The 71,697-nt window shown below is 43.5% G+C and overlaps 2 protein-coding genes and 1 long non-coding RNA gene across 4 annotated transcripts; 1 reads left to right on the top strand and 2 right to left on the bottom strand.

Annotated features, from left to right (window-relative positions):
- Positions 1-19,519: 19,519 nt before the first annotated feature.
- MYOD1 (myogenic differentiation 1) lies at positions 19,520-23,402 on the bottom strand. Its single transcript, XM_074997754.1, has 3 exons — positions 22,604-23,402; positions 21,037-21,115; positions 19,520-20,367 (listed from the first exon to the last, which is right to left on the bottom strand). Exons 1-3 carry the CDS (start codon positions 23,150-23,152, stop codon positions 20,117-20,119), a joined length of 879 nt encoding a protein of 292 aa, XP_074853855.1. The 5' UTR covers positions 23,153-23,402; the 3' UTR covers positions 19,520-20,116.
- Positions 23,403-23,617: 215 nt separating this feature from the next.
- LOC142014729 (uncharacterized) lies at positions 23,618-37,269 on the top strand. 2 transcript variants are annotated; one of them, XR_012646028.1, is made up of 4 exons: positions 23,618-23,754; positions 24,354-24,511; positions 30,126-30,219; positions 36,697-37,269. It is a non-coding gene; the product is annotated as an uncharacterized LOC142014729 (long non-coding RNA). The 2 variants fall into 2 exon arrangements; XR_012646029.1 differs by having other exon boundaries at positions 24,354-24,538.
- LOC142014728 (ferritin light chain-like) lies at positions 32,196-39,124 on the bottom strand. The gene is made up of 3 exons (XM_074997755.1): positions 38,718-39,124; positions 34,589-34,735; positions 32,196-33,717 (listed from the first exon to the last, which is right to left on the bottom strand). Exons 1-3 carry the CDS (start codon positions 38,883-38,885, stop codon positions 33,205-33,207), a joined length of 828 nt encoding a protein of 275 aa, XP_074853856.1. The 5' UTR covers positions 38,886-39,124; the 3' UTR covers positions 32,196-33,204.
- Positions 39,125-71,697: the final 32,573 nt, after the last annotated feature.

The raw sequence follows: 71,697 nt of genomic DNA, 5'->3' as shown, positions 1-71,697 counted from the left end.
CATGTGCACAAGGCCTTAGTAAGTTTGCAGAATTTGGTCCTGGGTAAGTGTTCCCAGACAGAGATGTGATCATTCCCATGAAATACCACAGTTAAACACCTGAAAATAATAAAGAAGCCTGTCAATTTTCTGCAATACAGTTATGTCCTAGACTCTGGTTTGCATGCAGGAGTGGACATAATAGTAATGCAGCTTAGTAGCCGGTCTCCAGCTGTTCTGGATTTGATTTAAGTTCAGTGAGACAAGACAGGAAAAGTTCAACATATACGGCTGGAGGATTACTGTGAATGCAGAAAGAGTACACGCCACAGAGATCTGACAAACTATAGCACCACTAGCAAGGTATGAATATTTCTAAGGCTTTAAAAAGGGTCTTTATAAAAGCAGGCTGAGGAGCACATTAAATGGAGCCATAAAGCTCCTACAGTGTACTATGGACTAGATTTTCAACAGTGACTATTGAGCTAGGGGGTGGCTAATTTGAATTACCTAAAGGGGCCTTATTGTTCAGAGGGTGAATGCTCAGCACTTCCTGAAAATCAGGACCCTTTAATGTCTCTTGAGCTGGACACTCAAAAATTGAGAACCAAAATGATTCGTCACTTTTTAAAAAATCTTGGCTAATTTATGTCTGTTTGTGTACACACAACTGAACAGGGTTGCTAATCATTTCTTGTCTTAACCCTGAATTATTTCAGCCCTTCAAATGTTTGCCTTCATTTGAGCACGGAAAAGTTTAGGGTCCACGTTTCTGATTATATACAATAGACTATACATATATTTGTTTATATTTATCAATTGCATACTTTTCTCATACAAACTTTCCTTTGTGGTGTATTTATAGTATATCTAGAACTATATCTTTGTCAAATAAATCACCTCCTATTGCTGTTACTGCTCCACCAACTTACCATAAGGTCACAACAATGATGAAAATGTACTCAAATGAGCAGATGGGAAAACAACTTGTAAATCATTACAGCTAAAATTGTACATGGAACTTTGGACTTTGAAGGAAAAACATGGCAAGCAAAGCTCAGCAATGTTGATTTAAATAATTAAAGCATTAAGAATAAACCTCTTGATTAATGCTGCTTCCCAACATGAGACAAATCAGTAACTCTGAGATTTGTTTCTTGTTCTCTACTCGAGTGAATATTTACCAAGCCAGTCACGTAGAATATGCCCATATGGAATCAAGTTTAAGTACAGGTTGAACCTCTCTCATCTAGCACTCTTGGGACCTGACTGGTGCAGGATAAGTGAATTTGCTAAAACCTGGGAGGTTGATGTTGTCTAGCAGCATTACCAACTCTTCCACTGATTACTGGCCTCTGAGGAGACATTTAGGGGTAAGTTAGAGCTAACTAACAACACAGAACACTGAGACTCAGGACTGGTGGCTGTAAACAAACCTTATAGTACCACAGGAAACTTGGGCACATTCATGATAAGTAAACATCTGGCTAACTAAAATCATGCCAGATCACAGATGTTGCCAGATAAAAGAGTGCTGGACTAGAGAGCCTGTAATTATTTTGGATACTGTATATGAAGGGACACAAGGTCACTAAATTGTTGGCGTCGAAGGTGAAATCCATTATTTTCACAAATCTAAGTAATGGGGATTTCTATGGGGGGAGGGTGGATAGGTGGGAAAGGAAAATCTTCCAGTCTGGGCCCAGTTTCTGGGTGTGCGGTGAAGACTCACCAGTCTCAGGCTGCTATCCCAGCCTGTGGCTCAGAAAGCGCCGGCAAGCTGCTTTGTACCACTTCAGTGAGTTAGTGGAATCTTCTCACTCTTGGTAATACAGATCATGTTCCCTTCTCCTAGCCCGTCCCTAACCTGTCCATGCTGACACCCTCCTCACAATCCTTTGCAGACTAGTGGGCAGCATGCAGGGAGGCTGCTGTACCCATAGCCCTCTAGTGCAGCCCTAATGTAGGTAGGGCTCAGGGTGCTGGTTTAGCAAAACATGGGTGAGTTTCCTTTGGAGCTCTGAGATTTGCAGGAGGCTTCTATTTATTTTATGTGCTTATGAAGTGCAGGAACATGCTTGTTTCTAAGACACCACATGTTTAGTCACTGCTTGCTTCTGAAGTCTGATTCATCTCTGGATTCTGACAGATTCCACTCTGCTAGCACATGCCACTGGGCCTCCCAGCAGTAAAAAAAGCCTCCCAGGCCATGGAGTGGGAGGCAGTTGCAGCGACATGTGGTGCTCAGTACAGCTGCAAAAGTGGGTAGCATGAGCCAGGGAGTCCTGCTTGCAGGCATGACTCTGCCTCACCCACAACCTGATTCCCCTTGACTCAGCCTGTGGGGAGGACTCTGGGGGAGTGTGCTATGCAGGGAAGCCTGGGGGAAATGTGTACACAGTTGTCAAAGACACAAACAGGGCTCTCCCCTAGTGGAATTCTACAGGAAACACTATAACATTTCATTAAATTTCTCTAGTTTTTTGGAGCCACCCTCTGGAACAGCAGTGTCCAATCGGAGTTCAAAGATCACCACACTTGTGGTTGGCGTCTTTCCATATATGCCACATTATATTATACCAACTTTACCAAGCCAGGCATCCCCGCCCCAGTTCTAATTCAATGCCGGATACTCGCCGGGGCTGCTGCCACACACTTCTTCCACCAAGCAGTGGGGTGTGTGCACAGAGCAGGCAGATGGCACTCCCCACATGCAGCTCTCAGGAGAAATCACATTTAAAGGCTCCAACAGATACATGCAGCTCAAGAGCCATATTCACCACAACGCAGTGTCCTATTTGCCATGTGTGACGAGTGGTGAATGTACTGGACACCCCTGCTCTAGATGTAACAGCTACCTCCTCGCTATAGATTTCCCCAGGACTGTACAAAGTGGAGAAAGGAGGGTCTTCTCCTCAGTTATATTTGTAGAATTATTTAGCATCTTATTTGTATTGTCTCCACTAAATCCTAGAGGACTTGTCAGTAAGGATGAATACTGCAGCTGAATTTCTCCTGGAGGGATAGAGAACCTCAGGGGTGCAGAGAGGTGTAATTTGCATATTCTTTCAGTGGTGATTGTAAATCCAGATAGTACCATTAATTCTGCCAGCTTAAAGTCTAGTTAACTGATTTATTCTGAATTTTTGAGGCATCCAAATTTAAGAAAATATGCAGGTTTCTGTAACATAAACAGAATTGGCCTAGTGAAAGCAGTCATTCCAAAAGCCATTAAAACAGGCAAAAAAGGGAACCTCCATTGGACAAGTGAATGAATAAGAGATGTTTGAACAGGCAAGGCTGGACTGATCTGAGAAGAAAGGCCTGACACTGAGCCTTGAAAACAGCAACCCAGCACCTCTGGCAGATACTCTTTGGGAAAGATTTCTGCAGCTTTCAGAATTGAGAAGACCTTAGTCCTCAAGAGACCTGAGACAGAATCTCTGGATGGACAATAATGGGAGCCTTTATCTTGTAACTCGATTAGCAAAGGAAAACAGTATTTATTCACGATGTTAGAGTAATAGAAAGATCCAAACTTAGATTTTCCTTTAATAGAACAATGCAAGCTATTTTAAAGACCATTTGATTTGCGATGCATTGGCTGGCAACAACTTACGACAAATTTATGTTTTTGTGAATATTCCCAAAGCCATACTTCTATGATGCCATAGGTATATGTAGCTCAGTTCCAGTTCTGTGTGAGTCAAGTAGTGGAGCATATGTTCAGAAGCCTGGGCCCTCAATGTGAATAGTGATGTGTCCAGTAGGTGGCTACTCTGTGTTAAAGTGCACACATTTCTTTTTCTCCCCCCCCCCGCCCCGTCCAATTATTTTATAGTATGTTTCAGATTGTGAAGTAAGGCTACAGCTACACTGTAGCTGTAACTCAAAATAACGTATGCAATTATCTGCAATGCAAATTGCATACTTTATTTCAAGTCAACTTATTTTGAACTTTGGTGCCATCCACATGGCACCAAAGTTCAAAATAAGTGGCTATTTTGAAGTTTCCACTACCCATCATATGATGACAGGTACCGGAACGGGAGTTTAGGCACTGAGTTGCTATGTTGGGAAACACTTGTATCCTGAAATAGCAACTCTAGCATAGCCATAGCCTGAGAAACTAATAATCTTGTTTAGAGTCAGTCAAATTGCAGGTATGTCCTTTGAAAGCTTCCTGCAAAGCTGGGCCAGGCCAACTCAGTCTTGAAGCACCCCCATTATTCTGGTCCTGTGGATCTTGTAGTAACTGGCTATCAATTATGCAAAAGTGTATGGTGAGTTTATCATGTGGAGCTTCTTTAGCATTTGCTGGATGCTAAACCTTAAATATGTGGCAATGAGGTACAAAACTGAGGCCCTAATGATAAACTCAAAAACAGTACTCTGGCAGAGTTTGCAAAAGTGCATAGAGTCAGCTCCATATCTGGGACAAATTTGGATTATTATTTGTGGTCATCTAATTCCTCTTGCAGGTTCATTGGAATCTGGTCCTGGATTTTTCTTCATCTTTTTTTCTACATTAGGCTGTTCTGCTTTGTTTGTTGACATTAATGATATCTTTGCCTATGTTCAGACTAAGTCAGGACTGCGGGATTTGAGTCACAGTTAATTATGTACTTTGGGATCCTTTGAAATGAAAGCCGTTACTATAAACCTGAATTTTCATTTACACCCATTTTTTACTGTTGGGAGTCCCAGTGGTATGTGCTAGTGGAGTGGAATTTGGCGGAATCCAGAGATGAATCAGGCTCTTCATATGTAAGTAGTGACTTTCCACATTCCTGTTGCTGTCCCACAGTACTGCTATCCTTGGAGCCTGGCCATTGCAGCTAGTGGCACCAGCAACCTCTCTTCCAGAGATTTACAAAATACAGAGGGAAGCAATGGTATATTCAGTACATCATCAAGTTAAATTGGATATGTCTCCACTTTGCTGACTCCTGAGTTCCTCCCTATTCATAGATCCCTGGTGTTTGGAGGTCCTGTAAAGCACAGACATGGCAAAATGAGAATGCACACATATGCAGGGCACAATCAAGCCAATAGTAGACTGTATATTTTAAAGAATTTGTATGTTTGTCTGTTTGATCAAGAACTCTCCCTAAAAGGTAAGAGCTAGGGCCACCAAATTTGGTATGCAGCTTCTTCTTATCATAACTTAAAGCAAGATTAGGGTTTAAGCTGTACCACGAAATGGGATGTGCTTAGAATGGGATTGCTTCTCATAGAACCAAACAGAAAAGAGAATCACCAAAGTACAGTCCTCAGAACTGACATAACTGAGCAAATGTTGAAAGAGACTGAACCAAAATGAGCCAGAGAAGTAGGGTGAACCTGGAATAGGATAGTTTCTCAATAAAGCTTAGAGAAAAGAGATAAATTTGGGGTAACACTCTGTTTTGGCACAGCTAAGTCTATTCTTAATGTTTGCAAACTAGAAGAAAATGCTATTGAAAACAAAATTGACTATAGCTCTTTTTAAAAATTAAACATAGTGAAATATAAGACTGTATAGGGATGAAAAAAATACATTTGCCTGAATTCCCATTTTAAACAAATTAAAATAAAACCTTTTAAAAGAAATTTGAAATAAAAATTAAGTTAATAAAATAACACTATATTTTAAAAATACAATCATTTAAATATAGCATGTATATTTTATTTTATTAAAAAAACTTACTAACTGAGTTAAGGATCCAAGCAACAGAGGGTAACTCTGTTAACTGGTTAATAAAAAATAAATTACTAGTCTTTCCAAGTATAAACATTAAGGAACTCATCTAGAAGCAGAGTAATGTATAGGAATAAACACAGGGTTCTGGGAGAGACAAAGTACATGAAGTAATTTCTCTCTCATTGCACTGCCTGCACAATGGGGTTATAAGTCAGGCATTCCTGACAACTTTATCTCTGAACAAGGGTAGGACATTTGGAGCACCTTGCCTGCCTCTATTTCCCCATCTGTAGAATGCAGGGAATAATACTTACCTCATAAAGGAATGATGATTAATTTGCAGCTATCTGGAAAGCTCTTTGAACATATAGCAAGCTATACATAGCCTATGTATTATGCGCCAGTGGCTACCCTTGATATGAAAGCTAAAAGTTGTTTTTTGATGTGAGACTGGTATTGGAATATGGATCTTTTCACCTGTAAAGACCCAGTTTAAATTTAACCTCCACTAGCAGAGAATAGAAGTTATTAGAAGCAACTGCTAGCTGCTCATTGGCTAATGAGACATGCCTGATTGGTCTCAATAAAGATCCCACTGGCTGATTTTCTACAAGAAAAAAGCTGTCAGTACAGTATGTACCTTTGCCTCTTGTCTCAGCAGAAGATCAAGGACTGTATGAAAATGGAGAATGAACTAATACAGGGCTTCCAACTTTATTGCTACAGTTTTGTTGTGGTGAAACTCACCAGATGGCACTGTTTCACAATAGGTTGCTTTGCTTAGCATGCCTGCAATTGTACAGTCTGTGGCAAAATGGGGTATTGTCAGTTTTGCGGTGAAGTTCTTTGGTGGGATCAGCAGAAAAGGGAAAGTCTGTTTTAAACTCTCCATCCAGAGTTAATGCCCGAGGAAGAGTTGCTTCCTGGAAACTGGGCATTGGTGTTTGGGCTGAGATTTTGCAAAAAAGGGATAACCTGGATGCTGTTTATGCCCACTTCTGTTCAAATACTGGTATATTGTAGTACAGGTGAATAAGTTACACTGACTCCCATCAGAAACCAACCTGATTTTGTTTCCCTGATATGTGTTACTGCTAGATAGAGGAGTAAGAATATTAATTCCTTTGGGATTCACTTTTCTAAAGGGACATCTATCTTTGTATGCCTTTGTTTTGGGTACCGGAGCCACTGAGCCTGAATTTCAGAGCTACTGAGCACCAGACATGTTTACTTGTTTCTATTTCTATTGCTGTTATATACAGGATCCCATTGTACAAGGTACAAACACTAACACAGAGACTCTCACTGGCCCCCAATGCTTGCAATCTAGGATAATAAGCAACAATTCAACAAATAGGTCAATAGGGTTGGGTGGAGAGGATGATGAGGCTAATAGTGTAGACAAGTCTGACCACGTAAGTTAATATTCATGGCTGTTTGCCAGTCCAGCCAAAGTTCCTATTTGCTTTGATTGCATCTGAGAACTTCTGAAAATCCAACCATTAGTATCTGAAGTGGGGACTCCTAATGAGAGGCCATTTTTGAAAATCAGGTCCTTGAAAATGTTTTACCACAGCATGCAAATCCTTGGCTACCAATCATGGTCACAGGAATTTTTAAATGGAATCCTGTTTCTTATTGTTCATTATAAAGCAGTGATATGCAGAAAACATAGTGTAAACAAGAAAACATATGTTAAAATATACTGCAGTGACAGGTGGATGCACTTAATAACCTAATCAGTCTTCTCCATATCTAATTTTATGATCCCATGTCACTAAAAGATTAAGAAATAATGTTTCCCCATCTGCATCCAAGAAGCAACTTTTCGTCACTTATACAGCGAAAGAACACATCTCTTACTGCAAAAGTAGGCCACCGAGCAGCTGAGGGAAGGTGATGGATTCAGGTAAAACGTGAACAACCAACTCACAACAAGCAGGACTACTGCATGGCGATTTTCCTGCTCTTCCTCCGGGCACGTCTTCACTACCTACTGGATTAACAGACAGTAATCAATCCAGCTGGGTCGATTTATCATCTCTATGCTATTCTGCATGATCTCTAAGGGCTTGTCTAAACTACCACAGAACATTGACCTGTTACAGTTTCAGATACATGGATAACATAGCTGATGTTCCCATGCTTAGGTCTGCTTACTGCAGTATCTTCACAGCAGTAAGCTTATGCTATCCTGCCAATTCCTAAGTATGTCAGTTTCAACTGTATTATTCATATAACTGAAATTGTGTAACTTAAGTTGATGTTCTGTGGTAGCATAGACAAGTCCTCAAAGATCATGCAGAATCATTCAAGGAAGAATGGATAAGAAAATTTGCAGATAATGGGTACAGAAAAAGGCTTCAAGATGACTTAATAATGCGTGAGAGTTTTGAAAGCCTCAGGTTCAGTCAATGTCCGTAATAAGGAAAGGCAGCCATGGAAAGCCAGCAGTTGGCTTTCTAGGCATGAGCCCTGGAACTAATGAAGTGCTGTGGAGAATTCTCACTAATATATGCAGTTTCTATGTGAGGGAATAAAATATGCTGTGAACCTTAACACCACTGAACAAATGTATGGGACTGTCCTGCTTCCGGACGAAGATTTTATCAACAATAGTAGGAGCCATGCTATCTGGGACACTTCTTTTATTGGTGGAGTTATTTAATGTATGATGTTAGTGTAGGTGTGTTTTTGACTCTTTTCTGCCCTGGAGCACATGAAGATTTAGGCATCTGCTACTTCCACTGTGGATACTTAGGCCTTTAGGATTAGCAGTCTGAGTTCAATCCCTGCAGATAGCTCAGACAGAGGAATTTCATAGTTTGAGCTTCTTTTCATCCACTTGCTTCTCATGAGAGAGAAGATGCATAGCATAGACCTAGGTGCTTGGTTCTGCCTTTGCACAGTTACAGCTTTGTTGGGCAGAATTGAGGGCACAATAGCACCATCTACTGAACATAGGCTAGTAACATCTGTTTGTGCCATTCATTTGCTTTCAACCCTAGCCTAACGGATTAGTTTCCAAAATGTCTATTTGAATAAGATTTTGCATACAAGAAGCTTGTGAAGCTAGTAGGCTTTGTCCTTTGTGACTCTGCTCACCCTGTCACTCATGCCCACACAATGGTCACCACTCTGCCAAGAACTACCCGCTGAGGGCGCACAGAATTGAGAAGCAGATCTTCAGTGTACAAGTATCAGAGAGGTAACCATGTTAGTCTGTATCTTCAAAAGCAACAAGAAGTGCTGTATCTGACGAAGCGGGTCTTTGCCCTCTAAAGCTTATGCTTCAAAATATCTGTTAGTCTACAAGGTGCCACAGGACTTCTTGTTTTATCTCTAGTGTAGTTGCCTATGTTACTAAGAGTTTGTGACTTTTATGAAACATGCTACAGAATGTTTTCCAACACACTAGCAAGAATAATAAACTGCATAAACTAAACTATCCTTGTCAATCAAATAAACAATATACCACAGTGTGGACATTTACTTTTGCTTCCTCCCCCCTCCGCCTGGCTTGCTCACCTAGGACTAGATTGTAACTTTATGACCTGTGTCTTAAGTAGCTGCACCACGTCAGGAGTAGGCCAAGGAATGAACTGTGGCTCAAGGAGGCACCATTCCTTTCCTGCTCCTCTTGGATCTGGTGAGGGAATAAACTGCCTCACATCTGGTTGCAGAGCAGCTTGTTCCCACCTATGTGCCTAACTGGTAAGTAGGGAGGGGAAAGAGGGCTCCCATCATTCTCTGCCTCCTTCCAGCCCACTTGCTTGCAGGTAAGCACATTAGGGAACAGCCCCTGGTCGCCAGCACTCTGTGACTGGAAATCCCAATCTGAGCAAGTTCAAGCAGAGGAAACTGTGGACCAGCTCTCAGTGTTGTGTAAGGATGTTGGGTGTAGGTTCAGAGTCCAAAGGCCAGCTCCTTTTGGAAGGCAGGGTCTAGATTGCAGGGGGCTGCAGGCTTCAGGCAGCATAAACTGTTGTGTTGCATTTCTTATGTAATGTTTAAATAAAAACAGTCTCACTAGTAAACACAAGCTTTAAGAAGAACAATTCAGGGTAGCAGTGCCCTCCCCCACCTCTTTGCATGCCTGTGCAGACCCTGTGACAATCTAACCCTTTGTCAATAATTTCCCAGGAACTGGTGAGATTGAGTGAGATTCTGTTGTGCCGGCTGAGGCACTGTGCCTTGTTTGGCTCCCACAAGTTCCTTCCCTGCAGCGGGGAAGATGTGAAGGATGAAAAGATCGTTAGCTCAGCAGGGTAACTTCTTTTCTCACAGTCATCCTGGTCTAACACCTCGCTAGAAAATATTTCAGACAAAACTGCTGGTTGCATCATTAGCTGGACTCAGTATTTGGATAGTTTGTCATGTTGTTAATGTGATTGGTATTTGTACAGTTTTGGAAGAGCACGTCTGGGCCCGAATTTTGTAAAGGGGCTCTGATTGGTGATTTATCTTGTAGTAAGAGTTTGTCAGCCATGGTTCTCCAGAGAAGCAGAGCAGGACACATGAGCCAAGACAATCCCTAAGAAAATAAATGAACAGGTAGGACAAAAGTTGCTTCTTTTATCTGATTGCCATTATAATAGTGACTTACACATTATGGGCCAGATTAACACCTTCTGCCCAGTGCTATTCCATTGCCATTATTATTATTATTTTGGTTGTATTACTGTAGCACCTAAGAACCTCAGTCATGGAACAGGACCCTATTGTGCTAACCTTTTTGGCTTGTAGACCACCATTTTGTTATGTGCTTCATCATGTACAAACAGAACGAAAACATGGTCTGCACCACAAAAAGGTGAAAGTCACTATTAGGAATAACTTCACATATGTGCATACACACACAGTATTTCTCGAACTGCACTTCATGCACATTGATCAGCCGTGAATTTGGCCCCACAGGATTAATACCCAAGACAAGATTGCAAATGTTGAGTAACGATCCTTTATGATATAATTGCATCAAAGCTGATGGGGATACATGAGGGGGGAATGTGGCGCATTAACCTGAAATAATTGTTCTGATGTGAACGGTATGATTAAGATTACATGAATGTTTTAAAAAACTACAAGGACCTTTTCAAGACCTCGCTTTTTCATAGTAACATTGCCCTCTAGTGTTTTTTTCTGAAAGCAGCAATTACATATACTGTATTCAGTCAACAACTGAATTTAGGCTCATTTTACAGCACACCGCAGCAATAGGATAGCAGCATAAATCTTTTTAACAGCTCAGCACTAATGCCATAATAAGCATCTAAGCAATGTGTTTATAGACCTTAGAATTGAATCAGATCCTTTTCAATGTGAGTACTAAGTAAAAGCAAATATATGATAACAACAATTACAATACTATATTATGTGTATTACTGCAGTGCCTAGATAACCCATCAAAGAACAGGGCCCCATTGTGTTAGGTCCTAACCCTGCAGAATTTACAGTCAAAATAAACAAGAGAAATGAGGGATGGGAAAAGACAGTATTATTTCCTCTATTTTATGGATAGAGAACTGAAGCCCAGAGAGATTAAGTGATTTTCTCAAGGTCACACAGGGGAGTCTGTGGCAGGGCTGAGCACATTACCCGGATCTCTTGCATTCCCATTCAGCACCTCATTGCTCTAGCAGTAGGCATATTATGTTACATGTGCTCCAGGAGTGAATGTGTTTACAAAACAAGCAAAAATCCATGCTCTGAGGTATGAAACACATACAACACTTTTGTCCAGACGCTGTTATTATTTATTAGTAGAGGCCCTGTTGCAGCTCTGCTTGCAAGCAGAAGTTGGGCTGGAAAAAAGTTCAAGACAGAGACCTATTGTAATACACATCCACAGTGGGCTGTGGGAGGTGATGGGGCTGGCATGGTGTGCGGGGGCTTCATGGTAGAGGGCTGGGCTTCGCCCTGCGCTGGGTGGGGGGGAGGGTCCATTGAGGGCTGCACCACGACCCGCACTGGCTAGGAAAGGCGCTGGAGCTGTCACAGTGTGTGTTGGGGGTGGCTCCCTTGTGGGGGCTGAGCTGAGTCCCCTGCTGGCCAGGGAAGGAGCTCCAGCTGGCATTGTGTGGATGTGGGGGTGTCCGTTGTGGGGACTGGTCTGGGCCCCACACTGGATGGAGGAGGGGGCTACATGGAGTAGGGGGCTCTGTCAAGTGGCTGCGCCGGGCCCCACGCTGGCCAGGGGAGGGGCTGGGGCTGGCACAGTGCGGGTGGTGGGGATGACATGGTAGTACCTTGCCTGGACAGCCAGATGAACAGACACAGCAAAAATATGATATGATTTTGTGGTTATTGCAGTGTACCTGGAGGCACCGAGCAGGTTCAGAGCCCCATGGGTTAGGCACTGTACAAACACAACCACATCATCCCTCTCCTTTGTGTCCTCCCTCCTCCCCGATACATGAGAGAAATGCGCAGACATGCCAGCCAATAAATCTGACTAGCAAATGTGACAATTAAAGGAACTTAACAACAGCACAAGGGGACAGATTGTGCCTCCTTGACTCAGCAAGGTGAGCAGTTACTTGGAACTGTAATCCCAGGTAGGACCACTCAGCTGAGTAAACCAAGGGGAAGAAGGAGTTCACAATCTGGCCAAACTATTTGTCCCCAAACATCTCATTAGCAGAATAACTTGTCATTGAGTTCCATTAACCCCACTTGCAAATCAAGAAGAACAACCCACATCCCAGAAGTCACATGTGCTGGTAAAACATAGCAGTGGGACTGCACCCCCTTTTCTGCTTTTGGCAACAACCACAAGGCAACTGACAGAGACATGGCTGCATGTTGGGAAGGTCAGTCTGTCCCCAAGGTTTATTTATCCTAATCCAGCTAACAAAATCACTGAAAGCCACAGTTGTGTTACAGTCAACAAAGCCCTGGGAACTCACTCCTTTTTTCTAATGACTAGGAAAACAAAGTCGGTATTGAAAAAAGACAAGAATGTTGTATTACAAAAATATACGTAAGTGGGTGGTGCAGTGACACCTTGCTCATTCAGGGCTCTGTGCCATACGCCATCAGCATGTCTGCTTAACGCACTCATGACTTTAGGAAAGATAATTCCTAACGCGTGAAAATACTTTTTATATGATGCTGCTCTCTGTTCTCAGCCACATATCCTATAGCACCAACCGTGAATGTGGAGGCAATCGCGTAGTGACACACTGCTTCACTTCATATCAGTTTGTGGAGCCTCAGATTACAATTGCCTGGCACATTTGACTGCTTCACCTGCGCTCCTGTCCAGGAATCCCTCTCTCTCGGGACTGTAGCTCATGTCCAACATCGCTCAGCAGTGTCATGCATACGCCCTTTTCTCTTTATAAATCAGCCTGCCAGTCAGATGCAGAATGAGCCCCTTTCACAATTTACACATAAATTACAAAAATAATACCAAATCCTCATTTTTTGCCCTATGTCTACTTAGCTATAAAAACTATAGACTTGTACCTGAGTCTTCAGATGTGGTTGTTATTGTGCCTAGCACAACCGGGGCCTCAGGCTAGGCCTTAGGACACAGGGAACAAGATGGGTGCCTTGGACCCACACCTTCAGAGCCCCATGCTCCAACTGAGTTGGACCCTGCTGGCCGCATGCAGTCCTGGGCCCCGCTAACTTTGGCCTGGCCTGAGCAACTTGATCCCCGTTCCCTCCCCTCAACACTACCGTATAACTCATCATGGTGATATTCTTTCCCCCACACCCCCATATATTTTTTCATCAACAAAAACTGAGAGGCACTAAAAGAACATTTGAGTGATTAAACATACAGTGTGTTTGGGGAAACAAATGCAGTCTACTTTTTCTCCTGCAGATGCTGCTCTTGGATAATTATCAGTCACAAAAAAAACATTTCAAGGTCAGATGAAATGGTCAGTGCTGATCTCATTAACTTCAGGAGCTCTTAATTTGGTATGCTAAACAACCGCATGTGTTCCTTGGGAGTGGGAGAGAGAGAGACAGTGAGGGAGTATTGGTTTCATAATGAAAAGGCTTATTATCGGTGCCCTATTTTTGTAAAAAAGAGGAGCAGGTACTCGGCTGGCTCCCTGTTCCCTACCTACAGCCAATCCCATGGCTGGGGTTGCTGAGGTGCTGGTACTCAGTACTGGTATGTACGGACACAACAAAAGCACTGGTTATTATTAAAATAATATTTATACCTAGAATACAAAAACACGGGGAGGCAGGGAGGGATCCTGACTCTTCTGCCTCAGTGGGAGTTTTATGTTTGATTTCAATAGGGCTAAGATTTTTCCTAGGCTCTCCAGACACCTAGCTTTTGGTAATGTGAAGGCCCATTTTACACTGTTTACTGGTTTCAGCACTGTGGTGACACTGTGTAGTCCGAGGGTATCAGTGATTCTCACTTTAAGATTTTTGACAGAAGAGTTAGTCTATATATAATCTGCTGACTTCTTTGATACGCTTTGCTGTTAATCATATAGAGCCTTACTTCTTGCTCACCATTTGCCAGCCTATTGCTGTTACATTTCAACAATGCTAGTATCATTTTTTGAAACTTACATACAATAACCCATTAGTCTGGGCTGCTAACATGGCTGTACAGAAAATGTGAGCATTATTTCCCTTTAATAAAAATGTGAGCTAAATACTATACTAATTCTGTTACCAGGAGAGTATTGAGCAATAGTGTGGCAGGTTTAGATAAATTACTCTCTGCTATTAAGTCTCAAATACATGGGTCATTTTTCAGAAATGACTCCTTATACAATGGCCAGATTCTTGGTCCCAGTTCCAGGTAGCATAAAACTGACATAGGTGGAGCTGTACCACTCACTCTCAGCGTACGAGGCATTTCTGGATTGACTGGGGGTGGGAAGTGCCTGTGTTAAGGGACATAATATACAGCTACTTAATTGCACAAGGGCTGCTTTGCTAGACTTTGTTCAGTTCCTGGTCAGCCCTTATATTAGAGGAGGTGAAAGGTTGCTTAGAGATGCACTCCTGTCCTCTTCCAACTCCTGTCACGTCCTGCACCAAATAGTTTGAGGAGGGAACATACTTCACATTTAGGGGGAAAGAAAGTAAAGTTTTGGTGAGAGTTCCCATCTCTATTTTACATAAAATGGTGGTTACTGGAAAGTAACTAGTAGTTTTGAAAAATTATAAAGTACCTATGCTGAAAAACACTAGTGAGAAGATTCCAAGTAAGGTAATATGTGTGTGTGGGGGGGGGGGGGTGGAATACAGTGCTGCTGTATAAAGGAGCATGACATGAGTTTGGGCAGCCTGCTTTACTTACACCTAGTAAAGCCTTGAGTGGTTTACAGAGCATTCCAAGAAACCTTTGTCTCACCTCTCACCAGCATGTATCCTGTAGATGTCACTTACGTTTCAGAAAAAGTAGCTCAGAAATGTTTTGAAGCATGAGAAATATTTTGATTGGAGCTATTTCTGTTTCCTGCAAGGCCATTTTTTCCTGGAAGGTTTGATCTTAAAAAAGAAAAAAAAAGAAAAAAGAGCAGCTTGATTGCTGTTGCCAACAAACTTGGATTAGAAGCAGTCTTGAGAAAGATGAATTTGTGAGGCCGGTGCAAGGCTAAGGAGCATAATAAAGACAGTGTATTACATGTCTCTTCAATTCAGACTACATGTCCATCACAAACATGATATATAGGAAATTATTGTGTTTCACTGAGGCTAAGAGGTTTGTCATTGTGGGCAATATCAAATTAATAATCATGTATAGAGAAAAGCACACATTATCTTATTTATCCTAGTATTAATGACCAACTTGTACCCAGTCATGACTATTTGATTAGTTTACAACTGACTATTTCTCCATGTACTCACATGAGTAGTCATAGAGGTGATTGTAGCAGAACTCCAGTGAGGAAAATGCGTATAGTATTTGACCGTTAGTTTTCTCTGCAAATTGTACAGAGCCTGGCATATTTTCCCATGCGCAAGATTTGTTATTTCTAAAGGTATCCTAAAATGCTTTAGAAATTCTAATACCTGGGGTCCAGCTTAGTACACTTTTTATTTTGTGTTTTTAGAAACAGCCTCACTCTATTAATATAGTTCTATATCTATAGTGGTCTTAATCACTTTTGTCAAATGACAAGTTTCCAAAAAGGAGTAGCTGCTATCAAACCAAATATTAAGTTGATATTTTTGCTTTCTTTAATGCTTCTGATTAGAGCTGATGGAACTTTTAAAAAAATCATACAAAATTTGGACATTAACATTTCACATTATGAAATTGACCCATATTTGCATTTTAATTGAAAATTTTAAATGGATATTTGAATATTTAATCTAAAATAAGATTTTTAGTAAGTGAAAAGTTTTTATAAAAATTCATGAAATTTTGTGTATGAAATCAAGCAGTTTGTTGAAAAAAACACTTTCTGTGATTTGTTTTCATTTTCTAAATGAAATAAAAAAACATTTCTCCCAATCTATTGCTGGTATTTATAGTTTAAATATCATACATATATCAATAGCCAAAGCACTACATGGGCACATAATAAATACATGTAATTGGTATATTGTACTTTAAAAATTGCAAACTGAATAAAATGAATTATCATATCACATTGGTTTCAGTATGACATTCACAGATTATTCAGTCACCCCTGATTCAAGAAAATAAAATGTTCCTAATTCATATATACTTTACATCTCCTTAGACCACTGAACAACCAAAGGCAACAGTCTGCCTTCACTTTTTCATATTTACGTGAGTTTCCTTAAGGCAGTAACATTTCATCAGGAATGTTGGTGCGTTTGAAAATCCATGCCTGAAAGTAGCCTCTTAAATCTGTATGCAGGCATTTCAGCTGAATGTTTGGCCTGCATTTCAAAGGCATCATGTTCCCACAAAGCTCATGGAAGGCTATGGGAGCTACAAGTGCTCAATACCTTTGAAAAATCAGGTCATTTTTGTGCAGGGAGGCTCAGTCCTGCAAGATGAGCTATTCTGAGTCAGAGAAACAGTTGAGTTCATTTTCAACTTTTAAGCGTGTGACTAAGCCTGTTGACTTCAGTGGCACTAATGTGTTTAAGTACATGCTTAACTGTTTCACTGTGTTAAATGCCCTCTACATTGCAAGATGCACCCCTACAGTGTAGAATTTGGAGCTTAAACATGGGCGCAGAAGTTTGAAAATATTGCCTACTCTTTTAAGCTACTTACTTCATACTTTTGCTCATGTCCCCTCTCGCCTGAGCTAAACTAAATCCTGAGGCTCAAACAGCCGTCAATTTGAGATGTTTGGACTCCACATCTGAAATCTCAGCTAAAATCTATTTAAGCCCACTTCTCTCAGTGACACTGAGTTCCCAATGTACTACAGAGCATGCTTGGACCCATGACCATTTCATTTAAATGTACTACGCTGCAAAATGGACAGGGAGAGATTACACCTGCTTCCATATTTCTTAGTTAAATTAAAAATTGAACATAAGAAATAGACTTAAAATGTGCGTTTACATGTAGCAATGTCCTGTTGACCCCCATCACAGATCCCATTAAGTCAACTCGCCTTTCCCCTTTGACGTCTTTGGAGAAAAAGATGGGGCCTTGCATAGGAAAGGTGTGAATAATTTTTCTTTTTTATCTGCCCGTCTATTTTGGGATGTGTTAAGTGCTTGTTCTCTGTTGTAACATTAACGTCAGTATGTGGAAACTTGGGTTGCTAAAATAAATAAGTGAAATGTGATATACAAGCCAAAACACGGAACTGTGTGCACGCCGGCCAACAGAAATAGCCTGTTGCAACCTCTGTGCTACTCCAGCTTTACATCAGGGTAACTCCATCCTGTTTAATGGTGCCTGCCTGGTATAAAGCTGAACTAAGGCAGTAATGAATCAGGCCTTAACTTTATAACAATAATTTTACAGTCTTCTATATCCTGAGCAGGCAAAACTTCCATTGGCTTCAATTTACATGAGTGCACAATTACAGCCATGACAATTTTACCAGCCTGGAAATGTGGGCCCAATTCATTGTCCATTGATGGCAATGTCTAACCATTGACTTTAGTGGTCATGGGAACAGTCCCTAAATCAATATATTTGATCTTCATAAATAAGTTTGACTCTGATCAGACCTATTCCGCTGCCATTCTGCTGCTTGAAAGGGTTTGTATTTATTTTTAATTTTTTAAACAAAGAACTTCTGAGCTAGAGGGGCAGTATTAACTTTTGTGCACTGAATCACCCCTTCCCACTGTAAAGCCAATGGGTGGTACCAGTATGGAGGAAAATTTCCAGAGGCTCCTCTCCCAAAGCTGCTCTCTGTTGTATTATGCAGACATCCAACAAGGCCAGAGTCACCTTATGCCCATGGGAGGCTATGGCTATCCATGCAGAGGCTCTGTGCTTCCACACTGGTTTAATGCCACCAGTGTCTGAGCCAGGCTTCTAATCATTTCCCTGGCTGCTGCTGCTCCCAGGAGTCCTTAAAGAGGTATCCCCACTTAAGGTGGGAGAAGGTTCCAAATGTACCTCTTTTGGGTAAGCTCAGCAGTAGTGGCAGGGGAATGATACACCACTCCATGCTATAGGAGGCTACCCACAGTCCCATGTGAGACTTGATCCCCACTGAGCTTCCCCCTCAGGGACAAGAAGTGGGAGGCAGTTCAGTGGCAATAGGTGCTCCACACATTCCTGAGGAAGAAATGAGACCTGCAGTTACCTTTATATGATTCTCAGTGAACGTAATAGCTGCATCATTTCTGAATGACTTTGAACATATACACAGAGGGGTAGTCTGGAACTTAACAAATAACAAGCAGTTCTGTATCACCTTAAACTCTAACACATTTATTAAATAAAAGACATATTTATTAAATGAATTTGTTAGTCTTTACGGTACTACAGGACTGCCTGTTATTAGTAGAACATACAGTCATTTGCTTGTGATTTTCTTAAGGTTTTTTGTAATGTTTAAATAAGTGCATACATCACAGTGCTATGAAAACAAGGGGTTTTCTTTGACTGTCAGAGCAGTTGCACATGTGGACTGAGGGTAATTTGCTAATGTAAATCTGTATTCGGGGCATATAAATTTCATGGCAAGCTCAGAAGATTCCATATGTTGAAAGAGATGTAGCTCACTGATTATTTTTAGAGAGGGCTCCAAACCAGAACCAGATCCCCAAAGACATGGAAAGCTCAAATCCAAACTTCACATTTTAGGCCTTTCACTAATTGTGTGATATTGGGACCCTCAAATATTAACATCCCTGGTCTTAGGTAAAGCTTAAGTGCAGGTCCAAACCTAAGCACAGATCTAAACTCCATAGTACCAACTGAGCTCCGTTTATTTGCCGGTGCCCATGAATAGTCAAATACACTGTCATTTTGGAGCTAGAAAATAATTTCTTATCTACACAGTCATTTGGTAATTTAGTATGTGATCCGCCCTGATGCTGAGCACCTCCAGCAAAATGCTGAATTTCATGGACTCCCATCAACTGAAAAGGGAATTGAAGTGTCTCTAATACTTAGCGCTTACACAGTGGTTTGTAAGAGTGAACCATTATATTGTAAACTCCTTTGGGCAGGGAATGAGTCTTTACACTTGTAAAATGCCAAGTATGTCTGGCTCTATATAGATTGTATAATCATCTCAAGATTACTAAGAAAGAAATAGGTAAGAAAGCTGCCCATTAGGATACTAAGAAAATGGACCCCACTTCAGCAAAGCCCTTCAGCATGATCACTGGACTCCAGGGGACATGGCTGGATTCCTTTGCTGAATCAGAGCCCTAATCTTCCTCCTGCCAAGTCAGTGCTCAGAGCACCACTCCTAAATGTGGTAGTAATCCTAGAAGCCCTATGCGAAGTCAGGATAACGCCACTGATTTTATAAATAAGGATCTTTATTTAGAATATTGTTGAAAACATTCTTGGCAACCACATTGTATAAATATATAAAGTTAAAGTTTGGCACGACAAACCAAGCAACATTCAATATTTAATTCCCTTTTTTTTTGTATTTTGTGTGGGGTTCTTTTGCAAAGCAACTCTTATTTACAATTATACAAAAAAGGTATTACAAAAAATGGTCCACAACCTTATTTGGGTAGGGTTGGGGGGTAGTAGTAAGAAAGTCTCACGTCACGACTGCTGAGATTCACTGAGTTTTCTTCTTTCCAGAAGTATCATCAGAACTCAAGAGCTAGGTTCCCATTCCCCAAAGCACATATTATAAACATTGGCCACCTTGTGCTATGCAATTTTACCTCTAGACATGTTAAATATAGCATTAGTTCAACAACCAATAAATAATGAAGTGTATTTTGAAGTAATATAGGCTTGAAAAGTGATATATTTGAAGGAATTCTGAGAGAGATTTTTAGAGCTGGAAAAAGAAATACTTAGTCTTTTCAAGGCAAGTCTCTGAGCTTGCAATACATAGCAATTGTGTTTGTACAGCAGTGTAGCTGGACCTGGCTTTATAACACTTGGTAGATTGGGTTGCTGCTGGTGGTGTCCTGGGGAATCTGGGTGCAGGTGGTAGGTGAGGGGATTTGGGCTCCACTCTCACTTAGGGTCACTCCTTCTTGGGGTGAGCAGGGGTTGCCCTCAGCTCCACCTTCCACTGTGGGCAACATGGGGCAGGTGGAGTTATCTGTGGAAATCCTCTCCACAATGCTTGATAGACAGTCCAGGCTGGAGACAACTGAACTCTTCCCATGTTTTTGATCTAAGGACAGAGGAAAGGATAAATCAATGAACCCCGTGAGTACATTAATACTAAGGGGACGTAGTTCTTCTAGAGGACCAAATGCAAAAAACAAACAAACAAAAATACTCCAAATCAATTAATCTTGCATCATAAGGATTTGGTTAATACGTATATCAAATAAATATTATTGAAAGATGCCAATCTCTAAAAAGCAGAGATCATTTTAGATCTTGCAAAGTTAGAGAAGGGCCCAAGCCTCAAAGTTTGGATGTGAACTATCACCACTATGAGGGAATATAGAGCTAGTTCAGTACAGAATGGGGTTGGTTTGCTCTGGATCCAGCTGAGAACTTCTCTGAAGTTCAGATCCCAGGTTTTGGGTGGGTCAGTCTCTGCTGCAGAGCAATTTCAAATCCAAAGCCTCTTTCAGAATAGGCATGGCAAAGCATACTGTAAAGAATATTGTTACATGAAATGCATGTACAAGATTTCCCCATATTTGCAAACAGACTCATGGAAACAGTTGCAGGGGTGTATATGCTGTAGCAGTGCCCACAACTTGCTGGGTGGATGGGGCGTTTTGACTTCTGGAATTTGCTGAGCACAAGTGGTGACAGCAGGGAAGTTTGCTCTGCTCATAATCTCCACATTCATACACTAGTCTTTGGCATTAAAGCGAATACTCACCATTTGGTGATTCTGTGTAGTAGCTGCTGTCATAGCTATTCCTCCGGTGAGAGCTGCAAGACGGCCCACTGTACTCCATCTGAAAACCAAAAAACAAAGGATGCATGTCACCAGCTCAGAAGCAGAATTTTCACAAAGTCTCCAAAAACCATCTAATTTCATATTTCAACCTCTGGACTGTACCACAGCCCTAGTCTGTGATGAAAGACAATAAAGTTTCAGCTTCTCAGAATCAGGGGAAACAACCTTTCTGAGAAGAAATGAAATCCAGAACATTTTATATTATTCCAAAGATTTTTTTGCCTTATCTTTATACATGCTGGAAAGACTACTATCATTGTAATGAGTGATTATTGCTTTTAATCTTTGAATTACACTGCAGAGCATTTGGGCCTTGATTTGTTAAGGGAGATGGCAAGGAAAGAAGCTAATTGTCATATTGAAAGTGTTTTCCCCAACGTTGTCTTTCTACTTCATACTCTTTCCATTAATTATTTCATACATGGAAAAAAAATCCTTCCTGGTATGGTTTATTTTAATTTTTGAGACTTTCACACACAATGACAGGCATCCTGCCACCAAAAGAGAATGCTGAATTCTGAGGAGGAATTCATTACACAATCCTCCCTCAGGTCTGCTATCTATTATCCTTCTAAACATTCAGCTTCCTTAAGGACCATCCCCTTCAGAAAAGAGCCTTCTGTCTCAGTGGGTAGTAAAGCTTTATTGTGATCCTCAGCTCAGAGGTACTCTGTTCGCAAAGCAGAGGCCAAGGATAGCATGGCTGCAGTCCTAGCTGTACTATGACAGGAGGGGATTCCCTCTTGCTTCCCTACACAGGACTCAGGAGCTCCTCTGCCCTTCAGTTCCTCATTTAAGTGTCAGGCAATGCCGGACCCAAGTAAGACTCTCCAGTCCTGCAATTACAAGTGATTGGGAACCTCAGTGCCTCTACCTGTAGCTGCAGTATAGGTGCAAGAAGCAAACCATTCCAAATGGGCTCCCTCTAAGGTGCTCTGCGATCCTCACTGACATTTAAGTGGGACAACACCCACTGTGACTGAGGCCAGAAAACAGAACCACTTGCCTCACCAGCCCTCCTGTGAATCCCACATTCATTTATGGTGGACAGGATCAAGGCTCCTAAGCCCCAGGTCTATCCTTGTAAGGGTCAGAGAAAAAGGCCACAAGCAAACCAGACATGGGACCCCTTGCCTCTCCCAGGAAACAGACACTCTTACCCCCTACACTCACAGGGGGCTGGGAAGATTCCCAGGGTTCAGGGTATGAAAGGGACCTCATCTCCCTTCAAAGAAAACAGATACAGAGGATCCTCTCCCCTCCCAGGGATCAGGCCCAGGAAGGGGACACATCTCCCACCCCGGGCTCCGGGCGCACGAGGGTCCCTATTTCTCTTTCAGGGATCCCGGTGGGTGAATGGCAGGGCTCCCTCTTCTCCCTCCTCCCGGAGCCGGGCCCAGCGAGGAGCCTCGTGTTCCGCTGGCCACGGGCTCCTCCCCACCCGGGGTTGGGGGGAACCGCCGCCCAGGGTGCCGCCCCCGCTCACCATGCCGTCGGAGCAGCTGGACCGGGGGCTGGAGGCGTCCGACTCGCCGCTGTAGTGCTCCAGGCCCGGGTAGTAGCTGTCCTCCTGCTCCCGCAGCAGCGCCTGCAGGCTCTCGATGTAGCGGATGGCGTTGCGCAGGATCTCCACCTTGGGCAGGCGCTGGTTGGGGTTGGTGGAGGTGCAGCGCTTGAGCGTCTCGAAGGCCTCGTTCACCTTGCTCAGGCGCCGCCGCTCCCGCATGGTAGCCGCCTTACGGCGGTCGGCGTTGGTGGTCTTCCGCTTGCAGGCTTTGCACGCCCACAGCAGGCAGCGGCCGGCCTGGTGGTGGCCGCTGGGCGCCCGGATGTGCTCGTCCTCGTGGTGGTGCGCGTGGTGGTGGGGGTGCTCGTCCGGCTTGAGCAAGCCGCCCACGTGCACCAGCCGCGGGTCCAGGTCCTCGAAGAAGTGCATGTCCGAGGTGTTGAAGCAGGGGTCATCGTAGAAGTCGTCAGCAGCCGAGAAGGAGCAGAGGGAGCCCTCCGTTATCTCCATGGGGCCTAGTAAGTCCATGGGGGCAGCGGAGAGCTGGGGCGGGCCGGATACAAACGGGCTGGAGCCCCGGGAACCCCGCCGAGCTGGGCAAAGCAAACTGGGGGAGGTTGTTTTCCAGCCACCAGATTAATCTAGTGTAACTCCCCCCCGGGTTTAACGGCGCCGTTCCCCCACCACTGCCTCCGACTCCCTGAGAGCGAGCCGCGCTCCTCGGCTTAGACCAAAACAGTTCTTCAGCTCGTCTCCCTTGCCCGGCTCGGACCTGCCTGTCACGGCACCGAAAGACCCTCCCCTGATGCCCAAGCAGACAGCACAACTTGTGTCTCTATTTATCCCGCAGCCTCGCTTGAGGGAGGGTGGGGACTCTTACAGGACGAGCTCGCTGTCACCTGCCGGCCAATCCCTTAGCCCCGAGGAGGCAGCGGCTGGGGTCTCGGAGGGGGTGGATGGGGAAGGGGTCGCGTCTGATTGGAGGGCAGCTGGAGCCCTGGTCAGGCAGTCGGCGTAGGAAACTTTTTGCAGATGCCAAACTGCAGCTAGAAAATAAGCGTCACAGTGGGATCATCTTTATTTTAACTCTTTTCTGCGTGGGCGCTTCTCTTCTCGCCCTTGGTCACGGGGTATGTCAGGGGCTTCAGACTGTAGGCGATTAGTGTTGTTTTTATGGATAAATAATTCGGAAAAGAAAATTAACACACACGTTTTACATTCAGCTTGTGATCTGGGCTGGTCCTGAGGATTTTGTTATGTGCAAACGATTTCTGACATTAAACTGAACTATATTATATTATATTATATTATATTATATTATATTATATTATATTATATTATATTATATTATAGCTATTTCGTTTTTCGTGAACTTTTGTTGAGCAGTATGACACAATTTGAGAACCAAATTGTCGACAAAGTAATGAATATATATTCTTTTAGAGGCAGCTTTTAACTATGTCTTCCTGGTGATTGTTATAGCGAATTGGTATCGCTTGTAAATATATGAATAGCACCTCTTTCGTTGAGATGGAAATAAAGTGCCGCATCGCAGGTTGATTTTTCGTCCCTTGTAATTTGACTTTGCAGGAAATCCACGAAAGTTGAGGGCTCTTCTGGGGCTCACACCGCTGCACTCGCTTTTTCTCCCTCCCCAGCTTTTAATTTCTCTTCTAATGAAGCAACGCCTCCCCCCCCCCCCCCCCCCCGTTTAACTTTTCTGCCTTAGGAAGCGCGTTCCGGTGACTTGCAAGGCGTCGGAGAAGCCGTCCGAAGGCAGAAAGGACAATTGTGGCGTCCGCCTGTCGCCTTCTCAACAGTTGTCTCGGATCGGTTTAGTTCGTGGGCTGATGGCCGAAGACATCGAATGGGTCGAAAACTTTCCAGGTGGACGTCACATCCCTTGAAATCGCTGTGAGCCCGGTGTCATAGTGCCGCCGTTAGCTTGCGCCGGGCCCTGCTCTGCCAGGCACTAACCCTCCTGAGGCTGTTTGGGAAAGGAGCTAAAAGGATGCGAAATCGAGGTCGCCAGTGCCTGAGCCCCGCGCCGAGTCGCCTGGGGCGGGCCGCCGGCCAGCTCCCGCTCGCAAGGGATGGGCACTGAAATTGACCCGCTTCCCGCGCAGGGTGCAGTTGTTTGTCTCTCGCGCTGCTTTTTCCCACCTCCAAACGGGCGGAGAAGACAAGCGCGTTCCGGAGGGAGCTGGAGCGGTGGGAGCTTCCCGCAAAGGAAATGCGCTTTCGAGCGGGCGTCGGGGCGAGTGCCGGGTGCTTTCAACCCGCCAGCAGCCGGGACAGAGCGGGCAGGTCCTTCCCGCGGCTAACCCGCCCTCTCCCCCGCAATGAGGGGAGTTTGCTGCCAGCCGAGCTAGCCACGCGTTCACCCTTCGGGCCACGCTGCAGCTTTGCGGGGCGCCGAGCCCGGCACTCCGGGTGGGGTGGAAATGCTGCGCCTACCAGGCGAGCGGCCGCTTGAATCGAGCACCACTGCAATGGCCGGGCGCGGCGTGGCCTGGCTGGCGGCAAAAACTCAGGGCGCCATCCAGCTACCCCTCCCCTTCCCGCGGGGTTATTCCGCCTTGTGCTCGGACTGCCGGGGTCACTGGGCCTCTCCCAATCTCCTGCTCGGGCGCGGGGTCAGGTGTCCACCCAGCAGAGGGAGGAAAGGACTGAAAATGCCCATCGGTGAGTTCAAGGGGCATCAGGTCCGGGCGGTCCTTCCAGCCCCTGGTAGGTCTGGGAGCCAGCGCGGCCGCGAAATCGCAGCGTGCAGCCCCGGCGCACCCGTGGGAGCCGCTCCCTAGGCTGGGCACGGGAGGCGGAGGCGGGAGAACACGTGGGAGGGAGTCAGGCTCTAGTGAAAGACACTCAAGCCTGCAGCAGGCAGGGGGAGACAGAGCCTTGCTCAGCGGAGCTCCGGAAGCGCCCTGGCCGTGCGAAGAGCCCCTTCCGCTAGGGGAGCCCGGTTAGACACTGCCACCGACTCCCACCCAGCTAATAGGGGTGAGGGGCACGACGGGGATTTTCACCGTCTAACCGCGTTGTGGCTGTTGCGCAGTTCGCCCGCTAGGGTGTCCCGCGGGGGACATTGCTGCGAGTCGCCTGCCGGGCGGACGGTGTCTCTTTAAACGCAGCTCCGGCGGCAGGGACAACTCGCGGGCGGGCAGCTTTTTAGGCGAGCCCCACTCCCCCTTGTGCACTGGCCCGGCCCTTGCACCGCCTTACCGGGATCGCCCAGGCCCCGCAGCGGCAAAGCGCGTGTGCGGAGCCCGGAGGGGGCGCTCCGAGATCACGCGGCGTTAGTGCAAGCAGGGTTTGCTGGGGTTTCATCATACAGAACTGCGGGGGGCAGGGCTTTGCTGGAGCAGCCCGGGAGGCCGCCGCCTGTTGGTGTACGAGACATGACCGTCCAGTGGCTAATTGCAGTCGTATGTGTCAAGGACAAATCGATTCCTACCAAACCAATGGCTTAACGCCTTCGGAGCCACGAGTTCGCCCCTACGTGTAGCAGAGCAATAGGGGGTTTGACGTGCTCTGCTGCGCCATACAGAACATTTGCGCTGCAGTTTACCCTTTCACATCAGACCAGCTGTTTGTAAAACACACGCAAGGAATCTGTCCCCTGGGTTCACTCATCCTGAATGCTCTCTTGCTGTGCACATATCCCGTCCATCCATGTCATTGGCCCAGCTTCTGGAGTAAACTGCTGCTGAGGTGAGCAGGAATGGCAGAATTAGGCCTTTAAGGGGGAAAATGTCAACACTAAACAAACTCAGGGGCTCTTCTTTCGGGGAGTTCACATTTGCTGTTCAGAATGCTTTGCTGGCTGTTCAGCATATGGCTTATTTCTAGACTTTTAACTGATGTCAGTTCTCTTTGTTGGTGATTTAAAAGTGTTTCAGCATTTTCACCTCTACTTCTTTTTCAAAGGAGCCAAGCCTGAAAAGTTTTATGCATTCAGTTAACTTTCCGTGGACAAGATTATCCACAGGAGTAGAGATGCTTGCTTGTGCTTGCTGTTACCATTAACTGGACTTTCATATATTTGAATCCCACCTCTACAACCAGTTGTTTTAATAAAGAAAACAAAGCAACAATAATTAAATTCTAAATGGGGCTTTAGATCAGTTTAGCAGCTTCTGCATGGCAGGGTGTAATAACACCTGTCTGGATTTCCTGACACTCTAACATTGTTTAGGATAAAAAGCAATAATAAATATTTGAAATGAACGCACCCCGAGTTCAACCCAGAACTTTGCTGGTTTCATGGAATGGTTAGTTCTTTTCCTACTGGGCACAAGAAGCAAGTAAATGTTGTGAGAGAATGTTGCATTTAATGTATTTGTGTACATTTCAGAAGTGTAAGAATATTTTTAAACAATTACAAAATTGACAATAAATTCATTGATCCTAGTAAGCTGTTCATTTAATTCATTAGGTGTAGCAGGTACCCCAGAGTGGACATGGTCCTGCATGCCATGTACATCGGCAACTGCCATTGGCATCAGTGGAGGTTTTGGGTGGGCAAGGTGTTTGGGCTTAGACCTGCAATGAGCACTGGAACAAAAAGGATTATAGCTATAGGCAGGAAGTGAAACTTGGCCCATAGTAGACAAGTAACTAATACTATTTTAAATCCAGCCTGGCCTACAATGTGTCCTTTCTGCAGTTACAAACATAGTGTGGAATCCTCGTTTCACTGATTTCAAGGGCAAAGCTCTTTTTCACCAGATCTACACTCCAGGGAACAATTGATTGAAGTCAGTGTATCCTAAATTGATTTCTCCAGCCATCCCCAGAGAGGTAGATAGGAGAATCTCTCCTGTTGCCATTCCTTATCCTCATTACAGCGAGGAGTAGCAGGGTTGAGGATGGAGCCCTGATCATTTGATTTAGGCTACGTCTATGCTACCAGATAAATTTGATTTTATTAAATCGATTTTATACCTCTGGGTTTTATAGATTCGATTTTGAGTATTCTCCCTTCCCACAAAGTCCACACAAAGGAGAGTTTGTGCTGCCACACTAAAGTGGCCAGACAGCGACTGTTGCAGCAGTGCAGTGTGGGAACCTATCCCACAGTTCCCTCAGCCCTGCATTCGGCACTCTCCCCCTGGGCCCTGCTATACCCCACTAGGTGTGCTACATCAAACCCCAGAAGATTGCCTGCCACTACGTTATAGTAAGTATAGATGTACCCTTTGACTTCAGGGGGCCTCTTTTCATCCGTAGGCCATAAAATATTTACTGTGGTCCAATCCTGAATTCCTATTCATGCAGCAGTTCAATTGGATTATTAATGATTCTTTTAATCATGTAATTTCATTTTTCAGCCAGTCCCAGTTGTCCATCTGAAAACTGCTTAAGTCTTCTTGGCTAGAGACTTCCTAGTCACATTCTACCATTACCCCAAAGAGCAATTTTGTCTTAAACAGAAAACTGGGTAGGTTTAAAATCATTCTGATTCTGTACTACCTCTTTCTCTCACTGTATTCTCCAGTGCTGAAAAGTGATACGTCCCCATGAGATCAGCTACTGACCACCCTAACGCACTCATAATTATATATCCCAGCTGTTCCTGAGTGGTAAAGTATCAAAAATTGTGAAACTTTTCTTGTTTCAACCCTTCAGGTTGTTCTAACAGGGATTTTTTTTGCCTTGATGTTTTCTTTGTGAAGTATTTTGTTAGCAAAGAAAAAAACCTAAAATACATCTTTTTAATAGCTGATGTGCAACAAACCATATTTATTTTGAGTGAGCAATTGAGAAGACGGGTGTTGTATTACACTTGTTAAGATTGTGAGACAGGGCTGCTTGGTTCTACTTCTGGCTATGTCAAATGCACAATTTTATTTTGAAAGGAATAATTTAGTTGTGTCTACAACTAACTAGAAGCAGTTTTGCTATTTACAAAGGGCTGAATTTTGCTACTTATAGTGACTGGTATGCAGAGGAACTAATTATGGAAGAAGGTACTATTCAACATGAGTATGGGTATTGGAATTTGGCTTTGAGCCTGAAATATCTTTTTAATCATTGCAGCACCTGAGAAAAAAATGATCCCAAACATTGCTTTTTACAGTAGTGTTAGATTAGTATACTGGTTTGGAGTGGTCTTCTAGAATACTATATTATTTATAGTAAAATGTAGCGGAAGATTATTTTTTTCAGCTAGAACCTGAACTGTCCACTGACATAATAGAGGGGATAATGGGAAAGCAACTAAGTGATTAGCATATCCATTTTACAGACACGGGCACTTAACACAACTGTATGCAGCATAGCAGACTAAGAACTCAGCCAGGCTTTTTTTTTTTTTTAAACATTTCACTTTGAAATGTTTCTGCTTGACTGCAGGTTTGTTTTCATCCTTTTCGTTTCTGTTCTTCCACCTTTCATAACTAGACTTTGGGTAGCAGACAAATAAAGGGACAATTCTGATATTAAAGAATGTAGTATGTATGCTTAAAGAAAGCATACATAAGACAAGTATTAGCATTTACGTATAGTAAATTGAGTGTAGCATATTTATTGGTCATTCTTTTATCCAAAAATTGCTGTCTCCAAAGGCCTTAGGAATATCATAGTTTTAATAAAAATGTGAAGAAAATTTCAAAGAAGCTAACTACAGTAGTCTCTTGATGTAGGCAACTCCAAACCATCTAAATGTTGTTGTGCAGTGACTTAGTTCTATAGTGACAATGCTGTACTATCTTAATGAAAAGCAAAATCGAGTGGGCACTCCCTGGGTGGCCCATGTAGTTGCTAATAAGCCATAGGTACACTGGATATATTGAGGATGCAACATTGGACGTTACATTTACCCGCCTACAGCTAATTTGGTAAATTCTGGTGGTTGATTCAGATTGCCAAAATGTGTACTTAGTCCTCTAACAGCAGAATGTATATAGGAATTAATGTAGTTGCCTAGGTCTCAATCTGGCCACCACACTTGGGTTAATACCTTAGTTTACAGTTCTGCAAAGTGCCCTGCTCTCTGTAGTGACTGAAAATGGGAATGATCTTTGTTTTAAATCTTATCTAAATGATGCTTTGACAACCTTGAACAAGCCCCGCCCCCCCCGGCCACGTATGATAAATGTTAAGATATGCCTGGTCTGGTATGATTTGAAAACTGAATTTACTGATTATTGTCCAGGGGAAATACAGCATGGCAATATTGCATATAAAGTTAGAGGTTCTGCTGTATGATATTACTAAAGACATGCTCTGAGTCTGAGGCAGAGTCCCAAACATATTCCCCCACTGGCAAAGGTTAGCTGAATCCTCAGCCAGGTGTCATCAAAAATCAAATGGACTCTCACCTGGGTAAGTGGACGTTCTTTGGCAGGAAAGAGGGCCTGGGCAAAAATTACATGTACCAAATTAAAAAATTTAGGGTTCCTGAAAACACAGACTTTGCCTCCTGACCCTCTGGATTGTGTATGAAAGAGAGAAATGAGACAGCCCAAATCACTTCTCCCTTTTTTTCTATTTTTAGCACCAGCAACACTTGAAGAACAAAGCAAGCAGTACTGGATTGGGGAAGGGATCCTGACTAAAAGAAATTCAGACAGTAAGACTGCTGTAACGTGGTGAGAAACCTTTGCTTTGCATTTAGTTTTATTTGCTTATAAGCAAATTGACTTGGCATTGCTTGAGTATGTTAGTGAAATGAGGTGGTTGTTTTTCCCGTTTGGAAACTGAAAGGAAAAAAGGATATGATTTATGTAAATGATTGGGACTAATTGTTGTGGGGGAAGATATCAGGGCTACCAAAAAGCACTGAGACCAAGCAGCAGGGATAGGGGTTGGACCTGAGGGGTACTTACCTTTCCCAGCATGGTGGAGATCCCTGTCTTCACATGGCCATGGTTTTCCTGTTGCAACTGCCCCCAGTGGTCACTCTGCAGCATGACTGTTTCCTGTGCTCACTCCCCCTATGGGTTAGACTGTAGCATGTTGTCCCTCCTGGCACTGCCACCTCCCTTCCCATGTTCTGGAGATCCTGGGATTTCAGGCGTTTCCTACTTTCCAGGCACAGCCAAACCCTGACTTTGATTAATGTTAGGGTAAGAACCTGAGTACCAAATTTTGTGGTCACAGCTCTTACAGTTTAAAAGGAGTTTTGAACAAACGTAGCATAATGAAGATAATCAGTTCTTTCAAGCCTCCTTACCCATAATCACTTTAGCTGCATCCACACTACATTCCCTTTTTGAAAGGGGAATACAAATCAGTGATATTTGAAATGCAATTGAGGCAGATTTACATATCACCTCCTTTGCATATTCACACAGAGACTGCTTTCAAAACAAAAATAGCATGTAGACAGGGTTCCTTCAAAAACAAACCCTGTTTTTGAAAGAACCCTTCTTCCTGAAACAAAATAGCAAGGCCTTTCAAAAACAGGGTTTGTTTTCAAGGGAACCCTGTCTACAGAGCTGTTTTTGTTTCAAAAGTAGTCTTTCAGATGTGAGATCATGCCAGGATATGCAAATGAGGCACAAGATATTTAAATCCACACCTCATTGCATTTCCAATCCCACTCGTTTACATTCCCCTTTCAAACGTACATCTTATATAACCCAGCTCTCTCGGACAATACAAACTCAGATGCTGTGGCCACACTAGCCCTCTCCTTTCAGGAGGGGCAGGGTAAAGAGGAATTTTGGCAGATGTTAGTGAGGTGCTGCCATGAATATACCCCTGCTGCCTGTGTATTTGGGGGGACTTTTGAAAGGACCCCCTGATTTCAAAAGCCCCTTCTTCCCATTTACTTTTGGGACAAAGGAGCTTTCAAAATCAGGGGGTCCTTTCAAAACCTCTCTGGCTATATGGGCAGCATGCTTTTTGAAAGTGGCACTTTCCAATCACATGTCTGCCATTATGCTAATGAGGCACTGCACCTTCATAGCAGCACCTCATTAACATCTACCAAAATTCCTCTTTACCCTGCCCCTGCCAAAAGGAGAGAGCTAGTGTGGCCACAGCCTATGAATTTGTGTTGTCCAAGAACTGGGTTAGATAAGATACACATTTCTGGAGTAAAGACTGGGGTTAAAAATTTACTGGTTTTAATCTGCCATGTAATTCAAGGGTAGCAGTCTACTACTTTTGCAATATACCAGAGTAATTTGAATACTGGAACCTGTGTATGAGCAAAGTGTGATAATTCCCACAGCACAGCAAGATAAAAGGCATCCCCCTGTTGGAGAATATTCATTGGTCCAGAGTGTACCCTAGATAAAGTCAGTGGCACAGCAGTTCTTCAAAAATACATTGGTCCAGGCAGTAGAAGGAATTTCTAGTGCTCTAGGTCCCTACTGATTCACAGCAAGTTGTGAAGACACAGCCACAGGCTATTTGGTGGATGACCCTAGAGAGTTTTGTTGACAAAACCCAGAGTATCAACATTCCCAAAGCATTCGGTCAACAGAACGCAGCCCTTCTGTTGACAGCATTCTGCTGCTCCCCCATAAGGCAAAATGCCTCTGTCAACAGATTCTATCACGGAACACTTCAGGGGGCCCTCTGTCAAAAGGCAATGCCTCCAGGACACTGGACAGCCCTCTCTGCTGTGCTTCTGGTTGGCTGGTTTGTCAAGAGTTGCTGGCAGTCCAGCCACTCTGACAGAGCAGATCACTCTATCTATTTGTCAGTCTGGCCATGATCTGCCAACAGAAGTTTTGTTGGAAGATATCTTCCCACAAAAGCACCTGTCAACAAATTGCTCTAGTGTAGATGTAGCCTTTGAGTTTAAGGAAAGCAAATAAGTAGCCCAGTAGTCACCAGGGGAATGTCTTGTTCCCACTAATAAAACTGTGTACAAAACATTAATAGTCTTCATCCTGGAGAAATGCAGACCTAGAAATAACTTAGAAAGCAGTTTATTGAATTCCTGTTTATTATAACTTTTGTAGAAATTATAAGATCATAGAATTCCCCTTCATTTTTAAAACATCTCCAAAATATCCATATAATATTTACCAAGTAGTAAAAAGGTCTAAAAATGATTACGTGGGTACAATCTGTAATTGATATAATCTCATAGTAGGGTGCTGCCACAGCCCGTGGTTTGAAGTAATAACAATACAATACATTGTTTCTGTCTTCAGCATCCCATTATTAAAATTGTTCCAGCACCATTGTATAATATAATCATTTGTTTAACAATATAAAAAGCCATAGTTTCTCAAGCATAGAAAGTAGAAAAGCTTTTTCTTTAAAAAGTTTTATATACTAAAAACCCTCCTCTTTTACACTAGACAATCCCATCAGCTATTTAAGACAGAGGCCCACACATCTGTTTTCCAAACAAATGAATGTTATATTAGGGTAAGAGACTTTGTAAGGTTCTATATTCTGTATCTAGCAACCTTGATATCTATGATACAAAGAAGAGGTACGATATGGATTAGATTGTGCGCTGCACTTTGGAGGAGTCACGGCACAGGAGGAAGCATGTACGGGGTGGTAAAGGAGCTTTAACCACTATTGTACCTCCTGGATTTGATTCCTGGGGCTGACTTATCTTACATCAGCATCCCTCTATGGCTGCCTATAGGTTGCTCCATGGCTCAGAATGGGCATAGTGCTCCACCTCCTCTCTTCTGCCCCTGTTTTGCCCCCGTCGTATCCTTGCAGAGAAACTGTGAGGAGGGCCAGCACTGGTTTGCATACCTTGGCCCTGTGCTCTTCTGGGAGAATTCTTTGGGGGGCTGTTGCAACCCCTTGGCAATGCCTGTACCTTGCTGAGTAGGTAGGCATGGAATACAGTTGTGACTAGAATCTGTCTCTATGCCTCCTTTTATCTCCTCCTGTAACTGTTCCATGAGGTAATCTCCCAAGTTGCCTCTGCCATCCTGGGAACACTCAAGCCTGCGAGCATTAGTCAGGAGGTCTCCCATCAACTTGATCTTCTGGATCTTGGGTTCAATAAATTGTTTCTTAATAGTGCTTGCACTGTGAGGGTCTGCATTTTCAATGCTCAAGGCATAAAGCTCTTCAAAATATCCTGTCACTGTTTTCCACTGAACCAATGCTACTTCAAGGGCCTTCATCACATTGGATACATGTTCACAGTTTGGTCTCTAGAAACAGAAAAAGAAAGACAGAATTGTCAGACACCGGTATTTCGCTGAAATGCTTTGTCTTCCAAACCAGAAATCATTGCAGAAGGATGCTGAGGTTTTGCAACTGGTCCTTGCAATTTTTTAACATTTACTAAGTATTTCTGTGAGTCAGTAGTCAGCTTGTGCCACTCCCAGTTTACTGCCTGAGGTGAAACCTGTTACTGTTAGCAATAAAGATTCAGATAACTGCAGATATAACTGAGGTGTACTTTCAAATCAAAACCAAAAATACAAAAAACAAAAAACACTATGGAAATGGAAGTTAAAGTTTAAGATCCCCTTTATTTACTCAATAGGTGCTATACACGAATGCTGTGAAAGACATATGGTTGTACTACACTTTTAACATTTTATATGACTCTAGTTTGATACAGAAGCTTAGTGAGCTAGATTCTCCTAGAAATTAAGATTTTACACACAATTTCATTGAATTCAAGTTACTCCTGATTTATACTGGTGTATGAAATTAAAATGTATCTTAATATCTGAACTAAATTCTATTATACCAATGTAAAACTGAAGTACTCTACTGAGGTCAATGGAGTTGCTCTGGACTTGCACTATGGAGTCAGGGCAAAAGTTCTGCATAGCAACAAACATGAGACTGGTTAGGCTAACAGAACACTTGTAAAAAGAGTGCCTTCATTTTATCTTTAGCTAGAAAAATGATAACCCTAGAGTCAAGGTTGTGGGTTTAATCAAGTCTCTAACCAAGAAGAATATACATCAATATGATTCGGAAAATAAAGTATTTGGAAAGCTCATGGGAGTGGTGACAGATATATGCAAAGTTTGCTGATTGTGGAAGAGTAATCTGTCTGCTTCACACCTGGATGACTGTGGTACAGTAATGGCCTCCTCTTTCTTGTTGGTATTTCAGCATGGCCTCTGCAGCTTCCTTCTCTTCTTTAGCCAGCTGCCAGAAAAACTTCGAAAAGTTTGGCAGAGCCACATCAGACCGATCAAAAATTTCACCCTACATATTTAAAACAAAGATAGTTAAAAGTATGAAAACCTGCATTTGATAGGAAAGGGGACATTAATATCCAACAGAATACAGGTCAATCAGTTCCGATATTTAAAGAACAATAGAGAACACTTTTGATAGGACTTGTGCTAGTAACCGACTTTGGCACTTAAACAATTCCCACCTCAATCACAGCAAGTGGTCCTCCAGACCAGGTAGCCTTTATTTATTTTAAAATCATGTGCACGCACCAGTCCTCTCAACATTAGACATGAGACTACTGTATTTCCAACAATGTTGCTTTGAGTGATATGCTTTTATGACTTACAGCTTCAAATGGCATTTTGATTTTGGGGTAAAAAAATTAAATGGTTATCACAAACCGATTGTCTACCTTTGTCTAAAAGTATTCATCACATCCTTCCAACATTGTCACTAACAGACCTAGAAAGGCCTGCTTAGGGCACCAGAATCATCAATTTCCAGAAAGGATGCAAAGAAGAGATCTAAGGGTGTAGGAGGGAGGGGCTCCCACCTGCCTCCCAGCCAGAGGCTCTCAGGCAGAAGTGGTTCCATTCTACTGCCTGCCCGGGAGAGCCATTAAGCATGTGAGGGGAGAGTCATGTGTCCTCAGTATGGGACAACACCTGTCAAGTAGGCCAGAGACAGCAGCCTGGAGGAATCATCCCAGCCTCCTGACATCATCATTCATGCCACTCTGCCTTTTTCCTCTTTTACCACATTGCCATTAATTGCTGGTACATTTTCATCCCACCCCTTTCCTAGCTGCTCAGTCTCACTCTGACTCTGAGGTTTCACCCCTTCTCATGTCCTCTTCTCTCACTTCACCCTTCCTATGCCTAATTTCCTCTCCCACTGAGTGCCTTCACACACAGGCCGTGTCTACACATGCACGCTACTTTGAAGTAGCAGCGCCAACTTCGAAATAGCGCCCATCACAGCTACACGTGTTGGGCACTATTTCGAAGTCGAAATCGACGTTAGGTGGCGAGACGAAGTCGCTAACCCCACGAGGGGATGGAAATAGCGCCCTACTTCGAAGTTGAACGTCGAAGTAGGGCACGTGTAGACGATCTGCGTCCCACACCATCGAAATAGTGGGGTCTGCCATGGCGGCCATCAGCTGAGGGGTTGAGAGACACTCTCTCTCCAGCCCCTGCGGGGCTCTACGGTCATCGTGTACAGCAGCCCTTAGCCCAGGGCTTCTGGCTGCTGCTGCCGCAGCTGGGAATCCATGCTGCATGCACAGGGTTTGCAACCAGTTGTCTGCTCTGTGGATCTTGTGTTGTTTAGTGCAACTGTGTCTGGGAGGGGCCCTTTAAGGGAGCGGCTTGCTGTTGAGTCTGCCCTGTGACCCTGTCTGCAGCTGTTCCTGGCACCCTTATTTCGATGTGTGCTACTTTGGCGTGTAGACGTTCCCTCGCAGCGCCTATTTCGATGTGGTGCTGCCCAACGTCGAAGTTGAACGTCGACGTTGCCAGCCCTGGAGGACGTGTACACGTTATTCATCGATACATCGAAATGAGCTATTTCGATGTAGCGTGCACATGTAGATGTACCCACAGTCCCCCACACCCAAATGACTTATCTATATTTACATTTTGATTAACTCTGCAAGACAGGACTCTGGAAAAAAAAATACAAACTTCTAAGGGCCCAGTCCTGCATTCCTGGCATACCCACCATTCCCATTGACATAAGTGGTAATGTTGGGTGCATTAGGAATATGGAGTTGGCCCCTTTAAGAGCCAGGATTCAGTTGAAGCTGGAACTTTAAGATATGTAAATCAGGAAATATGAATACCATGAAAAAAAGTTACAATAGATTTGGGTCACACAGGAAAACAGACTCTACATCAGTTTAGCAACTTCCTTATAGATGTTAACTAATTATATTTTAAGGGAAAATGTTACTGGTAATCAGTATTTCCTTTTTTTTTTTCCCCCAGGCCATGGGCAGAATACTTTTCTTTATGTACATCAAGGCATGTATGGATGTGCACCACCAGTAGTGCACAAAATTTGTACCACCATATACTACCATCTGTGGGTGTCCTGCTCATCAGCTGGGCAGCAGCTGAATCTCTCCTGGATGGCTGCCCAAGTACTCAGCTTAAAGGAAACACTGCTGATACATAATTATACAACGTGTACACTTTATATTGTATATCACCTAGGGTACCACTTATATATTATAAATATAAAAAACATTACAGGCCAGACTCTGCTCCTCTGAATTAACAGCTTTGTCAAGAAGTAGAGTAACTTCAGACGCTCTCAGATTTAAACTGTACTACTACAAACTGGCTTTTATTCATGTTGAGTAGAATACATCCAGAATGTGGAAAACCATTTTTGCCATTTAAGTCCCATAACAAAAAGGTGCAAAGCACACTATAGCACATGAGGCTCTCTGAAAGATTTTTGCATTGGCCCTGCACAAAGCTGATATGTTCTTATTGTTTGACCTGTCTGTAATGGGCTTTTGTTATTCAGAGTAAAACTAAAGGCTTTTCTGTGGATATCCAGGCACTTCTTTTTTTTAAAAGAAAAAAAAAGTCTAGGTAAGACAGTCCTGCTTGATGGCCTTCGTTTCAAAGGTCAGTGATGGTCATAAGAAAACAAACTATTCTTTCACAGATTCACCAACACAACCACTTTTCATCACACAACCTCACATTCTTCCAAGCAATATATCCCAAAGGTGCTAGAATTCCTTATTTTTTGTTCCCTCTTGCAAACTGATATTATGTACCCAGTTTTCTGTAGGAACTTTGCAAAATATACAGGGTACTGGTTTGTCGCTGTGTAGTTGCAGTTTTGTCAGCATGTCTAGTGATTTTAGTAGGCCTGTGCTAGTGTATTATTGGAGTCACACAATGATGCAACAGCACCACATTTTTAAATTTAAACTCTCCTTACATCCCTTATTGCACAAAAGAGCTACTCAAACTACAGCACCAAAACCTACAATCAGCCATGAAACAGTAACTAGTAAAATTAAATTAACAGAATCTTAGAATTTATCACCTTTTCTAGGGATGTGTTTGTTCTGAGAATAAAGCTAATTTCAGATGAAACTGACAGGAGGGAGCAAATTTGGACCTTCTGTGAACTTTTCATGTATATATTTAGCACACAGTCTAGTAATTAAAATACTAAACTAGTGTGTCAGCTGCTGCAAATTAACACCAAATGTTCAAAGTTACCCCCCCATCAGAATCTACAAGTTGCATGTCTCTTGTTGATAGTGGTCTTTCCTTTCCCACCCCCAATCAACCAAAACATGGATACACTGGAAGAAAAACAGGATCATGACACCATCACACATGCCAAAACTTGAATTCCATATTTCTGTTATACTCCAGCAGACTTAGGTATTGCAGAGAGTGTGCAGAACCTCCTGACTTTAAGTGGTTTCCATTATGTACAGGATTTACAGTTTGGGTCACTGGATGCCAGCACCTCACTATAAAAATTGTTCCAGCACTCCTGCCAACAGTGAGATTGGTGCCTGAATAAAATTTGGGGGCAGGGTGCAGTAAGAAACTTAGCCTCTGGCTCTATCCATGGTGTTTTATTATAACCCGTGTCCCTATAAGCAGGATGCCTATTTGTGCGTTGAAGAAGCAACTCCACAGGTTCTCATCAGTGGAGCACAAGGACTACCAACTCTGGCTCAAAGCACCCATCACCTAGTGCTGCTCGGCGTGCAGTGCACACAACCCCTCAGCTCCGCACCCGCAGCTGCGATTCACTAGTGTGTGTGTAAAAGCCACCACAACACCTAAATTCAGCGGGTCGGGTGGGGGGGGGGGGTTGATTTCCGAGCCTGGGTCTGGCCCAGGGGCTGTGGGAGGCAGGAGCAGCAGGAACGGCTGCAGAGGAGGAGGAATCGAGCGGCCTGGGGGCGGGGGGGCAGGAATGCGCCGCCCGGGGGCCCCGGGAGGCGGCAGCGCCGCCGCCTTACCAGCGCCTGGAGGCGGTAGGAGAGCTCCAGGAGGGCGCTGGTGACCCCGCACAGGCCTTCCTCCACCGCCAGCGGGAAGTTGTTCCTCGCACGGCTGTCCCACGCCGGTTGGCGGCCCGGGCACCCGGGCAGGCGGCCCCGGAGCTTCTTCGGCCGCGGCTCGGCCATGGCGGCGGGAGCGGCCAGGCACAACGTCCGGCAGGCTGTCTCGCAGGGCAGCCGCTACAGGGACACACCGTGCTCCAACCCGGCGCTGCGCGCTATATAGCCGCGCGCGGGTGGGGCGCACCTGGCGGCACACCCCCAAAGGGCACCTGGCGGGGCCCCGCCCCACCCCGCCGGCAGCGGCCAGGCCGGCCTCCGCTGAGCCAGGGGGCGGGCGCGGAGGACAAGGCTTCGCTGCACGCTCCCAGGAGGCGCCCCCTGGGTCTTGCAAACCAAAGACAGCATGCTGGGCTGTGCTTGGGGTGGGGGAGCTGCCCGCCTCTGGTGCGGGAGGTGCGGTGTGGCTAACGGCCCTGCTGAGGATAGCTGCCCAGAGTGCAGGGTCCGGGAGCATCAAGTCCTGCCCCGAGAGCTCCCACCCTAAAACCCACCCTTCCCTGAATGCCCCCTGCGGGTATTAACAACTGTTGCAACGTTTGAAACAGAAAAACCACACGGGGTGCAGCGTTGTGGGCGTTGATTCGTTTGGCTGCTCAATCCTGTTCGCGTGTGAGCCGGTGAAAATAGAGCTGATGTTGGGAAAGCGTGGTTCCTCATTCAGCCTTTGGATCCCCAAGTTTGCCCACTTTTACACTAACACGATGTGAAGGTTTTGACTGCAATGTATTATGAGTCAGCTGAGTGCATTATCAAAGCACATTTTCTAACAGGCTGAACATATATGTTTGAAATTAACACACACCGTGATAAAATAAACCAGAACACTGATCATAAACTAAACCAAGGATTAAAACAAATAGGGGTTTTAATCAAGACTGATAGATTTGGGCTAGATTTTTCAACAGTTAAAGAGTGGTGTCCTTTCACTCATATCAACAGAGCTATCAACCAACAGTACTTGGGTCTGCCAGTGGAGCAGGGGGCTGGACTCGATGGCCTCTCAAGGTCCCTTCCAGTCCTAGTATTCTATGATTCTATGATTTACAGAATTTGAGTATCTACCCCCTTATCAAGGATGGGTTTCCAGCAGTGAATGTTACAAAGATGAGCAGAATCAACATTGCAAATTTTCATAGCTTCAGACCACACACACACATTTGTATTGGACATATGTCTCTTAAACCATCTACAGCAGCATTTCCCAAAACATGGTCCGCGGCCCTGGAACCGTCCTTGGAAAAAAAAATCTGTCCTTAGAAAGTATACAAATTATCCCGCACAATTCTGTTAATTTGGTGCATTTAGTATTTTCCCATATAATTAAGGTAATAACAATAAGATAGACACAAGTATTTTATATCAAGATTATTCTTATGCACTATTAATATTGTGAATAAATAACAAACAGTGCAAATGTATTCATTTTTCATTTTTTTATATGCATTTATATTTTTGGGCAGCAAAAAAAGATACTGAAAAGAAAACAGGCTCCAACAGTATAAAGTTTGGGAAACCCTGGTCTACAGGCTCCAGTCTATATAACTTTTGTTTGAAACTTGAGTAAGTGGATAACAGAATTGCAAAAGACACCCGTCCCAACTAAACAGGCACTTTAGGACATTGTGTTCAGAAATATTTCTCCACAGACGCATGTATGTGCTTCCCTTTAATATCAGTGGATATTAAACAAACAGTGGCTATGTCTACACAAGAAGCTTTTCCCAGCAACACTGGGCTTTTGTCAGGAGAGACTGTAGAGTGTCCACATGCAAATGTGCTTTGTCATCGGTTTGTCAATAAAACCTGGCACATTTGCCGGCAGTGTTATACCTTTCTCCATCCAGGTATAGCACCTCTGTCAACAAAACAGCCCCATAGATCCTCTGGGCCCCTTTTGTCCACAGACAGGGCTTCCAGTTCACCAGGCAGCCATGTTTGCACAGCTTCAGGTCAGCCATTCTGTCAAAAGAGGGCTGGGCAGTCTGGCTGCTCTCTGTCGACAGAGCAGGTTGCTCTTTTGATCTGCTTTTTATGTGTAGATGCAATCTGTCAACAGAAGTTTTGCTGGGAAATCCCTTCTGATAGTCACTTTTGTGGACAGAGGCTTCTCTTCTTAGCCAGTATATTTTGCTAAGAATAAAAATAACTGGTCATAATTTGTGCAATCACGTATATTCCGGGTACAGATGTGATTTCCAAAACTTTGGGGAAACCAACTGATTTATTCCAACATGTATTTTGACATCAGAATAACAGAATTAGTCCTTCAGTCTGTGATAATTCTCAGGCTATTGTCTGTTAATGTAATCGTATCTGGCCCCATTAAAGTATCACTGATTTATAATAAATTCTAATCCTCTACTTTCTAGAATAACTTTAAAATATACTCTCATCTTTCTAAGGTAATATCTTCAGTTAGTTTATCATATACAATGAGAGCTGCATCTCTTTGCGTTAAGGTAAACATTTAATATGTGCAGAAGTAAATGAACCTGAAGCACAATTCATCTCAGCACCTTTCAAATGTGATAATTTTCTGTTCAGTGATTTTCTGTTTGGTAAGATTAGTGTCAGATTTTATTCTATGGAATATTTTTTCAAGCAAATCAGGTGATAGATTAAATCAAATACTTCTCCCCCCAAAGTCTATGCATGATTTTTCCATTGGTGTGAATCTTTATTCCATTGAACATTCTAATTGTTATTGGATATGACTACATAAGGCAGATAATCCATAATTATAAGCCCTTGAATAGTCTTATTAAAGGCAGTAAAACTACATGCATACAAGATAAGTATGTGTTTAAACATTTCCTGGGCATGAATAAGGCTTGGTACATACTCAAAACTTTGGTCAAGGTAGAAGGAGACCCCCAAGTGCCAACCTCAACCCCAGAGTAGACGTAGCTAGATCAATAGAAGCAATGACCTAGCTACTCAGGGAGGTGGTGTTCCAGTGACAGAAATAACTGCTTCTGTCTCTATAGACTGTTTCACTGCCGGGGGTTCTGCTGATATGGGTGTAGTTCTATAGTAAATATCTTACTTCAGAGGTTTTCAACCAATGCACTATAAGGCCTAAGCAAGCCATGGAAATTTCATCAATTTCTCTGCCCTCAGTTTTTGCAGAGCCCAGGGATGGGGGTGGGGGCGGGACTGATGAACTTTCATGTTACTCTTAGATGACCCTGTGCCAGCTGGGGGCTCAGGCAGCAAGTCTGCCTAATTCCAATCTGGCATGGGGCTGTCAATTTCCCTCCCCCAGCTGCTTTGCAAAACCTCTGCAAGGAGAAATTGACCAATCCCTCACTAATTGGGACTCAGGCAGCCCTGCTGCTTGAGCCCCCAGCTGGGCCAGGGTTGGCCAATTTCCCCTCACAGAGGCTTTGCAAAGCAGCAGTGGGAGGGAAATTGAGGACCCCACAGTAGCTGGGACTCAAGCAGTCTTGCTGCTTGAGCCCTCAGTGGGTGCTAAGTGGTTAATTCCCCTCCCCCAACCTCTGCAAACCCGGGGGGGAGGAGGACAAAGTGCAAACCTCTATAGTAAGACTGTAACTGTAATAAACATTAGTCAATGTGACATTTCTGAGCAATTGATTCAGCTGGAAAAAGTAGGTGTGCCATGGAATTGTTTGTCTCATTGAAGTGTGCCATGTTACTGAAAAGGTTGGGAACCACTGTCTCACTTAATACATTACAGTAATTTCAAAAGGAAAGTGGGTTTATGGTGAAAAAGAAACAAATACACTCAATTTTTGAAAGTTTCTGGTGGAGAAGTAGGTATTCTCTCTAATGTTCAGAGCAAGTTTCTGGGGTTTAGGACTCTTGGGGGCTAGTCCAAGTTCTACACTGACTTCCTGTAGTACCTTGGGCAAGTCACTTGGGCTCTCTGGGGTTCAGTCAAGGATTGAAATGGTTAGCAGGGAAGGAAGATTGGAGTAGTATTCTCCTAAAGTCTTACTTTAAGCCAATGCAACTCCACTTCCAGTAGACTGCATGCTCTGCTTCATTTCACAGATTGGGTCCCCTTTGGCTGGTCTCAGTCCATTGGCCTTTCCTCTTCAGCTGTGAAATAAATGTTAATATTGCCATTAGATCATAGACATGTAGCATTGGAAGGAACCTTGAGAAATTATCAAGTCCAATCCCCTGTGCTAAGGCAGGACCAAGTAAAGTGACACTGTCTCTGACAGGTGTTTGCTTAAGCCATTCTTTAAAACCACCAATGACGGGGATTTCCACAATCTTTCTTGGAAGCCTACCCCAGGACTTAACTACCCTTTAACATATTTGAAGGCTGTTATCAAAACCTCATTCAGTCTTCTTTTCTAAAACTAAATATGTCTCGGGTTGGTTGGTTGTTGTCTTTCCTCATAGGTGGGTTTTTTAAGACTTTTATCATTTTTTTCTCCTATGGATGCTGCGCTGTTTGTCCTCATCTCTCTTGAAGTGTGGCAACCCAAAATGGACATACTCCTTCCCCTAAAGTCTCACCAGTGCTGAGCAGAGTGGAACAATTGTCTTTTGTGTCTCACATGCAGGACCCCTATTTACACACTGCAGAACGCCACTAGTGTTTTTAGCCATGACATCACATTTTTGACAAATTCACTTTGTGATCCCCTACAGCCTCCGGATAATCTCATGATGAACATTGAGAATATCTGGTGTTTTTCTTTAGGCCTAAGATGTTGAATCTTGTTATATGAGAGGCTAGTCTTCCATTGCCTTCCTGAGTTCAGAGAAAAGCTTATAAAATGTGAACACTAAAGTCTTTAGAAACAGAATAAAATAAATAAAAGAACCAACATATGTTATAAAATCTTCGATTTTCAAGTCAGGATCATGATTTTGGGGGACATCACTCAATTTTAAATGTTTGGGATAAGTGGTACAGTAATAAAATATGTTCCTGGGTATAAACACCAGAATGAGACAACATTAAAGTAGATTGCACAACTCTTCCTATTATGTTTATCCCTCTCCCTTATAGTACACTTGGTCAATAGCAAAATAAATAATAATGTTGAGTCTTCAATTATCACATTGTTAAATGCCTGACCATACTTTGATTTGTTATGACATACACTCAAGAGACAAAATAACAAATGTCAATTAGGTTTATTAATGGGAGCTAATAATACAACTACAGTATAGAAAAAAAAGTTCTATATGATACCAGTCTCTAGGATAGCATCTCGTGCACTGTTCTTGTATTCCCCTGATGTGAAGGATTTTGCCCAAAGTCACACACACAATGCATCTTTTTATATCCAACCCATTTACAAGTAAAAGGTACTGTATGCACCGTCTCAAACTATGCTATTCATTTAGCTTCTGACCTTGTTTTTCAGTTTCTAAGATGTGACTCTTCTCCTTGGTATAAACACATCCCATGGTATTTGGAATACATTTGAAGGAGCTTCTAGGGTACACTAATCATGTTTTGTCCTCTTTCTCTGGGACATTCCAGTACCAGTCTATGAGAATAAGTCTCTACAAGTTGGTATGGTAAAATAATCATATGTTGTCATTCTGACAACTTTCTTCTGTACTTTAGCCAAAGCTTACTTCAGTGACTGCAAGGTATTATGGGTTATGTAATATAAGTGAAGAGGACTGTAGTGAAAGTAAAGGCCCGTTTAGGTTATATGGCTATATAAGTGCTATAATATTTATGAGAGAGAGAGAAAGAGAGAGAGAGAGATAGCCAGCATGTATTGGTCAACAATATGTAAAACTGATTTGCCAACGACTTTTCTTATACAAAATATGTCCATGAAATATTTTTTCAGTTTTCATCTAAATATTTCTTCAAAACATTTTAAAAAATCATAGAAAAAACAAAAAATTAAAACAAGTGGGTTTTTTTTTGTTTTTTAAAACCTGAAGACATCTTGGAATTTTTTTTAATGAAATCCCAAATATTTTAAGTGAAAAATTCCATTTTGTCAAAAAAAACCATTTTGCTTGAAAGACTCTTTCAGAGAAAGAATTCTAGCCATCCTATACTAGGTAGCTCCAATAACACCCCATTACACTGAACACGGGAAGTTCATCCCTTTCAGAGCTGTTATTTCAGGAAAACTTCACTGCAACAATTACATTCAGCTCATATTTTGAAATTTATCATTATGATGAGCTTTCCTCCTAACCACTTCTGTTTTAAAAATCAAAGATGAAATTTTGTAGCACTAGACAGCAGCTCAGGGAGGTGGTTACACACACACGCACACACTGACTCCTTCAATTAAAGCTACTCTGGGTATATGTCTGTAAAATAAGTATAACAATGCATAACCATTTCATAATAATGTGCTGAAATTTTCTAATAAAAGATGTAGACAGTTCATTTACATCATAACATCAGTGGAGCAGTATTCCTGTAGGTCACAGAGGGTCAAAATACAAGGTGCTGATACTACAAGCTATTAATTGAAGATATTAATGCAAACTGGCTAGTTTCTCAGAAAAAAAAAGTGCTTTCTTTCTTGGTCATCTTTTTTTACCTCAGTATTTTACACACATTAGTGAATTACTTACCTACATCACTCCTGTGAGAAAGGGAAGTATTGTTATTTCATTTTAATTACTGGCACGTAAGGCACAAAAAATTATATGGCTTGCCTAGAACAGTGGTTTTCACAGCACAGGTCACAAACCAGTATTTGGTCACGGAATGTCAGGCACTGGGTCACGTTGCTATAGGTAACCAGGTGGCCAGCAGGGGTGCTAAGGCAGGCCTTCTGCCTATCCTGGCCAATTGAAGCTGGGGGGCATAGCTGTAGGTAGGAGCAATATGCAGAGCTGTTTGCCTGCCTCCACCTAGGAGATGGATCAGCCGCAGGCTGCTTCCAGGGTACAGCACAGCCCACAGTGCCAGGATAGGCATGGAGCCTACATTAACTGTGCTGGTGACCAGGAGCTGTCAGAGGTAAACTCATGTCCCAGCCCTGAGCCTCACTTCCTCCACCTGAAGCACCCTCCTGCACCCCAAACCTCTCATCCCTACTCCACCCTAGACTCTGCATTCTAGTCAAAAGACATAATTATGTTGGGTCGTGGGCATCAAAAATTTTCTTCCACTGGGTTCTAGGAAAAAAATGGTTGAAAACCACTGACCTATAAAGTCTATGACTGAGCTGGAACCAGAATCTAGATCTCTCAAGTCCCACCCAGTCTTAACAAAACCATCCTTCTTCTAGAACGCTCAGTACCTTGTGTGCTGCACATCACAGAATGGAAGAAAACGTAAACTATGATCAAATTTAATATGGAAAAGCTCCATTTCAGAATAACCTCAGGACTAACTGCACAGGATGCTGTGGGTGTCAAAGAGTTGATGCTATTCATATCCGGAAGGAGGGAGGGATAGCTTGCATCACTCCTCCAAACATTCATGTGATCTTGTGGGTTGGTTTTCAAGTAGTACTGTATCCTGTTCATTTTCTTAGTCATAGTATTTCCACTTGGCATAGAATAAGTGCAGCTGTTCTGTGAAGCTGGTCTTCAGAGGAAGAGAAAGGCAACCTTCCAAAATTGGATAGAAGGATTAAAATCTTCGGAATCACATTATCAGTATTCCTCTTTCTGAGGAAGTTAGAAGCCACTTTGTAATCTCTGATTATGGTTTTCATGTGGTAACTGAGTCCTGGTCAGATTTTTGTCCTCACTAAAACCAGCAGCACAATGTAATCTTAAAGCTGCAATAAAGCCTCTTCAAAGCATCTGATGTAACCATTGGGGAGCCATTACAAATTAGTATTTACCTTGTGCTGAGGGCTGGTTTCACGTCAGACCATTCCCATAATCTGGAGCAGTTGACATTCTTAAAGTTAAGCACACACCCAAGTGTCTTACTGAACTGGAGCCTTAGAGCTAGATCCAAACAAACAAAATAACGCCCCCCCAATAAAAACAATAAAACAAAATCCACTCTCAAAAACAGGTGCGGTATTGCAGTATTGCACTACTTAATTTTCGCCACCCTGTTGCCTTGTGGAGAAACCATTAGTTAACAGTCCAGGAAGCATCATGACTGGTTTGATGAGACTGATGAGGAAACTGAATGCCTGACTGAGGTAAAAAAGGAAGTGGTTAGGGCCTGGCTCAGCAACATTAGCTGCACAATAAAGAAAGAAGCACATCCCAAGGCAGAAGTCCACTATAAAACAAGGACTTTCAAAACTAGTGGTAGACTGAGAAGGCATGAGAACTCCAGCATCTCGCAGACATTAACAATACAAGATGTTTCTTCAATGCTACGAAAGCCATTTATGGACCAAGAAACCATGGAATCAGTCCCCTGAGATCAAGGGATGGTACCCAGCTCTTGAAATACAATGAAGCCGTTGCTTCTTACTGGCGGGAGCACTATAGTGAGTCTTGAACTGCCCCTCCACCATGGTGCTAGAAGCCCTTGACCAAATCTCTCATCAACTGCCTAGGGACAATACTGCAACACTTCTTACCCTGAGTGAGGTCCAAACTGCCATCAAAGCAGTGAAGTGCAACAAGGCAAACAGACTAGGTGGAATTCCCACTGAAGTCTTCAAAGAAGATGGGGCAGCACTCCACAAACAACTCCAGCTCCTCATTCTCAAGATCTGGGATAGGGAGAAGATGCCATGAAATTTCAGAGACACACTGATCATCAGTCTCATCGTGGCATCTTCCTGCTGGCAACGTCAGGGAAAATTTTAGCTTAAATCCCTGCAGACTGACTCCTGCCATTCTCGGAATAAATTCTCCCAGAATCCCAGTGTGGCTTCCAACCATTCTGAGGAACAGCAGACATGATCTTCACCACCCAGCAACTGCAAGAAAAATGTTGTGAACAAAGCTAAGCTTTATAGATGAGTTTCATAGACCTGACCAAAGCATTCGACTCAGTCAGTCGTAGCGCCCTGTAGACCATCCTCTCAAAGATTGTCTGCTCCATAGCATCTTGAGGCTGCTTCACAACAACATGACTGCCACAATATTGAGCAACAACGGATCCCACAGAAACCCCTTTAGGTCAAAATGGGAGTCAAACATGGCTGCATCATTGCCCCATCACTGTTCTGCAACTTCATTGCCATGACCCTTCACCTCATTGATGGCAAGCTTCCAGATGGTGTGAAGACTGTCTATAGGATGAATGGGAATCTTTTCATTCTCAAGACTGAAGGCTAAAAGCAAGATCCTTGATCATAGAGCTCCAGTAGGCAGATGACAACATGGTTGCTGTTCTTTCTCCCTCAGCCCTTCAGACCATCTTAAGTGCCTTCACCAAAGCATACAAGAGTCTCATCCTCACACTGGACATCAAAAAGACCAAGGTGCTCCACCAACCCCCACCGATGAGACAATCTCATGTACCATCCATTGAAGTCAATGGAGAACTGCTGGAAAATGTGGAGCACTTCCCATACCCTGGAAATTATCTTTCTGTTAAAGTCAACATTGATGTGGAAATCCAGCATCATCTGAGCCATGCAAGCTCTGCTTTTGCCTGCCAGTCAAAGGGTCTTTGAGAAATGGGACATCTATCCCAAGACAAAGCTCCTTGTATACTGTGCAGTGGTTGTTCCAATGCTGCTGTACACATGTGAAACCTGGACAACATAAAGTGTCATTTGAAGGCAACTGAAAAATATCATGAATGCTATCTCAGGAGAATCCTAAATATCTCTTAGGAGGACAGGCACATGAACACTAGCATCCTGGAAGAATTAAACATGCCAGCATTGAAGCCATTATCATTCATGAACAACTTTGTTGGCCTGGTCATGTGGTTCAGATGTCTGATCACAGCCTCCCAAAACAGATTCTGTTTTCCAAGTTGGAGGAAGGACAGGGGAGCACTGGGGGCGGGGGGACTGTGGAAGTGATATAAGGACATGCTGAACACACACATGAAAAAGTGCAGCATCAATGTGGACACTTGGGAGAACCTTGCCCAACACCATCCCCAGTGGAGAACAGTAATCTGTGAGGGGGTGGCACAATTTGAGAGGTCCCACTGCAGTGCAGACGAGGCGAGGTGGAGAAGAAGAGTAGCAAAAACTGCCCTGTGCCCTCCAACAGTTACCAACACCTGCCCCTTCTGTGATAAGACATGCAGCTCCAGAATTGGGCTGATCAGCCATCAACGGACTCACAGATATGAGGGTGAAATGAAGATGTCCTACTTGCTGTCGAGTGACCGCCAAAAAGAAGAAGACTCCACAGTCCCTAATTAGGTGCCAGACTTCCTATACCATGCTTACATGACTAAAAATGAAATTTACGAATGTCTGCATTTTGAGTGGGGAGTCACCAACCTACCCAAAAAAAGAAATACTGAGAAGCAGGGGTATACCTAAGTCTCATCTTGTAAGCGAGTTATGTGTCTGCCTCCCTCCCCTCACAGTTACAGTCATAAATCTTCTGCTTGAGTTACGGGGCTAAGCCGGGTCAGCCCTTCCTTACAAAAACCCAAGGAGACAATGCCTCCGTTATACCTAATAATTAAAGCACTCGTGTAGGATGGGAATTCAAATCCCTCTTCTGCCAGGTGTGGAGCACAGACTTCAGCCTAGCTTTCTCACTTTAACGTCCCAGCTGGTGGGTGGTGGAGTCTTCTTAGGTGAAGTGGCTGTGATGGTGAGGATCTCTCGGTGTTTTCCATTGAAGCTAATCCACTTCGATTAATTAAATATGTATTGGAACATGGACTGGAACCAAGGTGTCCCCTTTTCCAGAATGAGTGGGCATTCTCATTCTGACCTAGCAACATACAAGTATTTATGCAAGGTAGGACATGTTAAATAGGGGGAGAGTGAGAGAAACCCACCCTAGAATACCCCACGGGTACCAAGATTGCAGGGTTCTATACCCTGCTCCACTGCTGACAGAAAAGATCTGACTCCAGGTCTCCCACCCCCTGCATGAGTGCTCTAGTCTCTGGTGTAAGGGGACACTGGCACTGTCTATTCCACCTCCAGCTCTGGGCTGTGGTGGGGTCCAACCTTCAGTTGTGCTCCAAAGCAGCCTCTGAGCACATTTGCCAGATCCAGCCCGATAGGGGAATGAGGCAGAGGAATGCCAAGTTTGTGAATGCAGCTGGTGCTTAGGCACTGAGGTAAATCAGGATTTGGGGGATTTAGTTGGTGGATACCATGTGCACTTACTTGCTTATGGGTTAAGTGGTAGCTGAAAAGGGGGCTCAAGGGAACTAAGTTTTGGACTTAGGGTACCTGATGTGACAGTTAGGCACCTAACTCCTTTTGTGGATCTAGCTATTGCTGTCTTATGTTTGGATGCCTTGGGACTGCTTTGTGACAAAACATCAATATAATACAGAGCTGTATGAATAATGACTGGACTACAGAATGTAGAATTGCAATTACAATTACAACCAAAGGCACGCTATGCTTTTTCATGTTCTCTTTCTAATCTTTTGGCAAAACACACCATTGAGGATTTTCTCCTGTTGTCAATGGGCTGCAATCAATCACCTAAAATCTCCTTTCTGCTGAGAGAACATTCAAGCATTTGACTTACCTATAGCTTGTTTTTCTCCTATAAAAGCTACTTTTATGGTACCTTGCACATCACTCATACTGGAGATTTAATTACTTAGGTTTAACTTGCCTGTCTTTAACCATGAACATTTTCAGTTTCTGTTACCTGTATATAGCTGCCATCTTTCAGCTACGTTCTGGCTGCAGCAGCAGTTGTGTGCATTTTGCGGACTTTCACATCCATCTATTAGTACTTGTTTACACCTCTGTTTGCTTGAGTACAGCCAGTACTCATCAATGGCCATGATGAAAATTGTGACTCTCTCTCCTGTATAGGGCAAAAGCAGGAGATTAAAAATTGTTATGCATGAGCCATGTCAGTCTGATTGTCTGTTTTCATGACTTGGTTTTGTTACTTTCTGAGTGAAACCTAATCACATCATCAGGAAGTGGACACTTATTCAGAAGTAGGGCTGCTGGTATAATTTTATAGTGAAGGTGCTAAGAACTGAACTGTAAACCCTGTGTGTGACGGAAACCACTTCAAGACAAACAGTGCAGTAGCACCCTCAGAACTTGTAGTTCTAGCACCTATGGATAAATGAATCCACATACTCAAAAGATATGCACTCACTATTCTTGCCCTCTTCCCTCCATTTTTCCTTTCCTTTGAGAAGCAGAGAATAAGTTAACAGACTGCCCATGGAGTTTTTTCTTTGATTACATTATATGACTTATGACATGAAAATCACCTTGGAATTTGAGGGGATTACTGCCTCGCAAAACATCAGGAAAGAATTTCAGTCCTCCTTCAAGTAAAAGTGGTCATCAACAAAATATGGTATGACAATAAGATGACCAGACTGGTGTGAGTAAGGCCTCAAGTGGAACCTATTGAAAAATATTTTTCTGTTGTGTCATCTAAACTTTTGGGAAATCCAAAGTTCAGAAAAGTTAACACCGTTATGTTTGTAATGCTGCAAGAATCAGTGTTAGGAATTTTTAAAAAATCCTGGTTTTTTATGTTAGGTCCTGATCCTTTTGGAACTAGTGCCTTTACTCTCATTGAATCAATGGAAACAGGCTTATACCCCAAATTTTGGACTGGAATTTGTTGAAACTAAGGGCTGATTGACTGGGCATGTACACATACATAATGTTTCTTTTTAAGCCATACAAAATCTCTTTACTGTTCCCAGTCCCCCTCTGCAGTTGGGCATGGGCCTGTTACTTGAAGACTTCATTTACCGTTCAAAAGTTTAATTTACTGTATTTCCTTCACTTTTTCTAGAAGATGTTAGAATGTCTTCTATTTCCTGGCAGTCATTTTTTGTTTTAGGGCTGTCAATCTATTATAATTAAGTATGAAATTAAAATTTGTGATTAATCACACTTTTAATAATAGAATATTATCCATTTAAATATTTTTGGTGTTTTCTACATTTTCAAATTTATTCATTTTCAGTTACAATAAAGAATATAAAATAGACAGTGCTCTTTTTTATATTCTTTATTATAAATATTTGCATGATACAAGGCAAAAGAAATAGAATTTCATTTCACCTAAGCCATGTCTACACGTGCACGCTACTTCGAAGTAGCGGCACTAACTTCGAAATAGCACCTGTCATGGCTACACGTGTTGGGCGCTATTTCGAAGTTAACTTCGACGTTAGGCGGCGAGACGTCAAAGTCGCTATCCTCATCAGGAGATGGGGATAGTGCCCTACTTCGACTTTCAACGTCGAAGTACGGACCGTGTAGTCCTTGCGCATCCTGCAACTTCAAAATAGAGGGGTCCACCATGGCGGCCATCAGCTGAGGGGTTGAGAGACGCTCTCTCTCGAGCCCCTGCGGAGCTCTATGGTCACCGTGGGCAGCAGCCCTTAGCCCAGGGCTTCTGGCTGCTGCTGCGGCAGCTGGGGATCCATGCTGCATGCACAGGGTCTGCAACCAGTTGTTGGCTCTGTGTATCTTGTGTTGTTTAGTGCAACTGTGTCTGGGAGGGGCCCTTTAAGGAAGCGGCTTGCTGTTGAGTCTGCCCCGTGACCCTGTCTGCAGCTGTGCCTGGCACCCTTATTTCGATGTGTGCTACTTTGGCGTGTAGACATTCCCTCGCAGCGCCTATTTCGATGTGGTGCTGCGCAACGTCGAAGTTGAACATCGACGTTGCCAGCCCTGGAGGATGTGTAGACGTTATTCATCGAAACGCTACATCGAAATAAGCTATTTCGATGTAGGCTCCACGTGTAGACGTAGCCCTACTGCAAGTACTGCAATCTCTTTACCATGAAAGTGGCACTTACAAACGTAGATTTAAGTATAAAAATAACTACATTCAAAAATAAAATACTGGACCCTACAAGTCCACTTGGTCCTACTTCTTGTTCAGCCAATCACTCTGACAAGTTTGTTTACTTTTGCAGGACATATGCTGCTTTGGCAGAGGCAGTGGATGGAGCTCTGGGCCCCTCTGAGGTGCCACAGAAACACTGCACTGCGGGGCTCTGAGGAAGACATTTAACTGGAAGAGAACTAAGAGTATGAAATGCAGAGACCATGCAAAACTAAAATAGCACACTTTTTCAAGAATACAATTAGAGGGAGTATGTGTGCATTACACGAAGTACCAAGTAGTAACAACAACACAAGTGTATGTTGGAAGGTGATTATGAGCCTGGGCACCACCAATCCCCCACCTTGCCCCAGAGCCTACAGTGGCTGATGGCTGTGCTGGGTATAGTGAGTTCCAAATCTGTCCTGTAACACATGACTATTTGTATGCTACAGAGATTATGTGCAGTGAGACCGGTAGACAGCAACATTTCAACAACCAAGTTACTTTACTCTTTTAAAGACAACGGCACTGTAGAAAAATGCTGAATTGTTGTAACTTCCAGTTAAAAGACCTGAGTCCCTCTCCTTTGTGAAACAGAATCACTGTTATGATTGTGATGACTTCTACTGTAACCATGGGCCAAATTTTACTCCTTTATATTCCATGATTCCAGGGACATTGCAAGGTACAACTGAGAGCAGACTTTGGCCTCATGTCTGCTAGAGAGTTGTCAGCGACTGTCCCGTTGACACCAGGCCAACGTTTGTCACATTTCACCACCCATAGTGGTTCCATAAAAAACTTTACTTTTAATTTTCAAATTACCAACCTAGTTGAGAAAGCATCTGTCCCTAAATCCTAAAAAGCTATCATTCCTTCTGCTTGAGACAGCAGCATCTGCACCACTGTGACACTGAGAAGTATGAAGAACGTATGCATATTTAGCTACTTATTAAGTACTTGGAAAATGTTTCACTGGATGCCTGGCATACAGTGCCTGTTGACAGTACAGATGCAAGTTTAGCTAGATATCCACCTGTATTTTATTCTAAGACGGTAGTGTAGCCAGGGTGGTATAAGTGGGTGGGCCCTTACTTTAGGTGCATGGGCAGTGATGGGGCTACCTCTCCTCCCTCCAGCTGGCCATGGGGAAGGGATCGATACACTGGCCAGCCGCCTGTAAAAATGAGGGCCCAATAAATATGTATGCCTTCTGGGGAGGGTTATTGGAGGCTTCCCCTGTTACTCTGCGCCGTGCTCCCAGTGGGGAGCAGGATTGGGGTGTGGGTGTACCTCTATGCACCACCCCATGCTCTGAGCGGGGTCAGGACATTGGGGCTTGCCCCATTCTGGCTAATGCTCCCAGTCAGGAGCTGGGTCGGAGTGCTGGGGTTGACCTGCTCCTGGCTGGTGCTCCCAGTGGTGAGTAGGGTTGGGGTTTGCTCTGCTCTGCCTGCCTGGCTCACTGCTCTGAGTGAGGAGCCGGAGTTTGGGACTGAGGGTTTTCCCAACTCTAGCTGCCCCCTGCTCCTGACAGAGAGTGGGGTCAGAGCACTAGGCTCACCACAGCTCCAGTGCTGCAGCCACATAGCAGGACTGGGGGCGTACAAGATAGGAACACCAGACAAATGGAGCAGGCCTACCCAGCTCCATTCTCTGGCCCCTGCTGGCAGACCCAGTGGAGAGGGTTAAGCACCTGTATCCAAGTGGGAACAAAGCCAGGACTGGGGTTGGATGGGTCTGGATCTTAAGTGGGTGGGCATGGCTCATCCATGGCTGTGCCTCTGTTCTAAGATTATATCTACATGGGGGCAAAAAATCCATAACAGGCCCATGTCAGCAGACTCAGGCTCACAGGGCTCAGGCACCTAGGCTGAAAAATTGCTGTGCAGAAGGTGGGACTTGAGCTGGAGTCTGAGCTCTCGGATTCTGTGAGGATGGAGTTGTCCCAGGGCTCTGAGCCCGAATTTCTACACAACTTTTAGCCCCATGGTCCGAGCCCCAAAAACCTTAGTCTAAGCTAGGCCAGTTGTGCCCTGGCCCTGTGTAGCCAGCCATACCCTATAGGACTATAGTATGCTTCAGTCCTACACTGAGTGTAATTTGGCCAAACCCGAGGCTCTGACCCATGTGTGTTAGACCTGGGATACAAGTGTGCATGAACTTGTTTGCTAAATTGAAGCTCATGATTCTGCCCCAGGAAAGCTATGATTAACTCAGCTCATTTCTTGTCAAAGCTACTCCTATAAATCTCTTCCACCATGTCAGGAAAGACCTCTGGCTTTATCTGCATGGAGTAAAGGGATTGAGAATTTGTATTTTGAGTCATCCTCCATAGGAGCATGTTCTGCTGGAGCTAGATCACCAATCAAGTTGCTATTGAACTCTGGTAGTATACTGAGGAGGAGTCTTTATGAGTGAATTCAGTGGGACCTAGAGTTAGGCAAATAAGGTTGCCAGCTGAGTAATAGTTTAAAACTGGACAGGCTAGCAGCAGAGCTGGAGGGAAGCCAATGCTCGAGAGATAAAAAAGCAAAACAAATCAAAACCCAACCTGTTTCAAAACAAGTCCAAAATGAATCTTGTCCATTTTTGTTCAGCAACACCTGGTGACAGACAAGTAAGCCCCAAACAAGGCCAGTTCTCTTTTCAATTGGCACTGCCCACTTCAAACAAATAAGCCCCAAACAAGTCATACTTCAAAAGGGACAGCTTTTGTTTTTGTTTTTGTTTTTTTTTTAAATTCCCGATACAGAGCAGCAAGCAGACATAGTTCCCCCTCCAAATCCCCGCCTGCCCCAGTACCCAGCCAACAAACAAGCAATCCTGTGGGGGCACACACCACAGCCCAGGTCAACACCACATGGTAGGCAGGCAGATTCTGTCCCCTCTGCCAACCTCACCCCCTGTATCCACCAAAACCAACAAGCAGCCCCCACCTGCACACATGCTCCCCTGTCCTCAGCCCTATCTAGTTGGAGCTCCTCGGGGGGGTAGGCAGGAATGAGTCCAGCATCTAGAAGGATTTCCAAGTGTCTGAGTCTAAGCCTCCTCTGTGTGAGTCTGATGCTGAGATGTTGAAAACAAAAACCAGTGTGGAGTCTGTCTGGAATAAAAGCAGCATGGGACTCTGCCCTGCCCTTGGTTCCCTGAATCCTTTCTGACATCAGCCTGTAGTTTCCTGTCAGACTGATCTAGAGCATTGCCCTCTCTCCATTAGCCCTGGAGAGTGCCAGTCTACAGTCTTCTCTAGGACCTCTCTTCAGGTTGTAGGGATTGTGCCCCCAGGAGGAAGTCAATCATGCTTTCCAGTGGGAAATTAATTAAAAAAAAAAGAAAACCACCAACCACTTGGGAAGCCTCAAGTAAAACAGATAAAACAAGCAACAAGCCACTTCAAGAGGCATGGAAGCCCAAAAGCAAGCAACAAGCAATTCAAAGAAATCACAAGTGAAAGTGTGCTTAAAGCATACCCAAAAATGCAGAATTGGGCTTGAAATAAGCCATATTGTCAACTTCCCCTGCCCCACCTTTTCCCGCTGAGGCCTCACCCTGCCCAATTTCTTCCTTCAAGGCCCTACCTTGTCCCCTGTCTTCCCTCTCCATGTCACTCATTGTTGTCCCTTCTGACCCACCTGGGTCAGGAGGGACTTGCCTGTGGAGCAGGGCTGGGAGCTACACCCATGTGTTATGAGTAGGAGGCTGTCTCAGCTGAGTAGGGGCTTGGGCAGGTGATGAACTGTTGCTCCCCCACCTCCAGCCACCTGCAGTAACTGTGCTTTGAGCATCCAGTAAGTAGATCTGCTGACTGGACAGTCAGGTCCCCTTTTTGACTGGACTCTCTGGTTGAAAACTGGGCACTTGGCCACTCTATTTTGAATTCATCCCACACAATCTGTGTGTAAAAATTTCATTTTTATCATGCAGTGACTTAGGAGAGATTTGCAAAAGCATCTCACTGCCATTTGTGCTTTTGGAAATCTCCCTTTCGATATTTTGCATTCTCCTCACCCCCGCCCCCTGCACAAAACAAAACAAAACAAAACAGCAAAAGCAGTCCATCCACACTATTTTTGAAAGGCCTTTTGGAGCTGAGTGCAATAATAAAAGCATTTAAAACCAATAACTCCAGTTGTTACCATTCTTAAAACTCAGAAATGGCTTGGCTGAGCATTTGCAATACAAATTGCTCAGAGCAGTTTGCTCTGTGGGTTAAACCTCGCATACCAGAAAGTCCACCTGAAGATAAGGCAGAGGAGAAGATTTTAAAAAAGGTTGAATAACTCAGACACCGCTGGTTTGCAGGAAGTGTGCATGTCAACCGGCAGTAGCAGGAAGAATTCTGTTAAGCATTTTCTCTTTATATTGTATTCCAAATCTAGAGTTAGGCAAATACCGAAGTTGGCATCGCACTTCCAATCGTGTGTATAACAGGTGCACTTGCAAACAATGAGCACACACTTGTTGCTCTCACAGAACCCTTGGGGCTGAATTGGGCCTGTAGGTATATGTGGTTTGAAGAGTCCCTCTTTGCCAGCCTGCAATAGGATTACTGCCATGTACAAGAGTCTCAGAGGGGTAGCCATGTTAGTCTGAAGAAGCAACTCAGAAGGCCTGATCAGTTCACAACACCTGACATTCTAGACAAATACTGTAATGGCATATAGTGCCTTGTAAGTTATCAAATGAAAGCCAGTAACACGCTGCTCATTAATATCATTGTGAAATGTATGTGTTAATACTAAATGCTAAATTATGGATATTATGTTTTAATGCCTGTAACCAAAATGGAGAAATCAGTTTTCTCCCAGAGAGGGCAGAAGGTAGTTTCTAATGTAAATTGAGCATCATGGAGCCAACTACAACAGGAGCTGCACTTGCCTGGAAGTCAAGAGGAAAAGCCAGGTTAACAAGGGTGGGCCAGGGATGGGGAGAAGAGGAAGAGGAGGATGTGAAATCAGCCTGGAAAGATACTGGAATCTGAATCCCAGGGGTTCATGTTTGACTCTGGAAAAAAGACAGTGAAGTTGGGGGAATACAAGAAGTTGCACAAGTCCATTTCATTACACATTTACCACAAAGACCTCTAGCAGAGCATAGAGGAGTCATGAAAATCTGGGCCATGATCTGACTCAAAATCAGCAAGCTCCACAGAAAACCTTGGTGGGGGAGAAAACTGCTTTAGTTGAAGAAGTGTAGCTTGCTAAAGTTATATTTAGTTTGTTTGAAGCAAGTTGTACTGTTTGGTTTATAAACAATTCAGTTGTCACTAGCCGTCTTCAGGATCACTGAAAACGCTGTCTCTTTATTTTATCATAGGCAGATCTCAGTGCTGTGATACATTAAGCAAAGTGTGAATTCTTAGCCGAATCAAACAACCTGATGTGTACATTGTCTCTTTTGAGTCAGTGGACTTGATAATTCCTTTAAGTGACCAGGGCAAGGTTGTTCCTGGGAGTTCAGGAACTAGGCAGCTCAGGCGCCAAGTGTTATCTGCAAAGCAAAGTAAAGGCTTCCAGTGTCCTGAGGTTTGTCTGAGCCAATGAGAGGAGGGTGTTCTGAGGTGTTTGCCGGAGGTGAGAGCGGTGGATATTCTGAGATGTTTGTCTGAGGTAAGAGGTCACCCAGTTTAGTGGGGGAGAAGGGATTTGCATAGTCATCTGTGGTTTGGGGTATCCTGAGAAAGTGCCAGAGCACAGCCCCAAGCAAGTGCTGGTGCATAAGGACACTGGGCTAAGGCTGCCTTTTATCATATGCTTGTACAGCACCGATCACAATGGAGCCCAGACTGGTCCTGGCCTCTACATACTACCTCAGTGGAAATGTTTAATAACAATAAGCTTCACTGCCCCAACTGATACTGTGCCTCAGAGACACCCAGGCAACTCCCAATTCTCCTCATCTCCTCCTTGTTCTGAGAACACTGATTGAGTGCTCTCTGTGAGCTCACTTCCACTCGCAGGCACAACCGCGGTCTGGGCAGCCCACTCAGGAGTGGAAAGGAGGGGACACATAGCCCAAATCACCCTTCGTCCTTCATTTGGGTATAGATTGGATAATTGCAAACTCGTAATGTGCATTTGCACATCAGCGGTGGTTTGTGGGCACAACAGGTGCATGACGAAACAATTTGGCCTTCTATGTACATCTGCAAAATGCCACGTGCTGCTCTGATTCCTGACTTAGCCCTGCAGTCAGTATTACAGTCAAAGCTCCAAATGGAATCCAGAAGTCTAGAGAAACTACGGACAGTCTCCCAGCAGTTGTATTTATGAATGTGAAGAATCCTTGGGTTTTGTCAACTGAGAAGGCTGCTAATGCATGCTCTACTGCTTCATGAGCAGCGCTATTTGTTCAAGTTCCTCATTCCTGCCATAAAACAGAGCTCTGTATTTTTAGAGAATACAATTATGGAATATTCTTGTCCCAAATTAGTTGCCCATCCTCTGAACTCCTCTAGTAAGATACCAGGACTTCATAGTACACACACAACAGGGTTTAATAAATAAAATACTTGAAAACTCAGTATAATGGGCAAACAAATACAATACAAAATCAAAACAAAAAGCAGTCAAGTAGCACTTTAAAGACTAACAAAATAGTTTATTAGGTGAGCTTTCGTGGGACAGACCCACTTCTTCAGACCAGAGCCAGGTCTGAAGAAGTGGGTCTGTCCCACGAAAGCTCACCTAATAAACTATTTTGCTAGTCTTTAAAGTGCTACTTGACTGCTTTTTGTTTTGATAGTGTATAGACTAGCACGGCTTCCTCTCTGTTACTAAAATACAATACAGTTTCTGAATACATGTACCCATATGCACAGATATCAATGCTTTCTATCACTCTCATATTAAAACAGTGTGTGACCCATAGCAGTTTCACATTGTGTTAGTCTGGCTTCAAACGTCACTAGTGCGAAACTCTTTTGTTTGGTTTCTAACCTTTTCCTCTTACACTTCTATAAATCAGTCAGTGCAGACACTTTTTTTTTAAAAAAAGGAGATGCTTTCTAAAGGATTGCAAACAAAGCTAGGTTACATGAAATCACTGAGGAAAAGATGAAGCCCTGGATGGCTGAGGACATTGGTACTAGAGGTACTAGAATATTGGGCTACATTTGCTGTTCTGGCTGAGATTGCTGCAGCACAGGAAATAATTATTGGGTTGTTGGAAAGCTGGTTGTGTCATCCTAATTCTCTGTTTCTCTCCACTTTAATCCCCTCTAGTGGATGTTAAAACAATCTTGGAGCTGCTCTAATTTACCCTAATTGGTAATAGTCCTCAAAGGGCCATCCAGCAGCTAAGGATAGCAGAAGTACAGTGTCCTCTACATTGGGGCTACCAGGGAGGTGTTGGAGCGGACAATAGGTGTTCCGTGTGTCTGAGTCGTACAAAGGGAAAAGAGCCAGGCAGTGAATCTGGCCCACATACCCTTTCAGCTCTGGGTATCTAAATATGAATCTAGCACAAATCAGTTGTGGGCATCTGGCAGCAGATAAGTGGTGTATGAAGTGAGTTGCCATCTCAGTTCACTTCTCAGAGGACAGGTGCCCATGGCATTGCAGCCACCAGCGTATTCTGCACCTTTGCTAGAAGTCATGGTAGCAAGACAAGAAATTAATGGGCACGAAGCCTGGCTGAGGTATTTTCTTCATCCTTCGAAGAGAGCTCTCTGAAAGTAGGTTGGGGCAGACATCATTACATTGCTGCTGGGTTTTTTTGGATGTGCCTGTTTCCCAGGTGTCATTTCCAGCTCCAATAATCTGGTACTTTCCATAGTCATTGAATGTACATTATTGAAACACAAAAGTCTGTGTGCTGAGAGAGGGTGGAAGAAGAAAAGGAGTTAGGGCGTGAGCCAAAGACCACTGAAGTGAATGGAAAGACAAGAGCTCCATGGACTCCAGTGGATTATGGATCAAGCCTTTACTTGACAGGTGTGTAAAATGATTAAGATACCCACATATGCTACAGACACAGCTTTGGCTGCACTGCACAGAAAACACCGTGGCACCACTTTGTAGAACCCAGGTAAACTGATTTGGGCTCCTGAGGCTTAGACTACACGGTCAAAAACAGCAGAGATGTTCTCACTCAGGCTGGAACCTGGGCTCTGAAACCTGGCTCCAATCAGAGCAAGAACATATGCACCACTATTTTTAGTCCCAGGAGCCCAAGTCAATGGATTCAGGCTCAGAATCATCACCTGTTTTTCTCTGAGTCTAGGTACCCTGCAGACCTGTTCACCATTCTAGGAGAGATAGCACACCACAATGAGTGTGGTGGAGAAAGGGGTGTTAAAGTAGGCTTGGAAGCAGGAGAACATTTCTTCTAGATAATGAATGTATGTGGCAGGGTGGGTTCTACTGGCTTATTCTGACTACTCATCTTTGAGACTAGTACTCTGCACAGATTCTAAAGAATTAAATCTGTTTGAGTTAGGCTAGGAGTTCAGATGTGGTAGTGCTGAAGGTTGTGTGAACCCCTAGATAGTTTCAGGCTGTGATATTCTCGTAGCCACTTATATTGAAGTGGAAATGGCATCTTGGATCAAGTCTGTGGAATTAGACTGTGGAACTAAAGGTACCAGTGGGGCCAATAGTTTAGAAGAATTAAAAAAAAAGACGAAACAAAACAAGCAAACAAAACCAAAAGTCAAAAAATATCCCAAGATAACATATTCAAGAGATTTACCTCAGGGGCCATCAGCTCTGCTTGATTACAGAATGTTGCAAGATGAGAAATTCCTTGCTCCTATATCCAAGTACCACACCCTTGTGATATGTGCATCAGGGCACAGAGTGGAATTGTAGGGGACGGCCTGTAAGAAAAGGGGAAAGGGGACAACAGTAAGGGAAAGTGGGTTGTATGAAGGAAGAGTTGACAATGCAGCATGCACATGACTCTGAGCTTGAGCTCGTTCTTCTAAAGAAAGGCTGGAAAGTTTAGAAAAAGGGGTTTGGAAAAGAATAAAAAGAACAAGGATGGGGGAAAAGTGAAAATGGAAAACCATGAAAAACATGCTGTAGAGAGTGGACCAGATACTCAGCTGGTGTAAATAGCTCCCTCGAACTGAATTGCACTGTGTTGATTTACACCCAATGAGGATCTAACTCAAACTATTATTTATAAATCTGTGATTCTCCCCAGATATTTGTACCTCCTCCCTTCAAAGAGGCACCTGTTGGTGGTGGAGGTGGTGGTGGTGTTGGATTAGCACACATGCAGTCAGTTTGGTTTGTCCCAACCCTTTGGACCCAAAATGAAGCCCAGCTGCTGCTCACCACAGCAGGTGCTTTGCACAGGCCCTGGCAGCTGTTTGAATGCACACTGAAATGAGCAATAGCAGGGAGGAAGACCCTGAAAAGTGTACATCACATCAGCTGTCCTTTGGCTACCCCACTGCACAGCCCAGCCTGAGGGAGGAGACAAAGGTTGCAGAGGAGTTCAGATTTGGGAACCCACACTCAGCATAGAACACAATATTCTAGCATCTCCTCATGGAAATGAATGCTTAAAGGAAATACAAATAGAGGCAGTTGAACTGTGTAGACTAGAGCATGCCTGCTAGGCACAGTGCAGAGTAAGGAGCAATGCAGAACTGCATGGTTCAGTGGAGTATTGGGAGGCTTCCTATAGAATACTCTCCTTGAATACCCTAGCATGCAGGGGAGGAGGGAGCCTTTCACTCCATTCTAGGATGCAGCCAGCTCCCCTATTTCCTCTTCTACTCCCCCTTCTCCACTTCCCTTCCATTGTACCCTAGACCCTCTGCAATTTGGCTTCTACCCTCTACAATACATTCGAGTGAAATGGCTCTCTCCTTACTATATCCAAACCTTGTTGCTTCTTATGTTTCCATCACATCAAGAACCAGGCAATTCTATCAGTTTGCAACACAAACTCCTCACATACTTTGAGATCTTAGAGCTAAATCCTGAGGTTCTTATCTTCTTTTTTGTCTTTGTTCTGTGTATACTCAGTTCTTACATGAACCTCTCACTAGAACCTCTGTAAGGACTGAGGAAATGCTAAAGAAGGACTTTTCCCACTGTCCTGACATCAGATGATTGTAAGAGGTGATTGTTCCCACCATATTTCATTACAGCATGGTCCAGCCTAACTCCTGGAGAAAAAACATTAACATTGAAGGCCTCTGTTCATCAGGAAATAGGATTTCCACAGGTGCCAAGTTGCAAATGCTCTGCATGCCTTCAGGGCTTGGCACATAGCACTGCTAAATCCTGATTCAGGATGCAAGAATGTCTTATGACCTCTGCCATGTAAACCACTGTCTGACTGTGTTTGGAAGTTGGCTGTCAGTGACAACAGCAGGCAAGCATGGATGAAATGAGCAGCTTGCTTTCTGTGCTATATAAGCCATATTAATCACCCTAAATATCCTAACTCAGTTTATAACTTCTGTAACAAACACCTATTTTTTTCCCTTTAACTAGAACTAGCACAAAGTTTGTAAGAACCTGGACTTTCTCTCCGTGTCCTAGTCACAAGATCTAGGGTTTGGTGACAAAGAACTTGAGTCAATAGCCATATTTTTAGTATTACATCAAAAAGTCTGGGTCAGAAGGATGTATTAATATGAGATAATATCATATACCAGCAAGGCCATAATAACCCCTGGGAGGATAGACAAATGTTATCTCTGTTATATTTATTCATAATCTTATATTTGGATTATAAGATTTTTGGGACAAGGCCTGTCTCTTTTATTATGCAGACTCAGCCCGTTAACACAACAGCATTATTACTGGTATTTATGATGATATTATAGATGAGGAAACTGAGGTAGAGAAACTAAGGAAATTACTTGCTCAAGGCCATTGAGGGAATCTGTGTCAGAGTTTGGTTTGGAGCTAAGGAATTCATGGCTCCCATACCTGTGCTCAGGCCTGTAGACCATGCCCCTTTTCCATACAGTTAAGCACTTGGAAATGACAGCAGGCACCTATCTGCATTTTTAGGCATCTACTAATCATTGAGACTCCATCCCTAGGTATCTAAGACATGTTTGAAAATGAGACTTCAGTGCCTAAATTACACAGGCACTTTTATACATGGTCAGAGGAGTATGGGAATGACAAATTCACTTTCTTATGAGGAACAAAAGAAAGAAACTTCATTGGAATATCAACTCACATGTCATTACTTACTGGTTTGAAGGCAGGAAATGGAGGACTTTGGAGCAACTGCATGCATTTTCAGAGATCTGCAGCAGAGAGAATTCTCTGTTGAGATCCTTGTTAGGCTATGAGGAATCCCCAATCCAGTACCAAAAATATTAAAAAGGCCCTTTACTGTATTGCCTCCAATTAGCTTGCTGCCACTTGGATAAACAGTCATTAAGTGGTGAGTAAAAGCCGTGTCAGAAGTGGAACTTGACAAAGTGGTAACACATAATTACACTGAGTGACATTCTTCACACCTGCTGTGGAGCATAACAGTAGCTGGCTGACTTAACCCATGGCTCTACAAGCAAAGCATTGTACTGTGACACAGCCTGGACACCGATTGAATTACACACTGATTAGGTCTTCAGCTTCTCTCAGTCAGTGTGGACAATGAAGAATCAGAGAAGTAGACATTAGAGCTTTATCAGGCCTTGTGCTTTCCAACTAAGTAGGATTAGACTGTAAATGGCAAATTGTGTTGGGGCCAACAGTCACAAGGCTGCTGCACGTTTTGCCCTTCTGCTGGCTCAAAGTGGGAGGTTTTGTGGAGAGAAAAACCCTCCATCACAATCCGCAGAGAAAATAAAGGTCAGCCCTTTCCTTTCTCATACAGGAGTAGGAAGAAAGCCTTGTCAATATGCTTTTTGGAATCACTCTCAATGCTATGTACCATCCTTTTATACAAAAAGGCTGGGGCCAAACTTATCTCTGGTGTGCTGCTGTTGACGGGGGGTGGTGGTGGTAAAAAGGTTTCAGCTTTTGTCTCTCGTACATTGGAGCTGTAGGTGGCTGGTAAGGTCCCTGGCATAGGGTAGGTGAGCTATCAGGGCTACTCTAACTGGCATGTCCGTCAATGGCTTCTGTGGACCCATCAACTACTTTCATACCAGTCACTCCTGCTCTACCTGTACTCAGCTTCACAAATAACAAGCTGTCCCATAGCACCTTAGAGAGTAACAAATTTATTAGCTCATGAGGGCTGTGTCTACACTAGCACCCCCTTTTCGAAAGGGGGATGCTACTGAGAAACTTCAGGATATGCTAATGAGGTACTGCAATGAATATTCAGTGCATCATTAGCATAATGGAGGCCACTGCAATTCAAAAGTGCCGCTTTCGATCGCACACAGCTGGTCTACATGGGGTCCTTTTCAAAAGGACCCTGCACACTTCGAAATCCCCTTATTCCCATTTAGTTATAGGAATAAGGGGATTTCAACATTTGCGGGGTCCTTTTGAAAAGAACCCCATGTAGACAAGCCGCACGCAATCAAAAGCAGCACTTTCGAATCGCTGTGTCTGCCATTATGCTAATGAGACCCTGCATATTCATTCATGTGCCTCATTAGCCTATCCCGAAATTTCTCATTAGCATTCCCCTTTCAAAAGGGGGTTGCTAGTGTAGACATAGCCAAACTGTTGTGGGTAAAACCCACTTTGCTAGAGGAATGGAGTATAAAAAGAGAATCCAGGGTTGATATAGTGAGGGGTAGGGGGTCGGAGAAGGAAGGAATTAAAAAAAAGGGTTACCTGTCACTAGTAGGATCAGTTGATGAAGCAAATTAGGTAGGATTTGTCCCATTCCTCCAAATATCTATGGTGGAGAAATTGCTCCTGTAATGCAAAAGATAGTTAGTATTTCTGTTCAGGCCTAGGTTAAATGTGTCAAATTTGTAAATGAATTCTAGCTCAGATGTCTCCCTCTGTAAGCTTGCGGTAAAAGTCTTTTGTAGAAGAATGGCTGCTTTCAACTCCATTGAATGTCCAAAGAGGTTAAGGTGTTCTCCAGTAGTTTTATGTGTATTCCAATTCCTAATACCTTGCTTGGAATACTGTGTGTGAAGGGGACTTCTTTGGAGTTGGAACAGAGCCAACAGCTCTGCCCTGCTGAATAGATACTGCGTGCTTGCGCTATTTGTTAGAGTTGGCATGGAGGGCTTTATTCCTGCCTAATAGTCCATCTGGACCCCCCTAGCTGTGCAAAGGGCACATAGGGTGACAATGAATCAGGGTTTCCTTATCTATATGAGTTAATCTATGGGGTACATCCCATTAAATATCCTTTGGGCTATTTTTTTACAGAGGTCAAATCCCGGGGGAAAGCACAGCTGCATGATTCTTTCCCCTGCCATATGAGTGCAAAGGAGCTTCTTTGCTTGTACTGTGTATCCATTGTCTTTGCATTTCCACTCCCTGCTCATAATAAGCACATCATTTGTTTAATGAGGATCTAAAGCAAGGGCTGGATTAAACCAGTAGTCAATATTACCATTTATCAGATGACCCCAATAGGTTTTATAGAATTGAAGCTTTCTTAAAAGCAAGGCTGAGATTTTCAATGTAGCATAGGGAATGTGGACACCCAGTTCTCATTAGGTTGAATGGCCTTGAGAATTCAAATTCTGTTGGCAGCTTTGAACAGTTTAGCTTAAAAAAGTCAAAGGCAACTTTCTGAATATGCCCCAAAGTAATATTTTCTTTCTAAATTTGCAAACACAAACAGAATTGATAGCCATATGAAGTGTGAACACTCTCTATTCAGCTTAATGTATGTTGACTCTGAAACTTAATAGCATTTACACTGACAGTATTGTTATTTAGCACACTGATGGTTATTTCAGCAGATATATCTAGATACTCCGTGACTGCAGGTAAAACTTGGTTAATGTACCTTTTTTTCAAATTCACCATGTTCTGACTCCTACTCTCATTTAAGAAAAAAATTTCCTGGGTTCCTTACTCCCTAAGGCCAGATCAGTTTTTCTACAAAATACAGGTTATTCGACTGACTAGTACATAGCATGTCATTCTCCAAAAATACTGTGAGATTCCTAAATCTAGTTTAATTTCTGCAGTTTCCTAATACTGTTACATGAAATAGAAAAGATGGAGTAAGAAATCTGGAGTGTCCTACCATAATATAGTAGCAACTTCTGTGTCACACTTGGCTTTGATTAAAATCAAGTCATTCAAAATATCTAGAACAGGGGTGGGCAATAATTTTTGATGCGGGGGCACTCCAACGTTTTGGAAAGTGGTTAAAGACCACTCTTTTCTGTGAAGGGGCTGCAGGGCCAGTGATGGAGGTTGGGAGCAGAAGGAAGCTTAGGGTAGGGGATGAGATCTGAGAGGGAATTTGGGTGAAGGAGGGGCTTGTGACTAGGTGCAGGGGATTGGGATGCAGGGGCCAGGAGGGGCCATGGGTGTAGGAGAGGACTCTGGCCTGGGGGAGGGATGTAGGAATGGGTGCAAGGTCTGGGAGGGAACTGAGGCAGGCTCTGGCTGGGAGGAGCTGCCCTAAGCAGTTCCCAGCCAGCAGCACTCTCAGGCAGGCTTCCCTGCTCTCAGCAGCCACAGTCCCCTGGCTGTTCCATGTGGTTCTCTGCACTGGGGGTGGTGTAAGGGATTCACATGCTGCCCCCTGTAACCTCAGGCATGAATAGGACTGTGATAAGAAAATTGTTATTCAAAATCACAACTGTTAATCATTGTAATGTGGCAAGAACATCTATTAACTAAATGAGTCATAAAATACAATTCCTTATCACCCTCCAACCCCAACAAAATCTCTCTGTTCCCTTTGCCCCATTTCTGGCCAATAGGAGCTGTATAGTTTTGCTTGGGAGGGGGCAGGGGCAGGGACAGCACACAAGTCTCTCCCCTCTCCACAATGCAGAGCCACGGGGAGCAGCCAGCTACTTTGAGCTGCTCCCTGCTGCAGGGGAGAGCTGCAGGGCAGATGAAAAGGCTTGGCAGGCCAGATGTGGCCTGTAGGTTAGCTCTTGCCCACCCCAACCTAGAAGATAACTAGGTTATAAGAAATAGTCAGCATGGCTTTGTCAAGAACAAATCACACCAAACCAACCCGGAAGCTTTCTTTGACACGGCAGCAAAGCCTCGTGTAGGCAGGTGACGGTAGATGTGGTATATCTAGACTTTAGTAAGGCTTTTGATTGTCTTGCCTGACCTTCTCATTAACAAACTAGGGAAATACAACCTAAATGGAGCTACTGCACAGTGGGTACATAACTGGTTGGATAACTGTTCCCAGAGAGTAGATATCTATGATTCACAGTCCTATTGAAAGGTCTAAGACTACATCTATACTACATTCCCCTTTTGGAGGAGGAATGCAAATGAGGGAGATTGAAAATGCAAATGAAGTGCTGATTTACATATCGTGTGCTTTATTTGCATACTCTTGCATGATCGCATTTCCAGAAGAGGCTTTTCTGAAAACAAAAACAGCTATGTAGATGCGGTTCCTTTAGAAAAAAAAAGTTTTTAGAAAGAACCCTTCTTCTTATTTTGTTTCAGAAAGAAGGGTTCTTTGGAAAACAGGCTTTTTTTCTGAAGTTACACCATCTACATGGCTGTTTCTGATTTTGGAAAAGCCTCTTCTGGAAACGTGATCACATGAGATTATACAAATGAAGTGTGAGATTCATAACTCAGCACTTAATTTGCATTTTCAATTTCCCTCATTTGCATTCCTCCTCTGAGGTTGTGTCTACACTAGCCCCAGAACTTTGAAAGGTGCATGATAATGAACCTAAGTGAAAGATGCTAATAAGGCACTGCCATGACTATGCAGCACCTCATTAGCATATTGGCAGCTGCAGCACTTCAAAAGTGCCACTTTTGATTGTGTGCGGCCTGTCTACATGGGGTCTTTTTCAAAAGGACCCCAACACACTTCAAAATCCCCTGAATCCTATAATCAAATATAACTTATCTGTAAGTATCTTCTCTGATGAGGGAGAATATAGTAGCTTGCAAGTTGTCTCCTGGAACCAAATTGGAGTAAGGGGATTTCAAAGTGTGCAGGGGCCTTTTGAAAAGGACCCCATGTAGATAGGCCATGAATGATCAAAAGCAACACTTTCGAAGTGCTGCAGCCGCCATTATGCTAATGAGGCACTACACACTCATGGTAGCACCTCATTAGCATCTTTTGATTACGTTCGTTATATGCCCCTTTTGAAGTTCTGGGGCTAGTGTAGACATAGCCCAAAATGGGAAATGTGGTGTAGACACATCCATAATGAGAGGGTTTCTGCAGAGATCAGTTCTGGATCCAGTTCTGATCAATATTTTCATGAGTGATTTAAATGATGAATGAACTACCAGCTAAATGAGTCAATTTTTTTTATATTATTGCCTTTTGTTTTTTTGGCAGCAAACATCATTTAGGGGTGTATGAGCAGGAGTGTTGTAAACAAAACAACGAGAAATAATTCTTCTGCTCTACACTGCACTGCTTAGGCTTCACCTGAAGTGTTATGTCCAGTTCTGGGTGTCACATTTCAGGAAAGAGGTAGAGATATCGTGAAAAAAATCCAAAGAAGAGCAAGAAAAAATATTAGAGTTCTGAAAAAACATGACCTATGAGGGAAGATTGAAATATTTGGGTTTGTTCAGTATAGAAAAAAGTAAACTGAGAAGGGACATGGTAATAGTTTTCAAGAACCTTAAAGGTTTTTAAAAGGAGTCGGGAGAAAAAAACTCTCCTTAACCGCTGAGGGTAAGACATGGAGCAATGGGATTAACTTGCTGCAAGGGAGGTTTAGGTCAGACCTTAGGAAAAGCTACCTGTCAGGCTGGTTAAGCACTGGAATAAACTGCTTAAGGAAGTTGTGGACTCTTCATCACTGTGTGGTAGGGCCAGGTCAGAGGGCTCCTTCAGAGGGGGAGAAGGACCTACTAAATACATGCAGGGCAATTAAAGGCAGCTGGGTGGGAGCTGGCTCCTCTGACTCCACTACTGGCTTGATAAGAGGACTTAAAAACCTTCTGCAGTGAGGTGAGAGAGGGAGGATTGGAGGAGAGGTGTAGGAAAAACAGCTTAGAGTGCTTGAATTGAGAACAAGGCAGATGAGTTTTGGGGCCAGGCCAGTAGAGGAGGAAGCCCCTGGAGCATTGGTTGGGCTGCTTGCCTGGGAGACTTAGTGAAAGCCCTGGGCCCTGTGGCAGGGAAAGGGTGAAAGACTGAAGAGACTAACCTGAACTGTGGTCAGGGTAAGAAGGGTCCTTGCCACAAGTGGAGTTTAAGAGCAGGTGAGACAAGCACCTATCAGGGATGGTCTAGATAGTGCTTGATTCTGCCATCATTGAAGGAAACTGGACTTGATGACTTCTCAAGGTCCCTTCTAGTTCTATGATTCTATGAAAGCAGGTCAAGAAACTGTTCCATTTATTTTAGTATTGTTGAAAACCTCTTAATCTGTGTAGTTTTCTAATAAAATTGATTGTCAATTGAGTTAACCTTATTGTTTTTACTATTTTATTGTATTTAAATAATCCTCACCACTGTTTCTAATGGAATTTGATATTGTATAGCATTATTCAAGTGTACATGTGCTCCTTTTCTCTAAAAGTAGCCCTATGGAAATATGCAGCATAAGTTGATAAAGGACCATTTTATAATGAGACCCAAGAAACTGGAGCGTACCTCTGAGAGCAGAGTTAAGTTTCAAGATTGAACAGTGAAGCTGAAAAGTTACAGTCTTCAGCCTTTACCATTTGAATAGGGAAGTCTTGATCATGAACTATAGTCCATTGGTGGCAGAAAGTCTATAATCACTATAGCAGGAATTAGTGAAAATTACTAATTGTAGTTTATAAGGCCCTGGTGAACTGAGCCATCAGCAATTTTTATAACAAAGGGAGTTTTAATTTTTTGTGCAATTTAATCGCTATAATATATATATATATTTCATGTCCATTTTAGTATTTTTAATCAAAACATTATCCAGAGTTTCCTTTCACTGAAAATTCTGTCAGTAAATGTTTGCACTGTTTGACCACATTCTAGTACCTAATACTTGCCAGGTTTGCATTGAAGGGTCATGTGGTCACAATGTTTCACTTGGATTTTCACATTTATAGGACTAACTATAAATATAACTAACTAACAAAACCAGTGTATTTATCCAGATCCTACTCCCCACCCAGCCCCATCGTCATTGCTTACCTGTATGTATCTTCTCTGATGTGGGAGAATATAGCAGCTTGCAAGCTGTCTCCTAGCTGGCCCTACTCCTCCTCCTGCAGCTATTTTTGGGGTCTGGCTGATAGTTTTACCCATCCAACACGAGCATCTTTTTAGTGCCCAGCGGACTTTGTTTCACAGCTGACTTTACTTCGTTCTGAATCAAGAAAAATATGACTGAACTCTGTCACAGTGGATTATGAGAGCTCTTAGCCCCTGAATGAGGGCGAAGAGCAGTAGCAGTGAAACCAGAAGGCCATCACCTAGCTTCACAATGGCAGGAGAAAGGATGAACAAGTTTCAGGAAGTCTTACTTTATTTGAACCCGTTTGCCCATTCCTGAGTGAAAAATGACTATATTCTTGGCTTCTGATTGTAATGGGATATCCTTTTTACTTTGAAAATGGCAACCATTGCTGTGTGAGCTAAAAGTGCATGTATGGTCTCTTTTTAAGGAAGACATTAGTGGCTGATTTTTCTTTTTTAAAACTGGCTGTAGATGATCCCCCCTCATTTACCCATTCCCTGCAGTCCATGTGAGTCATGCCCATTTTGCATTTGAATCTCACTGGCCTGAGAAGCCAAAGTCTAGGGAAAAATCTCTAAAATTAGTCTTTATTACACCCATTGGCTGTGGTTATGTACTTGTAGCAGTAAAGACAGAGGACAGACCAAGAGATGGCAACTCTGCCCAGTGCTTGCTGATAAAGCACTTTAACAAATATTTTATTCTTAATAGTTTATCTCATAATGCCACTCTGCATGTGAGAGTACCCTACACATGCTTCATCTTGGGGGTAAATTATGTGGGGTGTCACTGCGCAATAATGCTTCCTTCCAATTAAAGAGCTATGTAGGCATGCAGGTA

The sequence above is a fragment of the Carettochelys insculpta genome, chromosome 6, assembly GCF_033958435.1.
Source record: "Carettochelys insculpta isolate YL-2023 chromosome 6, ASM3395843v1, whole genome shotgun sequence".
Classification (NCBI taxonomy): Eukaryota; Metazoa; Chordata; order Testudines; family Carettochelyidae; genus Carettochelys; species Carettochelys insculpta.
The sequence above is the reverse complement of the archived record's forward strand: the minus strand, read 5'-3'. Positions and strand labels throughout refer to the sequence as shown.

What these genes read in the sequence shown, in the direction of transcription:
- LOC142014728 (XM_074997755.1), bottom strand. Translation starts at nt 38,885, where the DNA reads ATGGCCGAGCCGCGGCCGAAGAAGCTCCGGGGCCGCCTGCCCGGGTGC. An exon ending in CCTACCGCCTCCAGGCGCTG is followed by an intron (nt 34,736 to 38,717) that starts GTAAGGCGGCGG and finishes TTAAATATGTAG; the next exon opens with GGTGAAATTTTTGATCGGTC. An exon ending in ACTGTACCACAGTCATCCAG is followed by an intron (nt 33,718 to 34,588) that starts GTGTGAAGCAGA and finishes TTCTGTTTCTAG; the next exon opens with AGACCAAACTGTGAACATGT.
- MYOD1 (XM_074997754.1), bottom strand. Translation starts at nt 23,152, where the DNA reads ATGGACTTACTAGGCCCCATGGAGATAACGGAGGGCTCCCTCTGCTCC. An exon ending in CCAGCTGCTCCGACGGCATG is followed by an intron (nt 21,116 to 22,603) that starts GTGAGCGGGGGC and finishes TTTGGTTTTCAG; the next exon opens with ATGGAGTACAGTGGGCCGTC. An exon ending in CTACACAGAATCACCAAATG is followed by an intron (nt 20,368 to 21,036) that starts GTGAGTATTCGC and finishes CTCTGTCCTTAG; the next exon opens with ATCAAAAACATGGGAAGAGT.